General features: G+C 41.9%; 1 protein-coding gene across 1 annotated transcript; it reads right to left on the bottom strand.

Moving 5' to 3' along the window:
- Positions 1–23,007: 23,007 nt before the first annotated feature.
- On the bottom strand, positions 23,008–63,668 carry LOC121560978 (arfaptin-1). Its single transcript, XM_041873729.2, is given in 10 exon segments — positions 23,008–23,320; positions 26,009–26,183; positions 27,410–27,532; positions 27,534–27,565; positions 34,781–35,002; positions 35,846–35,958; positions 43,410–43,509; positions 55,207–55,305; positions 59,838–60,292; positions 63,525–63,668. Coding segments are annotated over 9 exon segments (1,473 nt in total). The 5' UTR covers positions 60,291–60,292; positions 63,525–63,668; the 3' UTR covers positions 23,008–23,164.
- Between the last annotated feature and the right edge of the window lie 5,697 nt (positions 63,669–69,365).

Below are 69,365 nucleotides of genomic sequence, written 5' to 3'. Positions count from 1 at the left end.
GCATCATGCCTCTAACCCTAGGAAGCTCTTTTGCCACCTTCTCCTCCCTGCTGAATCCTCCTCCTCCCCTCCCTCTCTGTGGATGACTTCGTCACCCATTTTGAAAAGAAGGTTGCGACATCCGATCCTCGTTTGTTAAGTCAAATGACACTGCTGGTCCTGCTCACACTGCCCTACCCTATGCTTTTACTTCTTTCTCCCCTCTCTCTCCAGATAAAATCTTACGACTTGCTGACGGCCGGCCGCCCTACAACCTGCCCGTCAGCTTGACCCTCTCCCCTCCTCTCTTCTCCAGACCATCTCTGGTGACCTTCTCCCTTACCTCACCTCGCTGATCAACTCATCCTTGACCGCTGGCTGTGTCCCTTCCGTCTTCAAGAGAGCGAGAGTTGCACCACTTCTCAAAAAAACCAACACTCGATCCCTCTGATGTCAACAACTTTTCACAGACCAGTATCCCTTCTTTCTTTTCTCTCCAAAACTATTGGCGTGCCGTCTTTAGCCAACTCTCTTGCTATCTCTCTCAGAATGACCTTCTTGATCCAAACCAGTCAGGTTTCAAGACTGGTCATTCAACTGAGACTGCTCTTCTCTGTGTCACGGAGGCTCTCCCGCACTGCTAAAGCTAACTCTCTCTCCTCTGCTCTTGTCCTTCTAGAGCCTGTCTGCTGCCTTTGATACTGTGAACCATCAGATCCTCCTCTCCACCCTCTCCGAGCTGGGCATCTCCGGCGCGGCTCACTCTTGGATTCGTCCTACCTGACCGGTCGCTCCTACCAAGTGGCGTAGCGAAGCTGTCTCCGCACCACGTGCTCTCACCACTGGTGTCCCCAGGGCTCAGTTCTAGGCCCTCTCCTATTCTCGCTATTACACCAAGTCACTTGGCTCTGTCATATCCTCACATGGCCTCTCATATCATTGCTACGCAGATGACACACAACTAATCTTCTCCTTTCCCCCTTCTCCGATAACCAGGTGGCGATGCATCTCTATTGCATGTCTGGCAGACATATCCAGTGTGGATGACGGATCACCACCTCAAGCTGAACCTTGGCAAGACGGATCTGCTCTTCTTCCCGGGGAATGACTGCCCGTTCCATGATCTCGCCATCACGGTTGACAACTCCGTTGTGTCCTCCCTCCCAGAGTGCGAAGAGCCTTGGCGTGACCCTGGACAACACCCTGTCGTTCTCCGCTAACATCAAGGCGGTGACCAGATCCTGTAGGTTCATGCTCTACAACATTCAGAGAGTACGACCCTGCCTTACACGGAAGCGGCACAGGTCCTAATCCAGGCACTTGTCATCTCCCGTCTGGTATTACTGCAACTCGCTGTTGGCTGGGCTCCTGCCTGTGCCATTAAACCCTACAACTCATCCAGAATGCCGCTTAGCCCATCTGGTGTTCAACCTTCCCAAGTTCTCTCCACGTCACCCCGCTCCTCCAGCACACTCCACTGGCTTCCAGTTGAAGCTCGCATCTGCTCAAGACCATGGTGCTTGCCTACGGGTAGCTGTGAGGGGAACGTCACCTCCGTACCTTCAGGCTCTGATCAGTCCCTACACCCAAACGAAGGCACTGCGTTCATCCACCTCTGGCCTGCTGGCTCCCACCTCTGCGAAGCACAGTTCCCGCTCAGCCCAGTCAAAACTGTTCGCTGCCCTGGCACCAATGGTGGAACAAGCTCCCCCTCACAGCCAGGACAGCGGAGTCACTCACCACCTTCCGGAGACATTTGAACCCCCACCTCTTTAAGGAACACCTGGGATAGGATAAAGTAATCCTTCCTAACATGCCCCCCTTACTCCCACCCCACCCCCAAAATAATAAAAATAAATAATAATAATTGTAAAGTGGTTATCCCACTGGCTATAAGGTGAATGCACCAATTTGTAAGTCGCTCTGGATAAGAGCGTCTGCTAAATGACGTAAATGTAAAATGTACAGCATACCGGCTTCCTCACTTCCCCCTTCTCTGACTCAGTCTGTTTACATTAGATGGGGGAGGTGAGTGACACACCTCATGCACGCACACACACGCACATGCACATAGCAACAGTTAGGGGGGGGGGAGTGTGAGTGAGAGGGAGAGATCTCTGCAGAGCAAACGATGGGCGAAAGCAGGTGGATATGCCAACTGTGTGAAATTAAACACACACAGGCATTTACACACAAACACAAACACAAACACACACAGTTACCCAGATACCCAGACAAAAGAGCCTCTCAGTCAAACAATCTCTCTTTCAATGAAAGGGATATGAAATGACGCCTTATGGGTGCGTGTGGCAAACAGTGACAGACGCTTCCAGTACCACGCTGTACAACAGTCACTGGCAACAGCAGCAGAGACACTGCAGTACATCATTCAGACATGGCAGGAGACAACAGATTGCAGCAACAACATCTCCTGTCTCGGGTGATCCTGATACTGCTGTTAGTCTACTCTGCTCGTAGACTGGTCTACTCTGGTCTATCCCTTTCATACATCACTGAATCCACCGCAACTCCTCTACTGCAATATGTGTTATTCAGAGCAAAATGTGTCACTGTACCTGATGAGTTTTCGAGTGCAGACCAAAACCTCATCAGTCTACTGTTATGAATATCAACAACAACTAGCCTAACTCAAACAACAGATTAATAAATATGCCATTCAGTGTCTGGAGGATGTTAGGCAATGGTGTTAGAACAACGGGGCTTTTATTAGACAAATCCTGATCGGATTCAGGAAAGAAAAGGGATTAATCAAATACTTTGAAAGATTGAGATTAAGATCAGAGATTAGGGCTCGAATGGAGCCTGTATGTTCTGATTGAACATTATAAACCAGTATAAGTAGCCCTAGTAACTGAAATTGCACATGTCCCTTCTGAATATTAATCTCTCTTCTAGACCGAACCAAAAGATGTCCAAGTTGCTGTCTCTAAGCAGGTTCTGTCCTCTAGGTTCCACAGACAGTGAGCCCTGCATCCCAAATGGCACCCTATTCCCTATATAGTGCACTACTTTTGACCAGAGCTTTTGAGCAGAGCACACTTATGGACCCTGGTCAAAAGTAGTGCACTATGGTATGGTGCCATTTAAGATACAACTAGACAGACAGCTTACATAAACTTCTGAGTTGATGCAATATTCAACACAGCGAAAGCAACATGTACTTGCTCCCTATGCAAATATATTATAGAATTCATGATTCTCAGAGGAGCTTTTCCTTTGAAAGTTTGAGACACTTCTACCAAGATACTTCATAAGATGTCACTTCAATTTCATGGGGTATCTTCTATCATAAATCTTCTATTAAAACCCTCCCGTTGTCCTGGGTCAGAATGACCCGCCATGTGTTGAACCAACTTTATTTAATTTTTTATATTTTTGGGATCATTTGTGAGAAGGAGGCAGTGAGACTTTAAAGAAAGTATCACTGCCTCCTTCTCTAAAATGATCCAAAAAATATAAAAATTAAATAAAGTTGTTTCAAACAGTGTGGTCATTTTTGACCCTAGGATTCAACGGGAGGTTAAGAATCAAACTAATTCAAACAAATGAATCATTATAGAAATCCAGTTGGATTATGCTACACACAGATAGGCCTAGATCCACTGGGAATCAAACATGCAAACCTGACATGTTAATGGACCTTGAAGGAGGGGAAGTTGACTTTAGACTTTCTACTAACGTTAAAACATGAACAAACTGCACACATCTAACCAAATCCCTTTCCTGGATTAAAACCTCCCAGCTTTGAACCTCATACCTAGAAACTCACCATTTAGACTCTTGCTGAGCAAACATTTTATCTAACGCGTCCATACTCTGGCCTACCATCTGTCAAATTAGCTCCTTATCAAGTGAAAGCCCTCTCCCCATACACACACACACACACAACCACACACAGGCACACACGCATGCATACACACATACTTTCCCTCCCGCTTTCCCTCCTTCCCCCTATCTCATCTCTTGACTGAGGTTTTCAAACACTACATTGTTTTATGGTACGAGTATGTCCCTCCCTATTGGGATGGCTGTGATAACTTGGGACCAATAAAATATATCCAAAGAAGGATACTAGCGTCTAAACTTCTACTTTTGCTGGAAAAATTGTAAGATAAGGAGAACTACTGCTTGACCTCTATTCCATAGCATCCCAAATCATCAATGCAACATGTACATTATCAGACTATAGGATCTGTTACTGGTTCAACCTGGACTCAGGGGTCCTGGACACTCCAATTAGTATGATATGTTACGTTTCGCATGGTATGTATTCATTTGTGGATGTCTATCATCCATTTCATATGATATGTTACGAATTGAAATTCGTACAATATTTAACGAATTGCAATTCATACAATATCTTACAAATTTGCAAAACGTATGATATGTTACGAATTCCAATTTGTCGTGGCTAATGCTATCTAGGAGGCCAACGCTAACGTTAGCTAGGTGGCTAACGTTAGCTAGGCTAGGGGGTTATGGTTAGCGGTTAAGGTTAGGGCTAGGAGTTAGGTTAAAGGGTTAAGGTTAGGGGAAGGGTTAGCTAACATGCTAAGTAATTGCAAAGTAGCTAAAAAGTAGTAAGTAGTTGCAAAGTTGCTAACTAGCAAAAATGCTAAAGTTGTCCGTGCTGAGATTCGAAACACGCAACTTTTGGGTTGCTAGACGTTCGCGTCATACGCCCAATCAACCACCCCTAATTTTATTTTTGCCTTTAGTAACCTTCTGTCTTATGTAACCATACCAAACATAACATATCATACTAATTTGAGGTCCCGGATTTACATTTACTATGTTACGTCTAGTCTATGAGACAAGGCTGGCTGGTTAGGCATATTCTGCATGATCAAGGATACAAACAAACAACCAAAGCTGTGTATGGGACAGGTCATTATACTGGGTGTAAGGGTGTAACAGAACTCAACAGTTCATTACAAATCTCCCGGCTGTTAATGAGCTTTCAGCAGATTATCACATTTTGTTTTTGGTCTACTAGCAATTATGGACACTGGAATAATGGACATGGATGATAAGGCCATGGTGGACTTTGCAATGGGTGATCAGACTAGAGTAGTTAATACTAATCAAATACATTATTTTTGAATAATATAGAGGTTCACCTAACAATATTCAGACAACACTTTTGGCCAGACTAAACATTACGTTGTACTCGATTAAGCTACATAACAATTTTAGATGTGCAATGGATGCACTTTATGGTTTGGAAAGCAGTCATAACAAATGGCAATCAAAAACATGAAGATAAAGTTATTTCCAAAACTCCTTGGTTTTTAGAGTCTATCTATCTGGTCCTCTGTAGCTCAATTGGTAGAGCATGGTGCTTGTAACGCCAGGGTAGTGGGTTCGATCCCCGGGACCACCCATATGTAAAAATGTATGCGCACATGACTGTAAGTCGCTTTGGATAAAAGCGTCTGCTAAATGGCATATTATATTATTATCTGTGATCACCAAAATTATCATCATTCTTCCTCCAAACTGTCCCCCTGTCTCCCTGCTCTGATTCAACAGTGGTCTACAGACTAAATATGTTTTCAAATTGTTGCTATTAATACACTGCTGTTCATTTTCTCAGCATCATCATCTCATTCACGGTGCGAGAGGCCAGCTGAAGGTGACAGTAATGACACTTAATTAATATCTCTATTCAAATATCTCTGCATGCTCCAATTATTTCTTCCTCCTCCAGTTGTTTTGTAATTGAGTAAAGGAAATTGGGGATACGGATGACACGGATGGCCGCCTCCATATTTGTCACACCGTGGGATTTTCCAAATTAGCTGTGGTGTGATGGTGTCATACAGAAGTCAGACAGACAGACAGACAGACAGATTCATCAATAAAAAGTTAACCTATACACTCTTACTGAGGTAAACATTAGTAAGATATATAAGGAGAGATACGTAAGAGAAGGCCACTGGCCATTCGAATTACATGTTTCAACCATGCAAATGTCTCTCCAACTTTGAATGCCTTCATAATTCATGACTGATAGCCCTCATTTTGTTTGTACAACATCCAGTCTTACAGTTTTTGTCAGTATAGGAGCATTATGGCAAAAACTAAGACTGGCCAATAGGTTCTACCCCTACACCCCCTCCACAATGGACATTTATCATGCTGAATAGCCACCACTAGTCAGCTACCTGCTCCACCGCCCCCCTGTAATCACATCTGCAACCCTGTACATGTGACTATTAAAATCTCAAATCTCAAATCTAATCTCAATCAATGTAACAAGATGGAGCTCAGAAGGTGGAAGCAGATGGTCAAAGGACTGGTTAGATTCATGCCACTATAGCAAAAGATTGTGAATTTTAATTCTAGTTTTTAGGGCATGATTATCTCTTACTGAAATAAACAATTCCACAAACCTGCCTAAATCAGCTTCTATACTTTCACTCTCTTACTTTTGACACACACACACACACACATGATGGCATCACTACAACAACAAATCCTCCAAAACAAAAAAGGCCTCAATATCTAATACAGCTTTTCTACATTTTGTTAACGATTTTGCTAACTTCTCATCCATCTGTTGCTTATATGATGTAATGCAAAAACACCTCTAATGCCAGACCCAGACCATTGGACTTCAGTGGAAGCCTGCCAGTGAGTGTGTAGGAGCTAATCACTACCACATATTTTCTGTCTGGTTTTCACCATTGATCCTCTGAGCCATTAGAGAAGGTAAATCTGGGGAAACAAAGTGTGTGTTTGAGATTAACTGCATTGCAGTCTGACTGCCCATGCAGTACCCAGAATCCCGGGATCTACAAATCACATTGCATCCCAAGGAACTACTCATTATGTGATCAAGATCACCTTACTCAAACTGATCTCTTCAAACACGCTAAAAGGGAGGCCTACAGTTGGTCATCCATTCCCAGGAGTGGCTGGACAGATGATTAAACCCATAAGGCACAGAAAGTGGGTTTCTGGGTTAGGTAGTCCACGTTGTAAAACGAAACCTTGTCTTAGACTACAATTCAGATGAAGGTAGTTGAATATGTGGGTATAGAGGAAGATGATTACGTATGAAACTCTTCATACTACATTTACATTTTAGTCATTTAGCAGACGCTCTTATCCAGAGCGACTTACAGTTAGTGAATACATATTTTTTATACTGGCCCCCCATGGGAATCAAACCCACAACCCTGGCGTTGCAAACGCCATGCTCTATCAACTGAGCTACATCCCTGCCGGCCATTCCCTCCCCTACCCTGGACGACGCTGGGCCAATTGTGCGCCGCCCATGAGTCTCCCAGTTGCAGCCGGCTGCGACAGAGCCTGGATACGAACCAGGATCTAGTGGCACAGTTAGCACTGCGATGCAGTGCCTTGAACCACTGCGCCGCTCAGGAGTACAAAGTAGAAGTCTTTCTCTGTTGTCGGATGTGTAACTTTAGGCAGCATCTTGTGACCAGTCTTTCCAAAATCTTCAGCATCCACTTTGAACACGTTGCTATACTGTACTTTGTGTACTATACTCCCTATCAAACATTTTGATATGAAAATGTAGCAATAAAAGGCTGGTCTGGGGCTCGACAGTAATTTCAAGTCATCTGTGTTTTTGCTCCAAGACCGAGTCAAGACAGAGTACAAATTATCCAAGTCCAAGTCTGAAACAATAAAAAAGCAGTCTCAAGACCGGATTTGTGACTGAGACCATTCTCAAGTATTACAACACTGCTATATAATACAATAACTAGTAAGGTACATGAAAACATCTCTCTGATCTCACAATCATTAACAGTGTCACTTTTAAATCCACTGCATGAAAGTGTCATTAGTGTCTTTTCATCATGTTAAGTCTTTCAAAACATATATAAAACCCAGAAAATGTATTAACTATGGAGCTCAAAGACATACTGTATCTTGCAAATGATGCTGAGGCAGACAGAACTGAGTTCTCCTTAATGCAACTTGGTCATTCATTTACTTTCCTATAGAGTGGACAACCTGACAGTATGAGGAAATTGTTAATGAAATGGTATATTTTATAGAGGGTCCCTAGAACATACTGTAATTGTACACAAGGAAGGATTAATTGCATAACTCATTGACAAATCATACACATGGACAGCCTACATTGATCTACATAAATGCTATCATGGAAATGTTGATAGAAAGACACAAGGAATTGCCAAGGAAATAGGACTCCAGATCTCATAAAAGAAAGTACTGGCAAATCTCAGTGCGAATAGTTGAATCACATATCTCTCTATGGAACATGCAGTACTGTACCAATGCCCATAGCCCCAATAGCAAGCACAAACACCTGCAATCTCATTTTTCTTCCAGGCTTTTCGTGCTATAGACTTCCAACATGGCAGCACATAACAAATCCCAGAGCTTAGGATCAATCCCTTAATCACAGCCTGTGAGTCTGAGACAAAGGGTTTCAGAATGGAAAGATTCAAGTCTGGAAGTTTTGCTCTGTCATTGTACATTCAAAAGGCCTAATATACAGCAGAAAGCTATATAGAAGCTATAACTTATAAGCTGCACCCCAAATGGCATCCTATTCCCTACTTTTGATCAGGGCCCAAAGTGGCTATAGGGAATTATATAGGGAACTATATAGGGAATAGGGTGCCATTTGGGACATACAGTGCCTTCAGGAAGTATTCACACCCCTTGACTTTTTCCACATTTTGTTGTGTTATAGCCTGAATTTCAAATGGGTTAAATGTATACTTTTTTTTTCACTGGCCATCACACAATACCCCATAATGTCAAAGTGGCATTATGAATTTAGATTTTTTTTAACAAACTAATAAAAAATAAAAAGCTGAAATGTCTTGAGTCAATAAGTATTCAACCCTTTGTTATGTCAAGCCTAAATAATTTCAGGAGTAAAGATTTGCTTAACAAGTCATATAATAAGTTGCATGGATTACTCTGTGTGCAATAATAGTGTTTAACCTGATTTTTTTAATAACTACTTCATCTATGTACCCCACACATACAATTATCTGTAAGGTCCCTCAGTTGAGCAGTGAATTTCAAATACAGATTCAACCACAAAGACCAGGGAGGTTTTCACAATGCCTCGCAAAGAACGGGACCTATTGGTAGATGTGTAAAACATATTTAAAAAGCAGACATTGAATATTCATTTGAGCATGGTAAAGTTCTTAATTACACTTTGGATGGTGTATCAATACACACAATCACTACAAAGATACAGGCGTCCTTCCTAACTCAGTTGCCGGAGACAAAGGAAACCGCTCAGGGATTTCACCATGAGGCCAATGGAGACTTTAAAACAGTTATAGAGTTTAATGGCTGTGATAGGAGAAAACTGAGGATGGATCATAAACATTATAGTTACTCTACAATACTAACCTAATTGGCAGAGTGAGAAGGAGAAAGCCTGTACAGAAAAAATATATTCCCAAACATGCATCCTGTTAGCAACAAGGCACTAAAGTAATACTGCAAAAAATTTTGCAAAGCAATTCACTTTTTGTCCTGAATACAAAGTGTTATGTTTGGGGCAAATCTACTACAACACATTACTGAGTACCACTCTCCATATTTTCAAGGATAGTGGAGGCTGCATCATGTTATGGGTATGCTTGTAATCGTTAAGGACTGGTGAGTTTTTCAGGATAAGAAATTAATGGAATGGAGCTAAGCACAGGCAAAATCCTAGAGGAAAACCTGGTTTAGTCTGCTTTTCACCAGACACTGGGAGATTAATTCAACTTTCAGCAAGACAATAACCTAAAACATAAGGCCAAATTTACATTGGAGTTGCTTACCAAGAAGACAGTGAATGTTCCTGAGTGGCCGAGTTACAGTTTTGACTTAAATCTACTTGAAAATCTATGGCAAGACCTGAAAATGGTTGTCTAGCAATGATCAACAACCAATTTGACAGCGGTTGAATAATTTTGAAAAGAATAATGGGCAAATGTTGCACAATCCAAGACGTACCAAGAAAGACTCACAGCTGTAATCGCTGCCAAAGGTGCTTCTACAAATGATTGACTCAGGGGTGTGAATCCTTCTGTAATATTTCTGTATTTCATTTTCAATCAATTTGCAAAAATGTATAAAACCATGTTTTCACTTTGTCATTATAGGGTATTGTGTGTAAATGGGTGAGATTTCTTTTTTTTTAAATCAATTTTGAATTTAGGCTGTAACACAACAAAATGTGGAATAAGTCAAGGGGTATGAATACTTTCTGAAGGCACTGTAGTCATAAGATATAGCCTAATGTAACTAATACGGGAGCTCTCAAGTCCCACATAAAAAAATACTACAGTTTACAATAGAATACTACAGTACTTACTATAGAATTCTATAGTAACTGTAGTATACTGTAGAATACTATACTACACACTGTACTATCCCTTGATCATGTGTAGTACTTACTATAGAATGCTGTATTATACTATAGTAAATACTGCAGTATTATCTGCAAAAAAAGACACTGTAGTAAATACTTCAGTAATGTCCGCATAAACACTACAGTCCGCAAAAACACTACCCTTTTTTAACTATAGTTAATACTACAGCATTTAATTAGCATATACCCCTTCCCATTCTCCTCTCCCATATCGCAATTTGTGCCACCCATAAGTGAAAACCTACAAGCCAAGCATAAACCCTACAGGTTATAGAGAAGAGCAGAAGCTCTGAACTATCCGTTCAGACCTCATTCCTGCCTACGTCCTGAAGGAGAAAGCCTCCACTTCTATGTCAAATATAATAAAACATTAACAATATAGTAAATACTACAGTAATGTCTGCAAAAACACTACAGTAAATACTACAGTATACTACAGCCTGCAAAAACACTACAGTATATCCTACAGTTTTCTTTTACTACAGTATTTATACTAGAGTTAAATGTGAATACTACAGTATTCTACAGTATACTACAACAAATCAAATACATTTTTATTTGTCACAAGCGCCAAATACAACAGATGTAGACTTTACCGTGAAATACTTACTTACGAGTCCTTTCCCAACAACAAAGAGTTAAAAAAAGAACGAAAAGGAAATAGTAACACAATAAAATGACAAGTGTGTGTGTGTGTGTGTGTGTGTGTGTGTGTGTGTGTGTGGTGTGTGTGTGTGTGTGTGTGTGTGTGTGTGTGTGTGTGTGTGTGTGTGTGTGTGAGAGTGTGCGGGTAGAATCCAGTGAGTGTACAAGAATGTCAGTGGGGGAAAAAAGGGTGGTCAATGCAAATAGTCCTGGTAGCCATTTCATTAACTGTTCAGCAGTCTTATAGCTTGGGAGTAGAAGCTGTTCAGGAGCCTTTTGGTCCCAGACTTGGCGCTCCGGTACCACTTGCCGTGCGGTAGCAGAGAGCGCAGTCTATGACTTGGGTGGCTGGAGTCTTTAACAATTTTTAGGGCCATCCTCTGACACCGCCTGGTATAGAGGTCCTGGATGGCAGGAAGCTCAGCCCCAGTGATGTACTGGACTGTATGCATTACCCTCTGTAGGGCCTTGCGGTCGGATGCCAAGCAGTTGCCAATGTCAATGTGAATGGGGGCGTGCTTGGCCCTCCGTTTCCTGTAGTCCATGATCAGCTCCTTTGTCTTGCTGACGTTGAGGGAGAGGTTGTTGTCCTGGCACCACACTACCAGGTCTCGACCTCCTCCCTGTAGGCTATCTCATCGTCATTGGTGATCAAGCCTACCACTGTCGTGTCGTCTGCAAACTTAATGATGGTGTTGAGTTGTGCCCGCCACGAGTCGTGGGTGAACAGGGAGTACAGGAGGGGACTAAGTACGCACCACTGAGAGCCCCGTGTTAAGGTTCACCGTGGCTGGTGTTGTTGCCTACCCTCACCACCTGGGACGGCCCGTCAGGAAGTCCAGGATCCAGTTTCAGTTGTCTGCTTGAAACATGTAGAAATTACAGACTGGGTCAGGGAAAGGTTGAACATGTCAGTGAAGACACTTGCCAGCTGGACAGCGCATGCTCTGAGTACACGTCTTGTTAATCCGTCTGGCCCTGCAGCCTTGTGAACGTTAACCTGTTTAAAGGTCTTCTGGTTGGGATATGTATGTACGGTCACTGTGGGGGCCGACATCGTCAATGCACTTATTAAGGAAGCCAGTGATTGATGTGTTAAATTCTACAATGCCATCGGATGAATCCCGGATCATATTCCAGTCTGTGCTAGCGAAACAGTCCTGTAGTTTAGAATCCGCTTCATTGGACCTTCATATCACGTTAATAGGATAGTCTTGATCGGAGCTGTCCAGAAAAGCCATATCTCAGACTGGCCAATAAAAATAAAAGATTAAGATGGGCAGTCTGAGATATGGCTTTTACTTTTGCAACTCTGCCTAGAAGGTCAGCATCCCAGAGTCGCCTCTTCACTGTTGACGTTGAGACTGGTGTTTTGGGGTACTATTTAAAGCTGCCAGTTGAGGACCTGTGAGGCGCCTGTTTCTCAAACTAGACACTCTAATGTATTTGTCCTCTTGCTCAGTTGTACACCGGGGCCTCCCACTCCTCTTTCTGTTCTGTGAAGGGAGATCAGCGTTGTACGAGATCTTCAGTTTCTTGGCAATTTCTCGCATGGAATAGCCTTCATTTCTCAGAACAAGAATAGACTGACGAGTTTCAGAAGAAAGTTATTTGTTTCTGGCCATTTTGAGCCTGTAATCGAACCCACAATTGCTGATGCTCCAGATACTCAACTAGTCTCACGAAGGCCACAACAGTTTTCAGCTGTGCTAACATAATTGCAAAATGGTTTTCTAATGATCAATTAGCCTTTTAAAATGATAAACTTGGATTAGCAAACACAATGTGCCATTGGAACACAGGACTGATGGTTGCTGATAATGGGCCTCTGTACGCCTATGTAGATATTCCATTAGAATTCAGCCGTTTCCAGCTACAATAGCCATTTACAACATTAACAATGTCTACACTGTATTTCTGATCAATTTGATGTTATTTTAATGGACCAAAAAATAGCTTTAAAACAAGGACATTTCTAAGTGACCCTAAACTTTTGAACGGTAGTGTATGTATATGTATTTATATGTATGTGTACATGTATGTGAACGTATGTATATATATATATATATATATATATTTCTGCGAGAGAAAAAAAACATATGGGGGATTGGAAGTGATGCAGACAATTACATTGATGGAAGATCCATTGACAGAGGGGAGAAGGGAACACACAGAACAGGGAAACACAATGAATTGAGGTAAGCATCAAAACAAAGGTTTGAATCAGTCCCCTTTGTTCCATTGTTAACAGGTGGTGAATGTCTAGCCTGGAGGTTATGGAATACTGAGTTCTACTAACTGAGCCTCTAGTATTGGTATTTAGAATTTTGGCTAGAAAAACACCTTTTATAGTACCGTACAACCAGATTTGACTTTTAAATATACTTTAATGCTCATCTAGGGACAAGCACTGGAAATTAGTGTGGGTTAACGTGTGTGACTGTTGTGTATTTATTGTGTCAATGGTGTCATTGTATCTGTCTCTATTCAAATTAACATTTTAAATGAAATAACATTTCAAAATGGCTTCTTCATTTTCATAGAAATATTCAACCCTGACACAGAAAGCGGTGATTGGCCTAGGCCCTAGTCAGATGAGGAAGGGACGCTGTTGAGGTTACCATAGTGATAACAGGAGGGGGAAGCAGGGAGGAACTGAAAACACCTGATGTTTACTTGAGAGGGGAAAAACAAGGTGCCCAGGGCATTAGCTCAGAGCAAGACAAATACCCCAGCCCCTTGTACCCTGAGAAAGACTGATTATAGGTGACCCATATGTGGTTTAAATTACAAGAGTGCTTAATGATACTACGCACCCCCTTAATAATAAAGTAGTTTTTGTATTACCAAAGCCAATCCTAAACAGTTAAAACATATTAACATTCATCTAACTCACAGAGTAAATATGTAATATGAATCCTGAAGATGTACTTTATTGTATCCTCAAACCTGGCAAGGTTTGTGTTTGAAGTATATCGTCATAGCGAGTTATACAGACTTTTTAAAGTCTCATTATTCTCTTTCCGATGCATTTTGTGGCTTCTAATCTGTCAGTGTTGTAGATGAAGACATTGCATTTTCCACTCCTGAACTTTACTTTTTCCATTTCCATGACAGTGCAGCACAGCAACAGTTAAATGTGATTTCCACCATTAAAAGAAAGGGAGATGAAAGGCTAATCTCACAAAGTGAAGAGAATAAAATATTTCAGTGACATCCTTTCAGAATCACATTCCAATTCAAATCCAATAAAGTTGGTTTTTTTTGTGCAATAAGCATGGGTAAACCCAACCTTCTACAACAATCTAAGCTGTAACACTTTTATAGACATGATTTAAGAAAACAGAAAAGTAGACCCCAAATTCCCACCCTTTTTTATTATCCTGCTCCTGCTCCCACACAAATCAATCAAGCCTCCTCCAAGGCCCTTTTTGCTATAAGATGGCCGATGGCGTCACAAAATGTAGTTTTCCCTGCTGGTCCCGGTATCCATGGTAACGGGGGGGTGATACTAACCCACCGCCTTGACCAGACCCGGGAGGGGGAGAAACTTTTTTTTCTTGGGCATTGTTCCCCTCACTTGAATGGATTGGCTCTAATTCATCTCAGCATGAGAAATGGCATACAAAGGCCAAGAAGAGCGGGTGTCTTGGGGATTTGACCAACGCAGGCAGAGTTGCAAAGCCTTACATGTAGCCTCGCAGGTTGAGGGGTCACAGAGCTACTAGTTGACTTGAGAACATCCACAATAACATTGGAATTGCTTGTGAAGCAGTTGTAATTTTCACTCTTGTTTTGAGAAGATTGGGTAAACTGCAACACTCAACATTGTACATGTATACAGCAATGGATGAATGTGTTTTCAAAGAGATGGGGCAGGTGTTTTAGTGGACGAAATAGAGTTGTTTTTGTATGGTAATACTATTTCACACAAAACAATATCATCAATCTAAGATGGGCTAATGCAGTTTTAGTAGACTTTACACAGTTTACAATAAATGAAATCCAAGCCATCAAAATCAAAATCAATTGATGGCAATTGGCAAACTTCTACATTATTAATTGGTGGCAAAGCTGAATCAATTAGAACATTGAATAATCACTGTTAATTTTATTCAATTAAGGACATGTGAATTAATTCTGTCATGTTAAAATGTTAAAGCCAAATACAAGCATATTGATTATTTTAACAGATAGCTATTTGGCAAAACTGTAACCACTTGTATTATTTTCTGACAACAAATACATAAAATATTTGTAAAGCCAGAATAGATTAACATACAATATGGTATGCTCACACATGACATGAAATGTGCATTGTTATCAAAGATACTAAGCTACAATATCTCTATCCTGTGACATTGTCCTATCCATAGAATTAGGAATAATTGTTGGATTGAATGGCCTATCCTGTACCATTCACATAGTAGGCTACAACATGTTGTAAAACAACCCTAAAAACGAAGGAAGGAATTTAGGCTGGCAAATACATGAAGGTTAATACAACCTTATGCACAGACATCCATACAAAGAGCGAATAAACTTCATATAAGAATAACTGTTTAGAAGCATTGACTTGCATGATGTCATTTCACACATCTTCACAGTTGCAACGAGTTAGCTACTTAATTGCAGACTCTAAATGAGCAAATAATCGACTGATTAATCACTTACCGAGAGAGATAGGAGGGTAAAATACATACCAGGTAATCCGCACGGGAAACGTTTTAGTTAGTAGGCGTACTTTTCAGATAAAGAAAAGGTGTATCTTGTTTTTATTTGGTTGTTAGAGCAGCGACGGAGTCCTCTGTTCGTTGCGGCTGCTTTGAGGACGAGAATCTATTGAAGGGCGGCAGAGGCAACAGCAGCAGCAGCAGCCGGGAGGCAGCAAAGCGATCGCGTGCACAATCTCAAACCTGATTGGGGCAGGTGAACGCGGTGTGTCCACCATATCCTGCGCTGAGGCGCGCGACATACACAGCCGGTGACAAATGTTATGACAATTTGGTGCAACGCGTCTTGTTGAGGTTATTGATGTCTTATTACAATGTAATAAGCCTATGTTGAATGTCAACATTTCGACACTATATTTGTTAGCTATACGCTTTCGTTTTGCAAACTACGTATATGCAGTTTGCAAATAGGCCTCTACAATAGTATTAGTCAGCATTTCTTGAAGAAGTATAAAATCACCACCTGTGGGGCAAACATATTATAGGCTAGCTACTGATGTCTTTGAAGGTGACTATTTTGGTGGAGGCCACGAAGATGAAGAGAGTGCCTGGAGATGGAGAGGAAGAGTGAGGACCTGAAGAGAATGGTGAGTAAGATGGTAGAGAATAATACAGAAAGGTGACAGTTGCTTGGTAGCATTTAAGGTCAGGAGTAGAACATTTATATAACTATTAATCGTTAAATTCTGACCCTGACCCCTTGTAATGGGGAATATTTCAGATGAATAAAGTTCTTATTCGGTTTAGAGTGAATAACACAATGCTTAGCATATTTATATGTTTTCCCTTTCTATATTACACATGATTTCCAGTTTTCTGGTTGTGCAAGGTGTGGGTTGATGGACTCGATGCTGTATGTTATGGATTAAACTCATAGTGTATCTGCTGATAGTGATTGACGTCAGACTGGAATTCCAAGGACACTGATTTTGTTGTATTTTGTGAAACACTATGTGATTCTGTAGCAGCTGACAAAGTTGTTTTGACTTCCCCACAAGCCTCCCAGGCTGTTGTTTACAGAACATTTGGTGCTGTGTAATTAGGATATAAGAGCCTTCTCTGCGAAGGCCAAGTTAGACATTTTCTCTGCTTCTGTGCTGGGGTGTCTCCCTGTTGAAACGTAAATAAACTGAGATGATTTTGATTGTTTTGACTGCTCTCCTTTTTGTTCACCTTGAAATTCCCATTAGACCCCTCACCTTTGACCCGAAGATTAACACTATCTCCCCTACTGTATGTCCAGTTATTTTTTATGACTGTGGGCTGCCACTATACCCCTGTTTGGTCCCTAAGGGTAACCCACCTTAAAGGCTGGACCCCCAATTTGAAGTTTACAGGCAAAAGGTAGGCTACACCATACATCTTACATCCAATAATAGAGAGAGAGAGAGTGTGTGTGAAGAAAATAGATTAAAACTGAAATGAAGGTAGGTAATAGGTTGTTATACTGTATGGACCGGTTTCCCAGACACAGATTAAGCCTGGTCCAGGATTTGAAAAGCAATTAGAGAGTTTAATAGTCCAGGACTTAATCTGTGTCTGGGAAACCAGCCCTATATGTTGTATTAAAGTGCCACAGCCTTTGTTGCAAAGGAGCTGCTATGCAATTGTGAACAACATTTACACTTATTTGCTACTTCAAGATGAATGCCATGCAACGCTACTGATCCCATATCTAATGGCACTGACCAGCCCATAGTTTTAAAGCCCTAAATGCATTATGAATTATTGATGCGATAATAAGCTTTCTGCTTATACTGTAACCATCTCTGATCAAATTAACTGCTACTACAGTATAAGAAGCGGCAATTTCAGACTTGATTTTCCCTTATGAAAAATGTATCAACACTTACAAAATGTCCATGAATTATAATCCACATAATAATTCACATTTCCTGTTGTTGCAGGATTATTTTCCTGCCTTAGCAAACTGGCTCAAATCTTCATATCCGCCATATTTGAAATCATATGGCTATTCAATTTTTTCGCAGTGACAGACAATTATCCAAGTCTCATAGCCTAGACAGAGGTTGATAAATAAATGAAAACCTACAGTCAAGGGGATTAATTAATAAACACATGAATTAGTCCTCAGTCCTTCCATGCAAGGCCCCATTTCTAAATGAAATACATCCACTTTCTCCTCCCTCTTCCCTCGAGCCATATGTCTCTTGCTGAGGTGGCGGCTCAACTAGTCTGAGGATGAGCATATAATAATTTTACTCAACTAGAGATTTGGAACAATTATGCAAAGCGGAGCAGATGCATAAACTTGAATTGTCCTGAGACAGAACTGGATGACATTGATATAGGCATTAGTTGATGAAAAGTGTACCTGTGGCAAATTTCTTAATTCAATTACCATTAGAAATTGGGCACCTGTTGATGATGTGATTTGCAACAAGTATACTTGGTACATAAATCATCAAAAACCTCACTGATTTATGTTTTTTGTGGTTAAACTCTATTTGACAGTGTCACTATGACAGGGACATGGTGTTAAGACTTTTCATTGGTGGGCAGTGTGCTATGTCAGTACAGCTATCATAATGCAAACTGTTACTACAGTACAGTCATCATAATGAAAACTGCTACTACATCTGTCATGACAATTGTCTTGACAGATGTAGTAGCAGTTTGCATTATGATGACTGTACTGACATAGAGAGGTTGCTATCCAGCCGTGCTTTGTCAGGGGTGTCATAGCATGGCACTAAGGGCCGGTTTCCATACACTGATTAAGCTCAGACTTGGACTAGAAACCTTACTCAATGGAGAATCCCCATTGAAAGTGCTTTTAGTCCTTGACTAGGGCTTGATCTGTATCTGGGAAACCGGCCAGAAATGTCATATAATAACAATGAAACTAAACTGTTATACAGTAGGCTTATACATTTTCTCAATTTCACCTTTACTCAGGGCTCAGTTTTTTAAATCTAGATTTCTAGCAAACATAACAAATAAAAAATGACCAAAAACACTAGATACACATCAGCTGCTGGTGGTGTTAGTTTTAGTACAAATATCAATCAATTTCCATGACATCCTCTGGGAGGCAGACATATTGTAAGTGTGCTGTGTAATTGCTAAGTGAGACCCTCTGCTAAATGGGCCTTGGACCCATGTTTTATAGCGGCACAAATGTGAACACATACACACACATGTAATGTCGATATAACAAGTTTAAGATCCTTTCCCTGAAGTGTGTGTGTGTGTGTGCTAAACCATATGCTCAGAGTCAACCGCCTGGACATAAGTGACAGTGACAGCCACACCCTCTCAAGCAGAAGCAGGTATCTCTCTCAGGGCCTATACCTTCAGGTTCCTCTCCATACTGCCCACCTCAGACTCATGATTATATTAATGCAAAATCCTAATTTGAGCCTACCGATCACATAAATCCCCCATAAAGACTTGGGGATACTTAGCCTAGCCATCATGCCAATGCGGTACTGGGCTCTATGCTAATTCACTAATGCGCCTGGCTAGGCTAGCTGATGATGCGGTGGCTGTTGTGTAATTGGCTAATCCAATCAGTTTCCACAAGCTTCTTTTACTTCCCATTCAAGTGTGGTGGGAGGAGTGGGGCACATACACAACATAGAGCCCTTCCAGAATTCACCAGTCTCTCAAGGGAGGGCTGTGAGTGTGATCTGGGGTGACAGAGAGGGAAGGGGTGGGGGCGCCACTTTGTCACCATGGCACCCCTCACTGTGGTGACAGATGTGTTGTTGGTGTCAAGGGTTGTTTTATGCTGCCTGGATTTTATGGTTACTGTTGTTGTTAGTGTGTTTAGGGCCTGGGATGAGCTAGGATATACTTAAGTTTTATGTGTCACACCTCGAGGCACACATTACTTTATGCAGGTGTTTTACATGCCAAACGTGTATACAGAACAGATCATTATATATTACAGTACAGATCATTCTATATTACAGTAACATATCATCCAGGCAAACATAAGAACATATGATACCATACAGACACAAAGAGTCTATGCTTATGAATAATAGATGCTGTGAGTGAGCACTTACACTGTTAATGTCTGATGACCACAAATTGACTGTTTAAAACTGTTAGGCTTTGAATTGTACAATCATAAATATGACAAACAATAGAATCTGAGGAATGAAATATTTGAAAACTGACCAGGAGCCAGCAAAGTTGAATTTCTGACAAATTGCAGAGCGACAGCAATTTATTAAGCACTGACAAATCAGTTCCACTGTCACGGAATCAGCCGAGGCTGCCCCTCCCCTCCTTGCTCGGGCAGGCTTCGGCTCGTCATCCCCGAGTACTAGCTGCCACCGATCTATGTTTCGGTGTTTGTCTAGTTTGTCCTGATTGTTTTCAACTGTTTCACATTATGTTATATTGTATTCCCTTTATAACCCCCTGTCTCTCATTGGTTATTGTACTCCTGAGTGGCGCAGTGGTCTAAGGCACTGCATCGCAGTGCAAACTGTGCCACTAGAGATCCTGGTTCGAATCAGTCGCAGCCGGCTGCGACAGTAGACCCATGGGGCGCGCACAATTGGCCCAGGGTAGGGGAGGGAATGGCCGGCAGGGATGTAGCTCAATTGATAGAGCATGGCTTTGCAACGCCAGGGTTGTGGGTTCGATTCCCATGGGGGGCCAGTATATAAAAAATGTGTTCACTAACTGTAAGTGGCTCTGGATAAGAGTGTCTGCTAAATGACAAAAAATGTTATTGTGTGTGATTGTTTTCCGTTAGGTCGGCAGTGCTGGTTGTATGCGTTTATTGTTCCTCCCTGTTTGGAGTTTTGTTTTGTACTTTCTTTACTGTGTTGAGTAAAGTACGTTCTGCCAGTAGTTCGGTGTCCTGCGCCTGACTTCGCTTTCCCGCATACACGTCACCTTGACATCCACAAGCACATGCTTTTACATTTGTAATGGCTTTGAGAAGACAGACGTTAAACTTCACATCCATTCTGGTTTTAACAAATCAGCTAGATCCTGTGACGCTTAAGACTTTTGGGTGTTGCAGGTAAGTAATTATAAAATAAACGCTTTCCACTTGGAAAAGCTTCAACTCAAAGGAGATGATGCACTGGAACTGCTCCAAAAAAGCAAAAATATCCCACTCAGTGAGGCTAAATCAGCTAAATGTATACACACACAAATCATACAACAAAGGCACCAAATGCAATGACATTGTGAAAATGTAAAATGCTCACACTCAATTATTGGAAAACAAAACACCAAAGGAGCCATTTATGAAGAAAACATTTTATTTTTCCCCAAAAGATGTTACACAACATTCAGAAACCTGTTTTTGGTCTCAACATCTGTTAATCAGCATGAGAAAAATGCCCCATCGCTTCATTCATATACCCTATATCTAAGGTAAAAGAGGAAATTACAAATATATATATTTATCTATGCTTACATCATGTCATTGAACAACAGATTGATGTACAACACATACAAGCTGATGTACAGCAGGAACGGTAACTGTAGGTACATATAGAAGACAGAGGAACCCCATTGGGCAAAAGTGGTTGCAATAACATCATTAAGACGTCTTTTGTGAACATTATGGTCTAGTTCTAAAGGAAAGGTGATTAGATGTCATTTTACCAGATAACCAAAATATGAGCGGTCATGAAAAGATGTCTTCACCTGGTTGTCATCTGGTTATCTGACATTTCAACAACCAGAAAACAGTTTACAACCAGAATGACGTTATTATGACATCCTGCCATATTTTGTCCGTTAGGAAAAGACAGCTGGATAGAATACCAGTTGGCCTTCCGAAGGAAATAACTATAATATTCAGAAAATAACTATTCAAAAGGTTAGCAGCTCAGGCAGAGGATGCTGGTCTTTCCTATGTACAAAGTTTTTCAAGTCCACTTAATTTAGGTTTAATCTCAAATACAGTTCTTACAAGGGTTTTTGTCATTAGTCTCATAGTACATACATTTGTGGTATAATATATTTGAGAGGAGGAAGAAAACTTTTTAAAAAGTGACTGCAATTGGAAAGTCAAGGGAATCACCCTATTTCACTATAATGTAATGTAAATAATGTCACATTGTAAACAATGTGCTGTTTGTGCCGTTATCTAGCATAGAGATTGTCGTTGTACAATTCCAAGACTGAACTTTGTGCTCTGATTCTAAAATGCAAACATTTACATTCTCGCATAGCTTATAGGATAGTTTTAAAGCAGATACGTCTCACTTCGCTAATTAGCAGCTAAATCGCTAGCTGTTGACTCGTATTTACCCCCTTCTCAAATGCAGCAAAAACGATTCTATTCACATGGTGAGGTAATAGTGAAATAGGATAATTGAGGGGTTTATGTTGGTATGGAGTGTATGTGATGTAGGTATGTTTGGTCCATTCTTTATCTATCCATCTACCACTATGTGATCCTGAAGCTGGCAGTGTGAGGGGTTTGTGTTTAGTTGAAACACCAGACTGAGCGAGAGAGTTGTACAGACATAAAACAAGGCACATCAAATTCATGTGGTAAGGCTGGTCCTTCAATTTCTCTAGAATTACATTTTCAATTAAATAATTAATCATAACCCATGATTGAAGACAAACACAAATGGTTAACACTACTTGCACACCATTATTGCAACATAATAGCACCATAAACATGACATTGATGCTTGTTATAAATGGTCAGCGGTGCTATTCATTAAAGTATAATGCAATGACTGAAAACCAACCATCTAATCTACCGTATAGAATTCCAAGAAGGCGGTAATCCATTTCCTACAGTCTTACACTGGGTATAACAGGTGTAACGTCAAGCTTATGATGCATCTTGTAAATGTAATGATGCCTATCATTAGTGTTACTTCATCAATGGGTGGCCAGACTTTTACAAAAAGTGGAGATAAGTTAACCAACTGGATGTAGCCAAGAACACAACGGCCATTTTGTCCCAAAAACGTCTCTGAGGTGTTGAGATGCAACATTCATAAGCTGGAGTAAAAAGGCCTTTTACACTTTCCAAAATGTATTTAACATCTCCGTGCTTCTCACTAGATTTGTCAAATCAACCCTAAAAAGTGAATTTCCCATGATTCGAAAAGAATTGCAGCAGTTCCAAGTAAAAAAGCAGAGAACGAGAGAAACAGAGGTCAATGGATTTCCTTGTACAGGAAGAACAAGAGCATAGTAGAAAACAGAACTGACAGTTTATCGACTCAAGAGATTGATAAATATTTCTTTGTTTTTTTATTATTTATTCGTCTTAGTTTCGCTTTTGCCTAAAAAAGTTTTACAATCCTGAAGAAGAGTGCAGGGAACAGAGGCAGAGAGGGAGAGGAGAGCGTTTCCTGTTGTTTCATGATCATTCTGGAGTCTCTCCAGACCAAACCACTGTGGATTTTTTGGGGAGGGGTGGGTCGGTTGATTAGTGCTCCTCCAGCCAAGATGGCGTGTCGCCACCGGGCATTTTCAACTTGATGTGGAACTCCTTGAGCGTCTGATCCAGCTGCTGCTGGTTTCCTGCATAGTACGCCGCGATTGCATTGTGGAAGAGGATCAACTGGTTGTGCAACACTTTCACCTGGGAGAGGGGGAGGAGAAAGAGGAGGAAGAACAGGAGGAGGACATGAGCACTCACACCAGAGTAAACAAACACATACTCGCATTTAATGCCTGTTGAAGAACTGTGTAATGGACCAGTTTGTTTTGCTTTAGCAAATATCCCAGCAGACTTTTCAAACAGCAACACTGGTCAGTTTTATATTTGGCCAACCTGGTCTCAGAGCATTTCATATTATTCTGTAGGTAATTCCGGGACACTCCATTTAATATGATATGTTATGTTTAGTATGGTATGTACTAATTTGTGGATGTCTACCACCCATTTCCTATATGTTAAGAATTTTCTAAACGTACCATATGTTAAACATTTAGAAAAGTTGCTCATTAGCCAATATGCTAAAGTCGTCCGTGATGATATTTGAACTCGTAACCTTTGGGTTGCTAGACATTCGCTTTATACGCCCACCCTCCAACCACTCTATGTTCGCTTTTTGCTTAAGTAACCATCAGTCTTTTTAACCATACCAAATGTAACATAATAGTAATTTGAGTGTCCAGGATTTACATTTACTATGTTACATGATGTAATGATGATTATTTTCCTGAAAATCTACCAAGTTTCAATAGTGGGAATAATTCATATTTATCCCAAGAATCACAGGAAATACCGCAAATATCTTAAGTGCCCACTTAAAGCATTTAAAACCAAGATATGGTCACTATGCCAGTGTTCTCCCCAAATAGAGGGGCGCTCGTCACTTTGTCGGCTTGGCTGCGCCACTATCTCGACACAGAACGCGCTCAGGACGCACCCCGAGTACAGCGTTATCGAATCATACAAACTTTGTAACGGCAGTCAAACAAAATAAAATGACCAAAGCCGCTAAGCTTGCTAGATAACTACCTTCAACGAAGACAGAATATCTCATTTGGCAAAATCGAAAGTTGATTATACAGATAGCAGATCAGCTCATGAATAACGGGGAGATGAAGAGTGGAAATTGTTTCAATATCAAGGCATCTTAACAGGGACCAACTCTGTTTAAAAATGTCCATATCTACTCACATACTGTTTGCTGATCACACATTCTCTACCGAAGCTCTCATATAGGCAGCAAGTACGAGACAGCGCAGAGAAGCGGGGGAAATGTTATAGCGGTATTTTGACATGCATAAAGCGAGAGACGTGCTTTAATAATGCAAACCCATGAATTACAGAATAAAGTTAAGAATTTTCATGTGAGACAGGGAGTCAGGATTTTGGGTTTCAGTGGGGTTGGGACTGGATAGGAAAATAGCCTAGGCTCTAGAATAGGAGAAGATAGAATTTTCCCTCATGCCTCTCTGAATTGTTAACAGACTTCATTGTCTGTGACAGAGATGCCTATGTAGTGAACTGTGCATATACCTAACAATTTGTGACTGTCTGTAGTCCGGCAGTGTCAATTATGCGTGCTTTGAATTCATGGCGACTTTGTGTGAAGTAAATACGCTAGGCTAAAGAAGGCTTCCATGCGACAACCTGTTTGGATAATGTGCTATTTAATTTTTTGCTAATCTGCTGCTGCGCATGTTGTGTATTTTGTGGAATTGCATTCGTTTGACATTGGGGAAAGATGTTGTAATTTCCCGGGTCTTGCCATTACATTTTTTTGTGAAGTGTTCCCGGGACAGTCCCGATCCCGGTTACCCTAGTTGGCAGCAAAGGTTCCAAGACAATAGGGCTGGGCGATATATCTAATTAATTTGAAATTATGTTTTTGCGTGATATTCCAAATGCCTGTATTGGAAGAATCAAGGTTTTGTTCTTTTTTGTTTTTATGAGCGTTTATGTCTACTTGTTCTCGTGTTGTATTTTTGGCCTCGTCTCTTTCGCTCCTCTGTGCACCAGAGCCCATAGAAACACATTGGCCTTATTTTTTGACCGATTTTAGCAAGAGTGAAACCTCTTGCTTCGCCTCTTCCTCTATGGTTTACACACACACACACACCAAGCCCCGCCCCTGCCTCTCACACCAACAAAGTTGAGAGATTACTTCTTCCTCTCTGACACGCAGTTTCAACTTGCTATTTGCATTTGAGGTTTGGTCCAACAGAATTGGTCATATGGACACCAAAACACATTGAGACATTGTTTTACTATAACAGAGGAGAAGTTAACTTTTCTAACGATATCCTTTTCATGTCTCAACTACTCAAATTGTGTGCAGAGCAGACACTACTAAACGAGTATCAATGCCCATTGATTCTGGAATGCCCATTGATTCAGTTTGTCGCTGCGGGGCATTGGCGTACCATTGGCAGCATTTTAGTCAGTCTGCTCTACCAGCTGTTTAGTCAGTGATTATAGCAACAAAGAAAAAGCAGGTTAAACTATTTTGATAAAATCCTTACATTATTAGTGGGTCTTATGGTTGTGGAAGTCTTATATTTATCCTAGGTATAACTTCACAAGCCCTGAATTCATTAGATTATTGCTGACTGTTTGAAATCCAGTGTATTTGACCTTTAATCGTACAACAATGCTTATTTAAAAATCGCGCATAAGTAAAAAAGGCCATATCGCCCAGCCCTACAAGCCCTACAAGTCAATTACATCCTAGTAAAGACGCAAAATCTGGTCACATGTATTCTGTACTAGCCCTTGACGCAAAAAAAAGACTAAGCCTACTCCTGACATGGCAGCTAAAACTAGCTTCTGAAGTACCTTGTTCTCTTCCAGGAATTTGAGCTTGACGGAGACATCGTTGCGCATCTTCTCGTACTTCTCGCGGTGGATCTGGAACTGCTGCTGGGAGTGTTCTATCTTGGGAAGCGTGGTGGCATCCCGCGGGCTCCAGGTTCAATTCCTCCAGGTCTGTGCGGACACGTCATATTCAACCCTACAGTGGGGCGCCAAAGAGCAGACGGAGGTCAACTACATACAATTATTTTAACTTACATACTTCAGGTACTACAGCAGTCTGCCCAACTCCTATGGTCATCGTCTTGCCAGACAATGACCAGAGGAGTTGGTTATACAGCACAAACAGATCTGGGACCAAGTTAGGGATAGTAACACGACAAACAGTCAAACAAAATCCTACAAAAACGTTGATGATACCTCCCCAAAAGCGTCAACTAAATCTTGTAATAAATAATGTGGAAATTGAGAAAGTTGGATTGTAAACTGTCATGGTCAAAACATATTGATACAAGAGTAGCTAAGATTGGGGAGAAGTCTGTCCATAATAAAGAGCTGCTCTACCTTCTAAACAGCACTATCAACAAGGCAGGTCCTACAGGCCCTAGTTTTGCCGCACCTGGACTACTGTTCAGTCGTGTGTTCAGGTGCCACAAAAGGGACATAGGAAAATTGCAATTGGCTCAGAACCGGGTAGCACGGCTGGCCCTTGGATGTACACAGAGGGCTAACATTAATAATATGCATGTCAATCTCTCCTGGCTCAAAGTGGAGGCGAGACTGACTTCATCACTACTTGTGAGAGGTATTGACATGTTGAATGCACCAAGCTGTCTGTTTGAACTACTGGCACACAGCTCGGACACCCATGCATACCCCACAAGACATGCCACCAGAGGTTTCTTCACAGTCCCCAAGTCCAGAACAGACTATGGAGGCGCACAGTACTACATAGAGCCATGACTACATGGAACTCTATTCCACATCAAGTAACTGATGCAAGCAGTAAAATTAGATTTTAAAAAGACAAAAATACACCTTATGAAAAGCGGGGACTGTGAAGCAACACAAACATAGGCACAGACATATGCATACACACACGATTACATATGCACTATACACATTTTGTACTGTGGATATGTGGTAGTGGTGGAGTAGGGGCCTGAGGGCACACAAATCTGTGAAAGTATTGTAATGTTTTAAAATTGTATAAACTGCCTTAATTTTGCTGGACCCCAGGAAGTGTAGGTGCTGCTAATGGGGATCCATAATAAATACAAACAAAAACTGACATGGCAATTTCCTAAACTGAGTCAATTTCAGAAAATGACTAGGAAAAACATATGCCCCTCAAAATGTTCAATAAGAGGATGTAAGTCAGTCAACAAGTAACAGTAAACTAATTTAAACTGATATTCTCATTACCTGGCAGTTTCATACTGTTTGATGTTAATCATAGTGTCCTCAATTGTTTTGTCCACCAGTGTGTTCACGCTGGCGATGAAAAAGTTGATCGACCCCATTAGGGTCTCCCCATTTTGGACAAGAGTTTTGAGTGTCAGCATTGTAGCCAAACTCCTCCTGAAAGACAAGATTACATCACACACTTTTTAGAGCAATTCAATAAGATATGAAATACCATAGAATAGTATTATCTGTGCAAGCACATTATCGTTGAATATGATCAAAATTCTACTTTCTTAAAATACGAGATTAATGGATATTGAGTGACCCCTCAATGTCATGGGCAAATTATTTTTAGAGTGAGGACTTAATTACATACACTACCAGTCAAAAGTTTGGACACACCTACTCATTCAAGGATCATTCTTTTTTAAACTATTTTTTACATTGTAGAATAATAGTGAAGACATCAAAACTATGAAAGAACACATATGGAATCATGTAGTAACCAAAAAAAGGGTTAAACAAAACAAAATATATTTTATATTTGAGATTTTTTCAAATAGCCACCCTTTGCCTTGATGACAGCTTTGCACACTATTGGCATTCTCTCAACCAGCTTCATGAGGTAGTCACCTGGAATGCATTTCAATTAACAGGTGTGCCTTGTTAAAAGTTAATTTGTGGAATGTCTTTCCTTCTTAATGCGTTTGAGCCAATCAGCTGTGTTGTGACAAGGTAGGGTGGTATACAGAAGATAGCCCTATTTGGTAAAAGACCAAGTCCATATTATGGCAAGAACAGCTCAAATAAGCAAAGAGAAACTACAGTCCATCATTACTTTAAGGCATGAAGGTCAGTCAATACAGAACATTTCAAGAACTTTGAAAGTTTCTTCAAGTGCAGTCACAAAACCATCAAGCACTATGATGAAACTGGTTCTCATGAGGACCGCCACAGGAATGGAAGACCCAGAGTTACCTCTGCTGCAGAGGATAAGTTCATTAGTTACCAGCCTCAAAAAATGTAGCCCAAATAAATGCTTCACAGAGTTCAAGTCACAGACACATCTTAACATCAACTGTTCAGAGGGGACTGTGAATCAGGCCTTCATGGTCAAATTGCCGCAAAGAAACCACTACTAAAGGACACCAATAAGAAGAAGAGACCTGCTTGGGCCAAGAAACACGAGCAATGGGCATTAGAGCAGTGGAAATTTGTCCTTTGGTCTGGAGTCCAAATTGAGATTTTAGGTTCCAACCGCTGTGTCTTTGTGAGACGCGGTGTGGGTGAACGGATGATCTCCGCATGTGTAGTTCCCACCGTAAAACATGGAGGTGGTGGTGTTATGGTGTCGGGGTGCTTTGCTGGTGACACTGTCTGTGATTTATTTAGAATTCAAGGCACACTTAACCAGCATGGCTACCACATCATTCTGCAGCAATACGCCATCCCATCTGGTTTGGTGGGACTATCATTTGTTTTTCAACAGGACAATGACCCAACACACCTCCAGGCTGTGTAAGGGCTATTTTACCAACAAGGACAGTGATGGAGTTCTGCATCAGATGACCTGGCCTCCACAATCCCCGACCTCAACCCAATTGAGACAGTTTGGGATGAGTCGGACCGCAGAGTGAAGGAAAAGCAGCCAACAAGTGCTAAGCATGTGGGAACTCCTTCAAGACGGTTGGAAAAGCATTCCAGGTGAAGCTGGTTGAGAGAATGCCAAGAGTGTGCAAATCTGTCATCAAGGCAAAGGGTGGCTATTTGAAGAATCTCAAATATATTTTGGTTTGTTTAACACTTTTTGGGTTACTACATGATTCCATATGTGTTATTTTCCCACATATTCTGAGTACTTCACATGATTCTACAATGAAGAAAAAGAAGAGGACCGAGCACGCCCCCATTCTCATCGACTGGGCTGTAGTGGAGAAGGTTGAGAGCTTCGAAGTTCCTTGGTGTCCACATCACCAACAAACTAACATGGTCCAAGCACACCAGGACAAGTCGTGAAGAGGGGCACGACAAAAGCTATTCCCCTAAGGAGACTGAAAAGATTTGGCATGGGTCCTCAGATCCTCAAAAGGTTCTACAACTGCACCATTGAGAGCATCCTGACTGGTTGCATCACTGCCTGGTATGGCAACCCCCTGCTTGAAGGCCTCCGACCGCAAGGCACCACAAAGGTAGTGCGTACGGCCCAGTACATCACTGGGGCCAAGCTTCCTGCTATCCAGGACCTCTATACCAGGCGTTGTCAGAGGAAGGCCCTAAATATTGTCAAAGACTCCAGCCACCCTAGTCATAGACTGTTCTCTCTGCTATCGCATGGCAAGCGGTACCGGAGCGCCAAGTCTAGGTTCAAGAGGCTTCTAAACAGCTTCTACCCCAAGCCATAAGACTCCTGAACATCTAATCAAATGGCTACCCAGACTATTTGCATTTGCCCCCTCCCCCCTCCCCTCTCCCCCTGCTACTCTGTTTATTATCTATGCATAGTCACTTGAATAACTCTACCTACATGTACAGTGGGGAAAAAATATTTAGTCAGCCACCAATTGTGCAAGTTCTCCCACTTAAAAGATGAGGCCTGTAATTTTCATCATAGGTACACGTCAACTATGACAGACAAATTGAGAGAAAAAATCCAGAAAATCACATTGTAGGATTTTTATGAATTTATTTGCAAATTATGGTGGAAAATAAGTATTTGGTCACCTACAAACAAGCAAGATTTCTGGCTCTCACAGACCTGTAACAACTTCTTTAAGAGGCTCCTCTGTCCTCCACTGCGTTACCTGTATTAATGGCACCTGTTTGAACTTGTTATCAGTATAAAAGACACCTGTCCACAAGCTCAAACAGTCACACTACAAACTCCACTATGGCCAAGACCAAATAGCTGTCAAAGGACACCAGAAACAAAATTGTAGACCTGCACCAGGCTGGGAAGACTGAATCTGCAATAGGTAACGCTTGGTTTGAAGAAATCAACAGTGGGAGCAATTATTAGGAAATGGAAGAAATACAAGACCACTGATAATCTCCCTCGATCTGGGGCTCCACGCAAGATCTCACCCCGTGGGGTCAAAATGATCACAAGAACGGTGAGCAAAAATCCCAGAACCACACGGGGGACCTAGTGAATGACCTGCAGAGAGCTGGGACCAAAGTAACAAAGCCCTACCACAGTAACACACTACGCCGCCAGGGACTCCAAATCTGCAGTGCCAGACATGTCCCCCTGCTTAAGCCAGTACATGTCCAGGCCCGTCTGAAGTTTGCTAGAGTGCATTTGGATGATCTAAAAGAGGATTGGGAGAATGTCATATGGTCAGATGAAACCAAAATATAACTTTTTGGTAAAAACTCAACTCGTCGTGTTTGGAGGACAAAGAATGCTGAGTTGCATCCAAAGAACACCATACCTACTGTGAAGCATGGGGGTGGAAACATCATGCTTTGGGGCTGTTTTTCTGCAAAGGGACCAGGACGATCTGATCCGTTAAAGCGAAAGAATGAATGGGGCCATGTATCGTGAGATTTTGAGCGAAAACCTCCTTCCATCAGCAAGGGCATTGAAGATAAAACGTGGCTGGGTCTTTCAGCATGACAATGATCCCAAACAAACCTCCCGAGCAACGAAGGAGTGGCTTCGTAAGAAGCATTTCAAGGTCCTGGAGTGGCCTAGCCAGTCTCCAGATCTCAACCCCATAGAAAATCTCTGGAGGAAGTTGAAAGTCCGTGTTGCCCAGCAACAGCCCCAAAACATCACTGCTCTAGAGGAGATCTGCATGGAGGAATGGGCCAAAATACCAGCAACAGTGTGTGAAAACCTTGTGAAGACTTACAGAAAACATTTGACCTGTGTCCATTGCCAACAAAGGGTATATAACAAAGTATTGAGAAACTTTTGTTATTGACCAAATACTTATTTTCCACCATAATTTGCAAATAAATTCATTAAAAATCCTACAATGTGATTTGTCTGTCATAGTTGACATGTACCTATGATGAAAATTACAGGTCTCTCTCATCTTTTTAAGTGGGAGAACTTGCACAATTGGTGGCTGACTAAATACTTTTTCCCCACTGTAAGTACATGCATTGGACAGACAAGTGTAGTGTAGGCTTCGACATACATTTTGCGGGTGAGGAGAGCGCTGGGTATGAAGCGCTGAGCATGTTATGACATGCATGATCTGAATTAGGCTCACAGTATTATACCTACGAAGGGTGGCTACTTTGAAGAAACTTTGAATGTCTTTGAACTTCAGAGTTGGCTTAACAAACATAGGACCAGAGCTAGCCCTTGATCATGACACTCAGTTCCATTACGTTACACATAATGCCGCCTAGAGTTTGAGTGCAGACCAGAGCTAGCTAACAAGTTTGTGTGTGTAGAGCGGCACCAGAATTAAAAATAATGAATCCAATGTAAAATGTGATATCTATAGTATCCTTAACCAGAATTGAAAAAGTTAATCCATTGTTCTCTAATTAAAAAATCCATCTCCCTAATTTTTGAATCACTCCTGTAAAGCCGGTAGCTACAGTAGACTGCATGCTTCGGAGGGAGGGTAAGGTAGCCTGCAAACACACTGGCAAAGATTTTCAGCTGGCGGGCAGGCAGACACTGGAATAAGTTTGAGTGATAGTGAGGGCGTAAAATAACATTATTAACCGGGTTCCCGTGGCTTAAAAAAACTGATCACGTTTGTTCTCGGGTTCTGGTTCTGGTTCTGGTTCTATTCCTCAAAATGTCTGATGATAATTTTCAGTTCTGTTCCCTGAACTGGTTCCAACCCCTGATCCTGATTGCCTAGTCACTTTTATCCCTACCTACATGTACTGTTGAAGTCGGAAGTTTACATACACTTAGGTTGGAGTCATTAAAACTTGTTTTTCAACCACTCCACAAATTTCTTGTTAACAAACTATAGTTTTGACAAGTCGGTTAGGACATCTACTTTGTTCATGACGCAAGTAATTTTTCCAACAATTGTTTACAGACAGATTATTTCACTTATAATTCACTGTATCACAATTCCAGTGGGTCAGAAGTTTACATACACTAAGTTGACTGTGCCTTTAAACAGCTTGGAAAATTCCAGAAAATGATGTCATGGCTTTAGAAGCTTCTGACGGGCAAATTTACATCATCTGAGTATATTGAAGGTGTACCTGTGGAAGTATTTCAGAGGCCTACCTTCAAACTCAGTGCCATTTTGCTTGACATCATGGGAAAATCAAATGAAATCAGCCAAGACCTCAGAAAAAATAAATGTAGACCTCCACAAGTCTGGTTCATCCTTGGGAGCAATTTCCAAATGCCTGAAGGTACCGCGTTCATCTCTACAAACAATAGTACGCTAGTATAAACACCATGGGACCATGCAGCCGTCATACCGCTCAGGAAGGAGACGCATTCTGTCTCCTAGAGATGAATGTAACTCTTTGGTCTTGGCCATAGTGGAGTTTGGAGTGTGACTGTTTGAGGTTGTGGACAGGTGTCTTTTATACTGATAACAAGTTCAAACAGGTGCCATTAATACAGGTACAGTGGAGGACAGAGGAGCCTCTTAAAGAAGAAGGTTACAGGTCTGTGAGAGCCAGAAATCTTGCTTGTTTGTAGGTGACCGAAATACTTATTTTCCACCATCATTTGCAAATAAATTCATTAAAATCTTACAATGTGATTTTCTGGATTTTTTCTCTCTCAATTTGTCTGTCATAGTTGATGTGTACCTATGATGAAAATTACAGGCCTCTCTCATCTTTTTAAGTGGGAGAACTTGCACAATTGGTGGCTGACTAAATACTTTTTTTTCCCCCACTGTAGCTTGCCCGCACCATAGCAAGATGCTCTATCCATTGGTGAAGTAATTTAATGTAGAGCAAAATGTAAAACAATAATGATTTCAGAGGTTTAAAAGTTACAAAAATAAACGATATAAACCATTACTTCTTTGGGGTTCGTCCGGTTCAGAACTTAATTTTGCTGGTCAGAACAGTGGAACAAAAAAAATAATGGTTCTCTACAGAACGAAACGATTGGGAAATAATTTAGGTTCCAACCCCTTATCAGGATAGATAATAAACAGAGTAGCAGCAGTGTATGTGAGGAGAGTGAAAGTGTGTTTATGTGTGAGTGTGTGTAGCGACAATATGCATGTGTGTGTGTGTGAGCGTACAGTATATAGTGTGTGTGTGTGTGTGTTACATTTTACATTTACATTTTAGTCATTTAGCAGACGCTCTTATCCAGAGCGACTTACAGTTAGTGAATACATATTATTTTTATATACTTGCCCCCTGGGAATCGAACCCACAACCCTGGCGTTGCAACGCCATGCTCTATTAACTGAGCTACATCCCTGCCGGCCATTCCCTCCCCTACCCTGGACGACGCTGGGCCAATTGTGCACCGCCCATGAGTCTCCCGGTCGCGGCCGGCTGCAACAGAGCCTGGATTCGAACCAGGATCTCTAGTGGCACAGTTAGCACTGCGATGCAGTGCCTTAGACCACTGCACCACTCAGAAGTACACTGCGCCACTTAGGAGTACTTCATCTGGATGAAGAAAGGAAGTCATTTCAGAGTATTGAGAAAGAACCAGAACCAGAAATGGCCATCCTTACAAGGTAGAAGTTGCCCAAAACCACAGTGCTAGTGTAGTATGTGTGAGTGTGCATAGAGCCAGTGCAAGAGAGTCAGTGCGCCCCAAAGAAAAAGGATATTTGTTTTCGTATTTCTTACTATTTCAATGCATTTACTACAAATAATAAATGATGCATCATGTATAAAACAGCTAAGTCACATAAAATAGGTCCGGCTTTGCATTAAGCGGTCTGTCTTTTAAATCCACTTTATTTCGAGACAAATGAAAACAATTTATCAAAGGCTTTTAGTGTGTTTGAGAATTCAACACAAGTGAACCCACTCAGCATCATCCGCACTGAGGCAACCTGTAGCAGCTCAAGTTTTTAAAAAAAGGGAGAAAAACAGAATGTGGCTGGGTGTCAATAGTCTTATCTTCCTTTCCTAAGTAATCACTGACTGATCTGACAGGTGAAAGCAGAATAGTGGAAACCTATCCAGTCCTTTCACCTAGCAATCAGTGGTTATGAAAAAATAAAATGATGAAGAAAGGAAGTCATTTCAGAGTATTGAGAAAGAACCAGAACCAGAAATGGCCATTCTTACAAGGTAGAAGTTGCCCAAAACCACAGATCTAGGATGAAGTTACTTTACCCCCAATCCTAAACTTACATTAACATTACGGGCATGAAGAAAAAAATTATCCTGTATCACTAATTAGTTTAAACTAAACGAGCTTCAGGTTGCTCGTTTAGGTCAAAGGTCAAAACCGAGTGGCTGACTCACATGAAGCTCCGGCGACTTAAGGCCGAGGTCAGTGAAGGCGTCGCCCAGTTGCCGCTGAGTCTGCATCATCTGGGTGAGCTGGTTGGCCAGTGTCTGGGTCAGCTTGACCACGTGCTCGTACTTGCGCTTGTTGTCACGCAGCACTTCGATCTGCCCCTCCAGCTCCAGGTCCACCGTCCGTGAGCCACGGCCCAGCTTCTCTGACAAGATCTGCCTGGTGCACTGCGGGGAGAGAAGCGTTAGCATTCCTAGTGTAACAGACCAAAGAAATGGAACGATTTAGCATTGTTAGAATTCGAGAGTAACTGACCGTTTCAAAAAAGTTAGTGTTAGCATATATTATCCCAGTGTAACTGACCTGGGGTTTCGAACAACTTAGTGTTAGCATAGTTAGCATCCAAGAGTAGCTGACCTTGGGTTTCAAACAAGTTAGCGCTAACATCATTAGCATTCTAGTGTATCTGATGTTCGGTTGAGAACAAGTTAACATTAGCATAGTTAGGATCCTAGTGTAACCAACCCCAGGTACCAAACACAGGTCATCGACATGTCTCAAGACCATGTTAGCCCTCTGAGCTAAAGCCTCTGGGAGCAGACAGATTTTATTTAAAGGTTATCTAAAGTTGTGATCACATTCAAGGCAATATCTTTAATGGATATTAAAAGTATGTAGTGTCGTGTAGTATCACTGAGAAACAGTTTGGCTGCATCAGATGTTCTACAGCAACCCCTTTTGTCTTATTCTTTTGTGAGTGTACAATAAAGCAGGGGAGCCATCAGTAAACATTCACAGCACAATGGGGAATTATGGACAGATGAGATCATAGGTAGCTCACCAATCCAACTATGGCTATGAAATGCTGTGTGTGTCTGTTGCGATGCCAGCTGCAGATGCCAGCCAGGTTGAACAATGAAAGGAAAAGGGGGTAGTCTACCTGCTAAGTCGGAAATGGATTGTGAGAGGAGGGAGGGACTAAGGAGATAGAGGTGTGAAAAAACAATGTTGAGAATGTGTGAGTGAGAGAAGAAAGAGAGGGGGCAGTAGGTGCTGGTGGTAAGTATTACTTTGTACGTGTTGATGCTCCACTTCCTCACTAGGTCCAGTTTCTCCATGGCCGGGTTCTTCAGGTCGTCTGCCAGGACCACCGGCCCGCTCTGTGGCTGCCCTTGCATAGTGCCTGAAGAGAAAGGCGACTGTCATGAATGTTGAGAGAGGCTGTATCTGTTAGCTGGGAGCTCTGGTAAGATATCATAAAGTGTTAGAGAATATACAATGTAGATGTGAGACTGGTGAATCAATCATAGGATTGATATATAATTTCCAGTCAGACTGGAACATGGAAACACTGAGTCAAAGTTAGATGCTGACTATGATACTTTAACGATTATCATCTACAGGTGAAATACTACACAAAGTATATACGTTCACCTTCAGGGAAAGAAATTAGGGATAAGCAACTGCAAGGAGTTTCATTTAGAGTAGAAGGGAGATTTTTCAGTTTGAGGGAGGCAAAGACAACCTGCAAGGAACTATGGGAGCCCAGTGATGCAAGGAGGATACAGGAGTTAAGCTGGGATGCTGATTAAAACTCAGGTGAAGCTGTGTAAGGCTTGGTTGGTCCTAGCAAGTGTGCGTTTGTGAAATGTTGAAACAAGAAGAGGTCCCTATAACCAGCTATGGGAGAAATGCAGACAACCGTCAGAATTAGTTGCCAGTAGCCTAACCTCAGCTGTTACGAACCGGAGACCACCGTCAAGGTAATCGCATCATTCGCAGCTCAAAGCCAAAGGTGAAATTGTATGAATAGGGAGAGAGAGGGGAAGGACGGGAAGACAGAAGAGAAACGGTAGTAGAAGTCGATGAAGAAGGACGTGGACGATGGATTTTAAAGGAATGACACAGAGCCTTGATAAAAGGAAGGAGCAAGGGAGAGAAGCCCAACCAGAAAGAAGAGGGAGCAGAAAGCAGGTCCGTATACATCTCGTCTCTGTTGCTGCGGGTACCTTTCTGTATCTCAGCCTGACTATCGCTGATTGGTCGCGCCAGGCGGCTAGCCGCGGCCGAGCTGGGAGCTACAGGTGCCACGGGAGACGTGGGCTGGCTTGCTGACACTGGAAACAGCAGGCAACAGTGGTGATTGATTAGTGAGTCAATTCATCAACACCTCCCTATCTAGAGCTGTGAAATGAAATCTCCCACGGGTCCTCCTTGGGTGTTCCTTTGGGTCTAAATGGCACTATAGATGGGGCGGCTCACCACTAAGACCAAATAGGGGGTGTAATCTGGAGATGACAGGCACAGAACAGTACCACTGGACTAAAATGGGATCCAATGGGTTCAGTGGCGCAACTAGGTTGATATTTTACCAAGTAAAGACTCCTAGAGCAATTGGACTACCTGACACCACATTGGACACAGTGTACTGTACCTGCACCTTGCTTTTTGTTTGATATTACTTCTCAGTGAAAACTCCATGGGATAACGGTTTTGTACATCGCATTTAAGCCTATGCTCGACTTTTAACGAATAGCACTGAGATTTTGCTGTAAAATGACAGTGTTCTATCATTACGGCCTTACTATCTTTGTAGACTTGCCTTTGGACGCTTTTATGGGTTAGCCAGCTGAGATGTGACAGGTCAGGTCTGGGCCTGTATTCATAAAGTGTCTCAGAGTAGGAGTGCTGAGCTAAGATACATTTAGCCCTTTAGATGATAATAAATAAAATATCATTCGGACAGATCCTAGATCAGACAATTTGTGAATACTGGCCCAGGTCAGGTCAGGAACCTTCTCAGTGTGTTGATGTGTCCTCATGTGGAGGCGAAATAAACACACACCTGTTTAGGCGAGGTGCTGGCTAGCAGAGTAGAACACTTGAAAAAGAAAAGGAGAGCCGCACACTCTAGGAGCTCAGATGCAATAATTGAATAACCTAATAGCCAAAAACGTTTCAGACAAGCTGTCTTCATCAGAGTATAACGACAAACACTGCGGGTCACTAGTTTATATAGTTTCAAAGGACACACACAGGTGTCTGTAATAATGGTTGGGTGTGGCTTGATATCTTTGGTTAATTTACAGATATAAATATAACATAAATGGATAGCATAAGATAATAGATACAATTTGGCTACATAGGCCTACAAACATTTACAATGAATAGCAAAATCACAATAATCACAAGAATGGCCTCAGATCAAAGTCAACGTTGAGACCGAAGGGAGCAAGGGTCTTTAAATTAAAGATCCAGGCAGCCTCTCATTTTAACAATAAATTGTCGAGGTCACCCCCTCTCCTAGGGAGGGTGACGTGTTCGATGCCGATATAACGTAGGGACGAAATTGAGTGGTTCGCTTCCAAAAAGTGGTGTGTCCTCATGAACACCACATACCCACAAACAGGCAGGTATACCACAAACAGCAGAGTTCAAAGTTGTTGCCTGGGACACAGTTCGACCCTGGTTCGCCTTGCTGGTGATGACTGGGCGTTTCAACACATCACACAAAGCCTCTGTGATGATAAGTATGTGGCTACTATCAACCAACAATACTGTATGCTACCATGTCTGCTAGCTATGTCGGAAAGGACTACCACTTTCAAAGTGTACCCACTTCATTATTATTATTTTTGACAATAATTCATGCCCATGTATTTTATGGTAAATATATATTTTGTATATTTTCCCCTAACCCAATCATCCTTCCCTTAATTAGAGTAAACTAATGGACAACAATACTTAGGCTTCTACTTCCTGCTTATAACTTACATACTATATACATTTTACGGACACAGTATATTTTACATTAGTCATCTTGTTTATTTTTTATTTTTTATTATTTTTAGCCCCACCCTTCAGCTCCCCTCAACCCCTCCCACCATCCAGTTTTGGTTTCTATTAGCCATATATTTTTTTACTGTGATGAACCTTTCCTGAACCTTTCTATTCTCATAGTCAATACAGATTGTAAATTAAAGAAAATGTTTTGCTAAGAGTATTATTATAATATTGATCGATTTATTATGACTATGACTTTTCAAATCCCCCAGCAGTGCTATTTGCAGAGTTAGCTCCAGGTAAATGTTGTAATTCTTCAACCATTCCTGAACCTGCGATTAAAAACAAGCTACATATGGGCAGTACCAAAACAAGTGATCTAATGATTCTGACTCTTCGCAGCAAAATCTGCAGAGCTGGGATGGTTGTATCCCCCACATATATAACATTCTATTGGCCAAACCCGGACGACGCTGGGCCAATTGTGAGCCGCCCTATGGGACTCCCAATTACGGCCGGTTGTGATACAGCCTGGAATCGGGTGGCAGGTAGCTTAGTGGTTAAGAGCGTAGTGCCAGTAACCGAAAGGTCGCTGGTTCTAATCCCCGAGCCGACTAGGTGAAAAATCTGTCGATGTGCCCTTGAGCAAGGCACTTAACCCTAATTGCTCCTGTAAGTCGCTCTGGATAAGAGCGTCTGCTAAATGACAAAAATGTAAAATGTAATGAATCGAACCAGGCGGTCTGATGTGACGTCATGTGTTGAATATTGTTGCATAGATACTGTATCACTGAAGTGAAACCTTTTGGTTCCGTTAATTAGTCACAAGAGTCAATTGATGCAAACATGTCTTGGCCCTATGGTCAAGTCTCTTTGTGTTCAGTGACTTCACTTCCCTCAATAGGCTTGAATGGGCCTGCCAAGGTAAGTATTTTCCAGTTCCCACCACAGCCTCAAATCTATACAGCTTGTGTGAAAAACTTTCCAATAGGTCTTGATGAATTCCGAGTGATAAACGATATCTACATGACATGAGAGAGGGGACGGCGGCCACTCAGGGTCCGCGGCAACCTTCGGACGCCAGCGCCTCCAATCCGTTGCCAAGGGGGAGAGAGATAATTTATTTGCATGTGTAACGACGATGCAATAATGAAAGGGGAGCCAGGAGGAAAACAAACGGAGATCAGAGGCGATTCATTAAAACTCAATTGGACTCCTCCTTTATAAATTCAAATGCCGTCCTCATCTATCCATATCTCTGGTGCTGGACATAGGGGCAGCTTGTTAGGGCAACACAAACAAAGTACCTTGCATTTTGCAACCTGAACTGGAACACCGGGGTTGAATGAGGAGGGCGAGCGTGGAGGGTCGAAACAAGGGAATAACGCAAACTAGGCTTGGGTGGTATACCATCTACCGGGGTATTTTGAAATACTGATTGTATGATTTTCAATACAGTGCAAAAAATAGAAATAATATATTATACACTACCGGTCAAAAAGGTTTTAGAACACCTACTCATTCAAGGGTTTTTCTATATTTTTACTATTTTCTACATTGTAGAATAACAGTGAAGACATCAAAACTATGAAATAACACATGGAATCATGTAGTAACCAAAGAAGTGTTCAACAAATCAAAATATATTTTATAATTGAGATTCTTCAAAGTAGCCACCCTTTGCCTTGATGACAGCTTTGCACACTCTTGGCATTCTCTCAACCAGCTTCACCTGGAATGCTTTTCCAACAGTCTTGAAGGAGTTCCCACATATGTGGAGCACTTGTTGTCTGCTTTTCCTTCACTCTGCGGTCCGACTCATCCCAAACCATCTCAATTTGGTTGAGGATTGTCGAGGCCAGGTCATCTGATGCAGCACTCCATCACTCTCCTTCTTGGTAAAATAGTCCTTACACAGCCTGGAGGTGTGTTGGGTCATTGTCCTGTTAAAAAACAAATGACAGTCCCACCAAACCAGATGGGATGGCGTATTGCTGCAGAATGATGTGGTAGCCATGCTGGTTAAGTGTGCCTTGAATTCTAAATAAATCACAGACAGTGTCACCAGCAAAGCACCCCCACACCATAACACCACCTCCTCCATGTCTTACGGTGGGAACTACACATGCGGAGATCATCCGTTCACCCACACCGCGTCTCACAAAGACACGGCGGTTGGAACCTAAAATCTCCAGTTTGGCTCCAGACCAAAGGACAAATTTCCACCGCTCTAATGCCCATTGCTCGTGTTTCTTGGCCCAAGCAGGTCTCTTCTTCTTATTGGTGTCCTTTAGTAGTGGTTTCTTTGCAGCAATTAGACCATGAAGGCCTGATTCACAGTCCCCCTCTGAACAGTTGATGTTTAGATGTGTCTGTGACTTGAACTCTGTGAAGCATTTATTTGGGCTACATTTTTTTGAGGCTGGTAACTAATGAACTTATCCTCTGCAGCAGAGGTAACTCTGGGTCTTCCATTCCTGTGGCGGTCCTCATGAGAACCAGTTTCATCATAGTGCTTGGTGGTTTTTGTGACTGCACTTGAAGAAACGTTCAATGTTCTGTATTGACTGACCTTCATGTCTTAAAGTAATGATGGACTGTAGTTTCTCTTTGCTTTTTTGAGCTGTTCTTGCCATAGTATGGACTTGGTCTTTTACCAAATAGGGCTATCTTCAGTATACCCCCCTACCTTGTCACAACACAACTGATTGGCTCAAACGCATTAAGAAGGAAAGAAATTCCAGAAATTAACTTTTAACAAGGCACACCTCCAGGTGACTAGCACATGAAGCTGATTGAGAGAATGTGAAGAATGTACAAAGCTGTCATCAAGGCAAAAGGTGGCTATTTGAAGAATCTCAAATATAAAATACAGTGGGGGAAAAAAGTATTTAGTCAGCCACCAATTGTGCAAGTTCTCCTACTTAAAAAGATGAGAGAGGCCTGTAATTTTCATCATAGGTACACGTCAACTATGAAAGACAAATTGAGAAAAGAAAATCCAGAAAATCACATTGTAGGATTTTTAATGAATTTATTTGCAAATTATGGTGGAAAATAAGTATTTGGTCAACTACAAACAAGCAAGATTTCTGGCTCTCACAGACCTGCAACTTCTTCTTTAAGAGGCTCCTCTGTCCTCCACTCGTTACCTGTATTAATGGCACCTGTTTGAACTTGTTATCAGTATAAAAGACACCTGTCCACAACCTCAAACAGTCACACTCCAAACGCCACTATGGCCAAGACCAAAGAGCTGTCAAAGGACACCAGAAACAAAATTGTAGACCTGCACCAGGCTGGGAAGACTGAATCTGCACTAGGTAAGCAGCTTGGTCTGAAGAAATCAACTGTGGGAGCAATTATTAGGAAATGGAAGACTGATAATCTCCCTCGATCTGGGGCTCCACGCAAGATCTCACCCCGTGGGGGTCAAAATGATCACAAGAACGGTGAGCAAAAATCCCAGAACCACACGGGGGGACCTAGTGAATGACCTGCAGAGAGCTGGGACCAAAGTAACAAAGCCTACCATCAGTAACACACTACGCCGCCAGGGACTCAAATCCTGCAGTGCCAGACGTGTCCCCCTGCTTAAGCCAGTACATGTCCAGGCCCGTCTGAAGTTTGCTAGAGTGCATTTGGATGATCCAGAAGAGGATTGGGAGAATGTCATATGGTCAGATGAAACCAAAATAGAACTTTTTGGTAAAAACTCAACTCGTCGTGTTTGAAGGACAAAGAATGCTGAGTTGTATCCAAAGAACACCATACCTACTGTGAAGCATGGGGGTGGAAACATCATGCTTTGGGGCTGTTGTTCTGCAAAGGAACCAGGACGACTGATCCGTGTAAAGGAAAGAATGAATGGGGCCATGTATCGTGAGATTTTGAGTGAAAACCTCCTTCCATCAGCAAGGGCATTGAAGATGAAACGTGGCTGGGTCATTCCAGCATGACAATGATCCCAAACACACAGCCTGGGCAACGAAGGAGTGGCTTCATAAGAAGCATTTCAAGGTCTTGGAGTGGCCTAGCCAGTCTCCAGATCTCAACCCCATAGAAAATCTTTGGAGGGAGTTAAAAGTCTGTGTTGCCCAGCGACAGCCCCCAAAACATCACTGCTCTAGAGGAGATCTGCATGGAGGAATGGGCCAAAATACCAGCAACAGTGTGTGAAAACCTTGTGACGACTTACAGAAAACGTTTGACCTGTGTCATTGCCAACAAAGGGTATATAACAAAGTATTGAGAAACTTTTGTTGTTGACCAAATACTTATTTTCCCCATAATTTGCAAATAAATTCATTAAAAATCCTACAATGTGATTTTCTGGATAATTTTTCTCATTTTGTCTGTCATAGTTGACGTGTACCTATGATGAAAATTACAGGCCTCTCATCTTTTAAGTGGGAGAACTTGCACAATTGGTGGCTGACTAAATACTTTTTTCCCCCACTGTATATTTTGATATGTTGAACACTTTTTTGGTTACTACATGATTCCATGTGTTATTTCATAGTTTTGATGTCTTCACTATTATTCTACAATGTAGAAAATAAAGAAAAACCCTGGAATGAGTAGGTGTGTCCAAACTTTTGACAGGTACTGTATATATTTACAAACAAATATATATATGGGGGATTGGAAATGATGCAGACAATTACATTGATTACACAATCTATCTGCAATATTAAAGCTGATCTAGCCCCCCCAAAAAACAAACATTTTAAAGAAAGTGTACCAGGTACTCAGGTTACTGTAGAAAAGGAAAAACATGCACTCACTGGAAACAGTCTTTACATTCAATTTGCTGCTGCACGCCATTTCTTGATAGTCTGGTTACTGTACCTTTGTATGGTCCTGATTCAATAATGCCCTCTGTCATCGAGGCAAAGTTACCGGAGCGGATGTGGCTTTCTGACAGGTTCAGGTCACCGTAAGAAGGGTCCTAAAGTCACAGAGGAAAAATGTATCAGTCAGAGGATAGAGGTTCACATTGAAGAAAACGCCCATGAGTTTGACCTAAGTTGATGCATTCTCACAGTTTACAGAAACTGAACCAATGCAGATTTTAAATGATCAAAAATGTGCCCATACACAGACAACATCGAGATGAAAAATACTCCTGACAACATTAGGACTTCATGAAACAAGTGTCCTGCACAGTATAGATTATCCCTTTAAGTACATTCTGCTTGTTTCCTCTCAATCACCATGAATCACACCAGGGACCTCAAAGCTATTGGCTGACGTCCAGTGTAAGAGATGAAGTTGCCACCATCGGGCAACACATTGGAATTTACTTTAAAGGGAGATGACAATGATCATGTATCCTACACATCATGACAATGTACTGTAAATAACATGATGATTCGTATGACATATTAAAGGACACCTTCATTATTTATTTCATTTTTATACTTGGCTCTAGTTTGTCACTTACCCTGAATGTAATCTATGGGGCCAGGAGAAACGGTCATCTACGGGTTGATTCGGATGTTTCAAAAGCCACTGCTAACGTAACCTAACTATAGCCACTGCTAACACAAAAAAAACTGAGTGATAGGGGTAAGCTCCCCATGTTCAGAATGTGTGGCCCAAATACCTCCAAGTAACCTCAAACCAAGGTGGAGGTACAGTAAGGAAGGGCACAAACAGTTGGGTGAGCAGAGACTCGAACCCCCATCGCCTTGGGGGCATATGGTCTCAAGTCAGAAGCGTTACTGCTACGCCAGACTCCGGTACCATGTATTACAATTTATTCCATCATAAAATAGGCCTATATGTCAGAGATTTGTAACTGTCCTTATGGAAATGTAGCATTACTGCTTGCCACTTACTACATCATATAGCCTAACAAAGTATGGCACTATCCCTAAACATAAATTAGACAGCAAGACCCCAATGGGGCGATGTTCTGTGTGCTTACAATGGTCACAAAACCTTTACCGTCAGTGACATAAATAGAGGATCGATGGGATTTGAACTGCATGTGACCAATTTTCACAATGTCTGTCTAGACATTCATGTTAATACCATGTACCATCGGTCTGCATTTTCTAATGTGGATTAGTATGATATATTCATCAATCAATACAGTATAAACATGGGGCTATATAGAGAGCGCATTGCCATCTCTCTGTAGGAATTCTTCAAATGTTTTTTTTATACATTGTGGACCACCCACCAGTAGCAAAACAGCAGCAACAATACCACATGGACAACGGACAAGAATAGGCCTATGGTTTGATCCATTACATACGTAGGATTACATGTATACTGGTTAGGCTTGGGTGGTATACCGCATACTGGGGTATTTGGAAATAGCCACGGAATGGTTTTTCAATACCGTCAATACCGTTGAAACTATTTATTTGAAGTTTTTCAATACATTTTAATATTTGTAGATACTTTAAGTAAATACCTGCAGTCAACTTGTGCAATACGTTAGGAGATAAAGCAGATTGCGTTCTTCATTTCACCCGTCACATTATTTTATTGTAGACCTACACAAGGCTGGAATGGGCTACAAGACCATCGCCAAGCAGCTTGGTGTGAAGGTGACAACAGTTGGTGCGATTATTCGCAAATGGAAGAAAAAGTGTTGTGGTCAGATGAGACCAAAATCGAGCTCTTTGGCATCAACTCAACTCGCCGTGTTTGGAGGAGGAGGAATGCTGCCTATGACCCCAAGAACACCATCCCCACCGTCAACCGTGGAGGTGGAAACATTATGCTTTGGGGTTGTTTTTCTGCTAAGGGGACAGGACAACTTCACCGCATCAAAGGGACGATGGACGGGGCCATGTACCGTTAAATCTTGGGTGAGAACCTCCTTCCCTCAGCCAGGGCATTGAAAATGGGTCGTGGATGGGTATTCCAGCATGACGATGACCCAAAACACACGGCCAAGGCAACAAAGGAGTGGCTCAAGATGAAGCACATTAAGGTCCTGGAGTGGCCTAGCCAGTCTCCAGACCTTAATCCCAAAAAAAATCTGTGGAGGGAGCTGAAGGTTCGAGTTGCCAAACGTCAGCCTCGAAACCTTAATGACTTGGAGAAGATCTGCAAAGAGGAGTGGGACAAAGTCCCTCCTGAGATGTGTGCAAACCTGGTGGCCAACTACAAGAAACGTCTGACCTCTGTGATTCCCAAAAGGGTTTTTCCACCAAGTACTAAGTAATGTTTTGCATAGGGGTCAAATACTTATTTCCCTCATTAAAATGTAAATCAATTTATAACATTTTTGACATGCGTTTTTCTGAATTTTTTTGTTGTTATTCTGTCTCTCACTGTTCAAATAAACCTACCATTAAAATGATAGGCTGATCATGTCTTTGTCAGTGGGCAAACGTACAAAATCAGCAGGGGATCAAATACTTTTTTCCCTCACTTCAGAAGCAGTACGTTTCTTCTTTCAGACAAACATGCGTCAAAATGTGTTCCTTTGCACAATGTCTCTCGTTCACCATTCTGTAGCTCCTACCTATATACTGTATGTATAACTTTATGAGCTGGATTGCCTGTCTTTCCGCTTGTTAGCATATTTAGCTAGCAGCCTCCATGGAAATTCGCTATTACTTGTGCTAATTTTGTTAGCATTCTGGTAACCGATGCCCAATGGTATTTCTTGCATTTTTCGGCGCCCCCTTGTGTACTAAGCCAGTAATACCGTAAATCCTGGGATGAGAGAAGGGCAGTATGACGATGTGAAAATCTGGAAACTGCCCAACCCTAATACTGGTAGCTAATATTCAAGTGCAGTACTTTCTAAATATAGAAGGGATTACTTATTATTGCATATGTGATAACATAGGTTGTATATCCTGGAGGCATATATCTGGGGAAGGGTATAAAACTATTTCTAGAGTGTTGAAAGTTTCCAAGAGCACAGTGGTCTCCATCATTGGGAAACTGAAAAATATATATATGGAACAACCCATACTCTGCCTAGAGCTGGCCGTCCGACCAAACTGAGCAAACGGGCAAGAAGGACATTGGTCAGGGAGGTGACCAAGAACCCAATGACCAGAACTACAGAGAACCTGCCAGAAGGACAACAGTCTCCACAGCACTTCACCAATCTGGGCTATATGGGAGAGTGGCTAGACGAAAGCCACTGCTGAGAAAAAAGCACATGACAGCATGCCTGGAGTTTGCAAAAAGGCAAGTGAAAGTCTCGGATCATAAGGCAAAAATTACGTGGTTTAATGAGACAAAAATAGAACTCTTTGGCCTGAATGCAAAGTGCTATGTCTGGAAAAAAACAGGCACAGCTCATCACCCGTCTAACACCATCCCTACTGTGAAGCATGGTGGTGGCAGCATTTTGCTATGGGGATGCTTTTCAGCGGCAGGGACTGGGAGACTGGTAAGGATAGAGGGAACAATGAAATGGAGTCAAATACAGGCAAGTCCTTGATGAGAACCTGCTTCAGAGTGCAAACAACCTTAGACTGGGGCGAAGATTTACATTACAACAGCACAATGACCCCAAGCATACAGCCAAAGCAACGCTGGAATGGCGTCAGAACAAGAATATGAAAGTCCTTGAGCGGCCTAGCCAAACTCCAGATTTAAATATCATTGAAATACTGTGGAAAGACTTGAAGATTGTTGTTCTCCACAGCTCCCAATCTAACTTAACAGAGCTTGAGAAAACTGCAAGGAGAAATGGGAGAAAATCCCCAAATCCTGATTTGCAAAGCTGATAATGACATACCCAAGACGACTCAAAGCTGTAATCGCCCCCAAGGGGTTTCTACAAAGTATTGACTCAGGGGTGTGAATACTTATGCAAGAGACATTTCTGTATTTCATTTTCAATAAATTAGCAAAAATGTCTAAAAACATGTTTTAACTTTGTCATTATGGGGTAGTTTGTGTAAATGGGTGAGAAAAATAATCCATTTAATCCATTTTGAATTCAGGCTGTAACACAACAAAATGTGGAACAAGTCAAGGGGTATGAATACTTTCTGAAGGCACTGGTATACCGGTAGCTAATACATTATAATATACAGTGGGGAGAACAAGTATTTGATACACTGCCGATTTTGCAGGTTTTCCCTACTTACAAAGCATGTAGAGGTCTGTAATTTTTATCATAGGTACACTTCAACTGTGAGAGACGGAATCACATTGTATGATTTTTAAGTAATTCATTTGCATTTTATTGCATGACATAAGTATCTGATACATCAGAAAAGCAGAACTTAATATTTGGTACAGAAACCTTTGTTTGCAATTACAGAGATCATATGTTTCCTGTAGGTCTTGACCAGGTTTGCACACACTGCAGCAGGGATTTTGGCCCACTCCTCCATACAGACCTTCTCCAGATCCTTCAGGTTTCGGGGCTGTCGCTGGGCAATACGGACTTTCAGCTCCCTCCAAAGATGTTCTATTGGGTTCAGGTCTGGAGACTGGCTAGGCCACTCCAGGACCTTGAGATGCTTCTTACGGAGCCACTCCTTAGTTGCCCTGGCTGTGTGTTTCGGGTCGTTGCTGGAAGACCCAGCCACGACCCATCTTCAATGCTCTTACTGAGGGAAGGAGGTTGTTGGCCAAGATCTCGCGATACATGGCCCCATCCATCCTCCCCTCAATATGGTGCAGTCGTCCTGTCCCCTTTGTAGAAAAGCATCCCCAAAGAATGATGTTTCCACCTCCATGCTTCACGGTTGGGATGGTGTTCTTGGGGTTGTACTCATCCTTCTTCTTCCTCCAAACACGGCGAGTGGAGTTTAGACCAAAAAGCTATATTTTTATCTCATCAGACCACATGACCTTCTCCCATTCCTCCTCTGGATCATCCAGATGGTCATTGGCAAGCTTCAGACGGGCCTGGACATGCGCTGGCTTGAGCAAGGGGACCTTGCGTGCGCTGCAGGATTTTAATCCATGACGGCGTAGTGTGTTACTAATGGTTTTCTTTGAGACTGTGGTCCCAGCTCTCTTCAGGTCATTGACCAGGTCCTGCCGTGTAGTTCTGGGCTGATCCCTCACCTTCCTCATGATCATTGATGCCCCCACGAGGTGAGATCTTGCATGGAGCCCCAGACCGAGGGTGATTGACCGTCATCTTGAACTTCTTCCATTTTCTAATAATTGCGCCCAACAGTTGTTGCCTTCCCACCAAGCTGCTTGCCTATTGTCCTGTAGCCCATCCCAGCCTTGTGCAGGTCTACAATTTTATCCCTGATGTCCTTACACAGCTCTCTGGTCTTGGCCATTGTGGAGAGGTTGGAGTCTGTTTGAGTGTGTGGACAGGTGTCTTTTATACAGGTAACGAGTTCAAACAGGTGCAGTTAATACAGGTAATGAGTGGAGAACAGGAGGGCTTCTTAAAGAAAAACTAACAGGTCTGTGAGAGCCGAATTCTTACTGGTTGGTAGGTGATCAAATACTTATGTCATGCAATAAAATGCAAATTATTACTTAAAAATCATACAATGTGATTTTCTGGATTTTTGTTTTAGATTCCTTCTCTCACAGTTGAAGTGTACCTATGATAAAAATTACAGACCTCTACATGCTTTGTAAGTAGGAAAACCTGCAAAATCGGCAGTGTATCAAATACTTGTTCTCCCCACTGTATGTAGCCTATATAAAGTATAAGCCCATGATGTGGTGCCACAAAAGAGCTGCTGCTACTGTTTTAACTGCACAGCTGGGGCATCATATTACTTTAAATGAGGGATACAAACTATATTGAAAGCAGGTGCGTCGACAGGTGTGGTTCCTGAGAAATTCCTAAACAATTAATGCTTAGGGTCATAAAAATGCTGGGCAGGCCCAGTTTCCCATTGTTTTAGCTACCATGGCTATGCCCCCATAGGATGACAATGCCGCCATCCCCAGGGCACGAGTGGCCACTGAATGGTTTGATGACATGAAAACGATGTAATCCATATGCGATGGCAGTCACCAGATCTCGACCCAATTGAACACTTATGGGGTTTCTGGAACAGCGACTGAGACAGTATTTTCCAACAACATCAACAAAACACAAAATGATTGAATTTCTCGTGGAAGAATGGTGTCGCAACCCTCCAATAAAGTTCCAGACACTTGTAGAATCTATGCCAAGGCGCATTGATGCTGTTCTGGCAGCTTGTGGTGGCCCAACGCCCTATTAACCCCTAGAGTACATGTCTGCGAACCCGTGGAAATCTAATAAGCATAATACAAAAATCCCAATAAAAATCTTTCAGTTGTTGTTTTCGCATAGGATGCGCCTCAATTCACCGATGTCGCACTTCCGCATCTGCGGTGAAAGGTGACAGAGCTAAAGTGGTGTTTGTCAGACCATGAGACATCCCGAAAATTGGTCTTCTCACAACATTATCTGTAGTGTCCGAACAGTTTGGCCTACAAAATCTTATGACACCTATGGAAAGATGAGACTCTCACGAACACGATGGTGTTCTCAGTTTTGCTCTACAGCCTCCACAAGCTGTAGCGTCCTAACAGTTTGGGCTATAAACTAAAAGGTGAGACTCTCACAAACACGACGTTGTTTTGCTCTAGGACACCCACAGGCCTCACAAGACTCGTCTGATGGTCACCCGGTAACAGTTTGAAAAAAATTATGGAAGTACACTACATGTGGACACCTGCTCGTCGAACATCTCACTCCAAATTCATCAAAAATTCTGTGCATTAATATGGAGTTGGTCCCCCTTTGCTGCTATAACAGCCTCCACGCTTCTGGGAAGGCTTTCCAAAAGATGTTGGAACATTGCTGCGGGGACTTGCTTCCATTCAGCCACAAGAGCTTTAGTGAGGTCGGGCGCTGATGTTGGGCGATTAGGCCTGGTTCACAGTCGGCGTTCCAATTCATCCCAAAAGGGTTCGATGGAGCTCTGTGCAGGCCAGTCAAGTTCTTCCACACCGATCCCGACAAACCATCTGAATGGACCTTGATTTGTGCACAGGGGCATTGTCATGCTGAAACAGGAAAGGGCCTGCCCCTAACAGTTGCCACAAAGTTGGAAGCACAGAATCGTCTAGAATGTCATTGTATGCTGTAGCATTAACATTTTCCTTCACTGGAACTAAGGGGCCTAGCCCAAACCATGAAAAACAGCCCCAGACCATTATTCCTCCTCCACCAAACTGTACAGTTGGCACTATGCATTGGGGCAGGTAGCGTTCTGCTGGCTTTCGCCAAACCCAGTTTCCACTGCTCCAAAGTCCAACAGCGGTGAGCTTTACACCACTCCAGCTGACGCTTGGCATTGCGCATGGTGATCTTTGGCTTGTGTGCGGCTGTTCGGCCATGGAAACCCAATTCATGAAGCTCCCGACGAACAGCTATTGTGCTGACGTTGCTTTCAGAGGCAGTTTGGAACTCCGTAGTGAGTGTTGCAACCAAGGACAGATAACTTTTTACACACTACGTGCTTCACCACACGGCGGACCCGTTCTGTGAGCTTGTGTGGCCTACCACTTTGCAGCTGAGCCGTTGTTGCTACTAGACGTTTCCACATCACAATAACAGCAATTACAGTTGACCGGGGCAACTCAACAGGGCAGAAATTTGACGAACTGACTTGTTGAAAAGGTGGCATCCTATGCCACGTTGAAAGTCACTGAGCTCTTCAGTAAGGCCATTCTATGCCACTGTTTAGACTATGGAGATTGCATGGCTGTGTGCTCGATTTTATACACCTGTCAGCAACGGGTGTGGCTGAAATATCCGAATCCACTAATTTGAAGGGGTGTCCACATACTTCTGTATATATAGTGTATATGTGGAAACTGTTTAGTGCCAAAAATAAGGAGTTAAATACATGTAAAAATAAAAAATATATATATATATCTCTCAGATATAGGAGAGACACTTCAGAACAAACTTCCTTCAGATTTTTGTTACATGTAGTGAATCTGTTATTCAAAGCGTTTTATGGGCTAATAAGTAGCAGTAAGGCCAAATACAAATTGTCATCAAATAATTGTTTTATATATTTTTTTTAATACTTCAAGGGGTCTTAAAATTCTAAATCAAATAGCAAAATGATCGTTGGTATGACCTTCTTAAAACAATTCCATATAGCTTAGTAGAACCCCCCCCTTACCCGGCTTAGACAGGGCTTAGACTAATGGGTTAAGACACTGTTGGCGTTTCCTTTATTTTGTCAGTTACCTGTATATAGCGGCGCCTTGGTCCATCCATAGTATGTCTTGCAGCGATGTAATCCTTAGAAAGACATATCTTCCAAACTTCATTTTATGTCTAGTAAATTGATGCGACAATAAACAAAGCCGGACACTGCTTGCCTGTTAAAAGCCATGCCAAGGATCACAGTCTAGACACCTAGACGTCTTATCGCACTGCGACAGACTAGGGCTGAAACGGAATTTCACTGACAACCAATTATCCTCCTCAGAGAGTGGCTAATTTACATTTACATTTTAGTCATTTAGCAGACGCTCTTATCCAGAGCAACTTACAGTTAGCGAGTGCATACATTTCCATCCTGATACCTAATAATAATACTAATAATAATAAGGCTAATACCTGCTGCCTGATCCTACGGATTACAACTACAATCATGTAGCTACAGTGGCAAGCTATATGAAATGAAATCCTTTATTGAATAATTCTATGGCACTAGGAATAGGGTTAGACTATCTTCGAGGAATAGGCCTAGACTCTCATTGCTGGGGAGATCATTTGGTAATGCTTTACTTGACACCCAGTGTCATAACACATTATGACATGGTCATCACCATGTCATAATATGTCCTAACAGCTGATATAACTTGTCATAACCTGTCATAATATGGTCATAACACGGTGATGACCCATATATTTACAAGTGTTTTGACATATATTGCGTTATTTTATGGCTGGTTATGACACCTACATAAGAGTGTCAAAACCCACATTAAAAACAAAGATGTTTTGGGCCAATTAGTTTCCTATCGTTTGAAAGTTTGTTTCTTAAATGTTGTTGTTGTTGTAATGAACACTTTACAGTCATGTTTTTTCATCATATTTTAAATAACTTGTAGAAAATACACTTTATGACACTGTCAAGAAGCATTATGACCACCCTGTGTCACTTTACTTGGACTAAGAAAATACACTTTGACAATGTCAAGAAGCATTATGACCATCAATCATAAACGCCAGATAGGCCTATCACATACACGTCCATACATCGGTCATCAGTCAAAAAGAGGGTGTCTTGTCCTGCTCCTGAAATCTGCTCCTGCATTCATCCCAGACATCAGAAACAGAGCATTGGGGTTGGTGCATGTCTGACATCAATGCGTGCGCAATTACAATTATATTTTATATGGTCAATTTCCCAAAAAAGTATATAACATAAACATACTGTTGACACTTACACTATGGTGTAATGTAATGTTTTGCCTTGTGTGGTAGCTTTTGTGGGTTTTCACACTTATGTAGGTGTCATAACTAGCCATAAAATAAACGCAACATACTGTATGTCACAACAGGTCTAAATATATGCGTCATGACAGTGTTATGACCATATTACAAACAGGTTATGACAAGTTATGTCAGCTGTTATGACATATTATGACATGGTTATTACTTTACGCTGGGTGTCAAGTAAAGTGTTACCGATAAGGTATTTCTTGGCCAATTTATCCATCACATTTGTGGATTTTCTTTTTTTTAACAAGAGCAATGGAAGCCAAGCCATTTGTGCCTTATGAATGACTATATAAATTATGCCAGTCAGTGCAGGGCTATTCATTCATGTGGAGGCTGGTGTGGATCTGACTTGGGCAAACTGCTGATTTCGACATGTTCTCGGAAATAAAATAAACTCCTCTTGCCCAATCGATCAGTGTATTGTCCCACTGGCTCTGATTGCGAAGTTGCTTAAGCCTACCTATTAATTATGTCCTAATTATTACAGTGGGGGAAAAAAGTATTTAGTCAGCCACCAATTGTGCAAGTTCTCCCACTTAACAAGATGAGAGAGGCCTGTAATTTTCATCATAGGTACACGTCAACTATGACAGACAAAATGAGAAAAATAAATCCAGAAAATCACATTGTAGGAATTTTAATGAATTTATTTGCAAATTATGGTGGAAAATAAGTATTTGGTCAATAACAAAAGTTTCTCAATACTTTGTTATATACCCTTTGTTGGCAATGACACAGGTCAAACGTTTTCTGTAAGTCTTCACAAGGTTTTCACACACTGTTGCTGGTATTTTGGCCCATTCCTCCATGCAGATCTCCTCTAGAGCAGTGATGTTTTGGGGCTGTCGCTGGGCAACACAGACTTTCAACTCCCTCCAAAGATTTTCTATGGGGTTGAGATCTGGAGACTGGCTAGGCCACTCCAGGACCTTGAAATGCTTCTTACAAAGCCACTCCTTCGTTGCCCGGGCGGTGTGTTTGGGATCATTGTCATGCTGAAAGACCCAGCCACGTTTCATCTTCAATGCCCTTGCTGATGGAAGGAGGTTTTCACTCAAAATCTCACGATACATGGCCCCATTCATTCTTTCCTTTACACGGATCAGTCGACCTGGTCCCTTTGCAGAAAAAACAGCCCCAAAGCATGATGTTTCCACCCCCATGCTTCACAGTAGGTATGGTGTTCTTTGGATGCAACTCAGCATTCTTTGTCCTCCAAACACGACGAGTTGAGTTTTTACCAAAAATTTATATTTGGGTTTCATCTGACCATATGACATTCTCCCAATCCTCTTCTGGATCATCCAAATGCACTCTAGCAAATTTCAGACGGGCCTGGACATGTTCTGGCTTAGGCAGGGGGACACGTCTGGCACTGCAGGATTTGAGTCCCTGGCGGCGTAGTGTGTTACTGATGGTAGGCTTTGTTACTTTGGTCCCAGCTCTCTGCAGGTCATTCACTAGGTCCCCCCGTGTGGTTCTGGGATTTTTGCTCACCGTTCTTGTGATCATTTTGACCCCACAGGGAGTGAGATCTTGCGTGGAGCCCCAGATCGAGGGAGATTATCAGTGGTCTTGTATGTCTTCCATTTCCTAATAATTGCTCCCACAGTTGATTTCTTCAAACCAAGCTGCTTACCTATTGCAGATTCAGCCTTCCCAGCCTGGTGCAGGTCTACAATTTTGTTTCTGGTGTCCTTTGACAGCTCTTTGGTCTTGGCCATAGTGGAGTTTGGAGTGTGACTGTTTGAGGTTGTGGACAGGTGTCTTTTATACTGATAACAAGTTCAAACAGGTGCCATTAATACAGGTAACGAGTGGAGGACAGAGGAGCCTCTTAAAGAAGAAGTTACAGGTCTGTGAGAGCCAGAAATCTTGCTTGTTTGTAGGTGACCAAATACTTATTTTCCACAATAATTTGCAGATAAAATCTTTAAAAATCCTACAATGTGATTTTCTGGATTTTTTTTTCTCAATTTGTCTGTCATAGTTAACGTGTACCTATGATGAAAATTACAGGCCTCTCTCATCTTTTTAAGTGGGAGAACTTGCACAATTGGTGGCTGACTAAATACTTTTTTCCCCCACTGTATGTCGCAATAATGTGGTTCCCTTTCAAGTACATATTCAAGTGCAATCTCATAGTTTTGAGAAGCAGTGCGTGCATTTATTTATGTGTAGTGTGTGAGTGAGTACAGTGCCAAAGGGGATGCTCTGTCCAGCCCTTACCCTGAACACATCCTCGTGGCTCTCCTCCAAGTCTCCATTGCTGGTGACCGATATCTCTGCCGCAGGGCTCCTGTGGACCTCCTCATCCATAGTGCTCTCCTGCAATCACAAACAGCTATGGTAAGAGATTAGTACAGTGTTTCATACATTGCATGAGACTTACCTCAAGTGTGCACTGTGCATGAGTGAAGCTGTAGGCCTATGCTTTTACCCTAAAGTTTGTCTAGAAGAGTAAGCAGAGGGGACTCTCTCAACAGAATTTGATGTCTATGGGCTGCCATCTTGTGGTCACCGCCACCAGAAGTGATGAACAATACATTGAGATAACATCCTGCAGTATTAGGATGGTTTTTAAACAGTGTATTAAGCTCACGCTGAGTTATTGCATAAAAGGTCAACCTTCAGAGAATTACACCTGTTACCTCACATGCAAGCTCACCTAACCTCTTCAGAGAGCAAGAATAATAGGACAACTTCAAATGGTTTGTTGAGCCTTGGAGCTAGCTATCACTGCCCTGATTGAGCAGTATCAAATATTTCTTGCAACCAAATTAACAATTTCTACTCTACATAAATAGAACTGGAATCAACGCATGGTCCTTCGGTTGTTCCAAAGATCCACCCGGTCTCCATGGCAATGCTTTTACGTGGGCCTCTCCCAGGCCATTCCAGGTCTGCCATAGTTATCAGGGCAAAAAAATCCAACCATCTCTTTAGCCCTTTAGGATTGAGACGCTGTGCTATGACTGAGTGACATAGATTTTCAAATTGCCTCTCATTAACTCAGACAAAGCAGAACTATCTGGGTCAAGCAGAGTTATTGTACTGCTTCATATTTATAAACTAGGACTGCTCCAAGGAATCTGGGCAAGGCAAATTCAACAAACACAAGGGTGAAGCCGCTGTCAGTCAATCTTTTAAAAAATATCCACACACCAGACCAAACAAAAATTCCAGTTGTCAAAACAGATAGGGCTAAATGTCTGGTATGATATTGTTAAGAAGTGAGCCAAAGGGGCAACCCTTCAAGCCATTTAGACACTTCAGTCACATGCCGTCACCCATAGGGAGAATATGTAGGACTGTGAGAAGTGTGACGAGCACGCAGCACATTCACACCTTTTCCCACAGAACCACACTGACTGTCTGAGTCACCGTCAGCAGAGGCTAAAAATACAGATGGACGTACTTGCTAAAGCAGCAACACCAACCCTATTCATGCAGCATGAATTGTGTTGGTCAATTAAGCATGAATCTTTTTGTGTTTAAAGGCTTTGCTTAAACCTTGGGTCAAGGACAGCTACAATTTTAATTAAACACTCTTCCAAATTCTCTATAGGAAATTAAAAGGTATTATTAGGCTATAGTCCGTAGATAGAAAACCTCATGACATTGTAATCATTGACAAGACCCATGTGGAATTACTGTAACGGTGGTTAATAATTGGCCTTTTGATGCCTGATATAAATGTTAATGACATAGGCAGCTGTATTACATCAGTAAGTCAGGCTTTGGCACATTGGCTTACAACACCACCATAACTTCCTCTTGGAAGTTGGACACAGTAGAATGCTGTTCACACATCACACTTAAACAAAAGCCTGAATGACGAAAGCGTTGCATTTTCTGGGCCAGGATACCCAACCTGGCGTAGTTACGGTGGAAGGCTAGCACTTTTATAGCACTCAGTCAGTAGCTAACTGATAGCAGGTACATTATTTCGCGTTTCTAAAACCACTGTGGCAGGAGGTTGACACGGTCTCCTACCATTGTCAAGGGTTTATTACTATTTGGAAATACCACAGTTGAACATGACCTCCGCTCCTCAATGGCCTTGGACTGATGTCTAAATAATGCAGATAGCCGCCACTGGACAGCTAGCCAACATAGGCTAGCATTAGCATAAATGCTTGGGTGTGGTGCAAGTAAGCTTAACTGCTCCATTCACAGACCATGCTAATGAGAGCAAGCAGTGCTAATGCTAACATCAAAATGAGAGGATGAGCCAAGCCCTTAACAAGATTTAAAATGGCATCACAGAGTGAGACAAAATCAACCAGAGAAAGGGACAGGTCTGCTTCATGGGAACCAGGCGGGATCAAGTTTATGAACCAAGAGTAGGCTATCTGCTTGTTCAAACCTATCTGGAGGCCACACATGAATTTGTTGCTGCCTAAATATGACTATTATCTCGCACTCCATGCAAATGGAAAAATACACTATGTGTCTCATTTGGTATGTGCAAGGGTACATGAACCGCTCCAGATGACAAAACCTAATTAAGACTGTAGTGTTTGAGTTTTGGCCTCAATATATTTGGGAGGCTCGTCCAGGGTAGAAGTAGGCCAGTATACTTTCTCCTTATTCCATTGCATTAGGACAAAGCATAGGTAGTAATGCATTTCCTATACATTTACATTTACATTTTAGTCATTTAGCAGACGCTCTTATCCAGAGCGACTTACAGTTAGTGAATACATATTTTTTTTTATACTGGCCCCCCGTGGGAATCGAACCCACAACCCTGGCGTTGCAAACGCCATGCTCTATCAACTGAGCTACATAAATAATAATAATAATATGCCATTTAGCAGACGCTTTTATCCAAAGCGACTTACAGTCATGCGTGCATACATTATTTTTTTTTTGTGTATGGGTGGTCCCGGGGATTGAACCCACTACCTTGGCGTTTCAAGCGCCGTGCTCTACCAGCTGAGCTACAGAGGACCACAATCCCATCCCTGCCGGCCATTCCCTCCCCTACCCTGGACGACGCTGGGCCAATTGTGCGCCGCCCATGAGTCTCCCGGTCGCGGCCGGCTGCGACAGAGCCTGCAATGCAGTGCCTTAGACCACTGCGCCACTCAGGAGACATAGTTCAATAGGATTCAGTGTATGAAGATATTCTCTGTCATTGGACTTGTTTTAAACATTGCCCAGAACCCAGCTCCATAAGCAACAACGAACTTCGTGAAATGATTTGGACTGCTTTGGCAGCGGAATTTGTCAACAGTGCAGAAAGCACCAGGTATCAGATAACACACAACATTAATGTTTAAAAGGCCACAAGCCGTCCACATGCAGGCAGGCAACAGAGACATCCACAGGTAGGCTTGTCTAACTGTCGAGGTAGATAAGACAGACTCCCGTCTATCTGTCCACCCAGAGTATGAGTTGTAACAAGTCATCAGAGAGCTGTTGGGTATACCAGTGTTCACACTTTAAAAGTCAGCAACTGTATTGATAGACACCTGACAGCCTCAACAACTACCGGTATATCTAGGACTAGACTAAATACATTTGTTGGCAAAAGCTAATAGCAGTACCAATTCCTGAAGAACAAATAGACTGGTTACAAGAAACAGAAATGGTTCTAAGGTACTGAAAGGGTGAACATGGGGGCAAGGTTTGGCATGTCAGAGAGACAAAGCTCAGGCCCCTGGAGTTCAGTAGCCTGGAAACTAGCTAACAAGTGGGGGGAGGGAAGGATAACAACAGCAGCCTCCTGATCAGCTGAGCTGAGGGAGGAAAGCAAGGCTCACTTCTTAAAAAGCAGGGCAGAATGTAAAGCAACTGGGGCTTACTAGCGAGATGGGTACAGTGATTGCATAGTATGTGACTACTTCATGCAGCCCATTACAGAGAGCGAGTGCAAAAAAGACAGAAAGGCTATCAAAGAAAGAGTCAGTCACTATGAAGCCACAACATTTCAGGAGGGCATCGCCACCTGAAGCACACTCCGTTATGATGCACAATTACTCATTCAACGTTGGGAACGACCCAAGTGAATCTGCATTGAACTAACAGCTTGGAGTGCTCGGACACAACAGCAGGGGATCTGACATTGCCTGGGAACATCGAGGCAGCAGTCCAAATCCCTCTGCCTACAGCGATTACCCAGCCATGTGACAGGCCTATTGAATTCAGGGTGCTGTATCCACACACACAGGAAACATTGGGTGGGATTCTTATAATTGCTGGGATCGGTCACACGTACAGGCCACACCATGGCTAGGATGGGGACAAGAGTATCACCACTGCATAAAGGGTGGCTACTGGCTGGTATGCTGAGACTCAAAGGCAAACATAACAGCATGGCATGTACCTGTAAACACAACTCAATTAAAATTAATCAATAAAAATACAAATTAAATGAAACAATTGTATTGGCATTAGGCGGAGAATGCATGCAGGGGAATTCACAGGAAGCAGAGGCCATCACCAGCATTTTCACTGGTGCTACCAAACACCACAGTACAACACAACAAATCAGGAAGTATACCCCGTAAAAAGAAAGATAGTTACGCAAAAGTTACACCAACAACACAAATGGACTAGCCTCTACTCCTACTAGAGTTGCACCAAGCAGACACATTTGAAACATAAGAGGAAAGCACCAACCACAAAAAGGGATCAACGATTAAGGGAAATCTAAAATCAATAATTATTGATTCAGCGCTTTAACTCGAGTTCATGTTGTATTTTGTTAAGAAATGGTTAATTAGCTATATCAGCATTGGATATCATAATAACGATATCCACGTTTTTGTGACATATAGCAACATGAACCAGAGAGTACTGGAATGAATGATTCCCAGAGCTGTTGTCTGCATTGAAGATAAATATGTCACCTTTGTATGAGTGAGAGAATCTTCATTTTTCTTTTGGGGATCATCTTCCTTTGGTGTATTATCATCAGTAGTCACTATATGGCAATTTTCCCTTTTAGCACCGGCATTTTCGGAATGTGCATTGCCACTAGTGTTTGGAACACCATCATTATGCTCAGCATTCACACTGTTTTGCATAATGTCATTGTCGCTCTTAACATCATCATCATTTTGAGCATCATCGCTGTTTTCAGCATTATCGTTGTCATTTTGAACATCACTGTCGTTTTCAGCTCTGTCATCATGAGGCACTTCATCATTGTTCAGAACATATTCAGTACTATCAAAGCTGTGAGCATCCTCCTCGCTCTCTCTTTGAAAGTCCTCAGTATTCTGAGCCTCCTTAGAAGAATTCATTTGCAGTCCCTGGGCTGGAGCCTTCCCGGACTCAGCCTCAAGACTAACTTCGGACATTCCTGAAAACAAACAGATAGGAGGGCATGAATAGGTCCCTGCCAACCACCACATTTAATAACAGAGGGCATCGACCCAGGTAGCTGCATTGGTGGTCAACACCTCAAGACGCAAGAAAGCAGTCCTTTCAAGTTATTGATTTGCTGCGGGAAATAATGTAGCCTAAACTCATGGCACTCTTGTTTGTCTGGTGATTCTGTTTTACTAAGACTTAACATAACAAGGTGTAAAAAAAAGTGTAATGTTATTACACAGGCTGACTATTGTTAAGAATAAATACTAGGCCTATGTAGGCCTTTTTTAAATGCAACTCCATAGGGTGGGGAGGTATAAAGAACCTGGGTTGGGCCACTATTCCAGAGAAACAAATGTCAATGCACATTCTGGCATACAATGGCAATTGACAAATTAGGTTGGACAGCTATGCTGCTGGATAGGCTAGTTCATCACCACACAATCATTGTTTGTGCAGGGATCTTGACCCATGTCTTCAGGGCCGATTCCAGGCATAAGCAACATAAGCGGTCGCTTAGAGCCCCCAGCCGCCAGGGGGCCCCGATTGATTTTGTTAGTCATGCTCACTCAGATAACATAACATTGACATTTAAGTCATTTAGCAGACGCTCTTATCCAAATAACATGGCATAACATGTAAACATGGCATAGCTCCGTTGGTAGAGCATGGCGCTTGCAACGCCAGGGTTGTGGGTTCGATTCCCACGGGGGGCCAGTATGAAAAATGTATGCACTCACTAACTGTAAGTCGCTCTGGATAAGAGCGTCTGCTAAATTACGTAAATGTAAATTACAAAATGTGTATAATTGCAGGAAATTACCTTTAAAACTGAAAAAATGTCTTTCCACCCTTTTGGAAAAAGTGGCAGAATTGCAGGAAATTAGCTGTAGAACTGCAAAAGCTTTCTCTCTGCCCCGTGGCAAAATGAGTAGAATTGCATGAAAATTGTTATAAAATTGCAAAGTTCTCTCCACCAGACTCCATTGCAAAACGTGTAGAATTGCAGAATCATTGTTTTAAAACTGCAACATTTTCTCTACACCGAATGGCAAAATGTGTAGAATTGCAGGAAATTAACTTTAAAACTAAAATGTCCCTCTCTCTCCACAGTCAAGAGGGTGGCCACTAAAATGTTTTGAGGTGGGGGGCCCCTCAACAAAATCTCGCTTAGGGCCCCCAAATGGCTAGAGCCGGCCCTGCATGTCTAGCGATGGAGGGAGGAAGCATCCACTCTGACATTCAAGAACACTTTAAGGACTGGAGGGTCAGGTCTTGCTGATTCTTTTCAGTCTTAACTTCTATGACTGTTAAACAGAATCTCGTCCTGGTGGAGGAAACAGACATTTTAACCTTCAGTGCCCTGGTAGTACACACTGAGTATACAAAACATTAGGAACACCTGCTCATTCCACTTCAAATCAGTGTAGATGAAGGGGACAGGTTTAATAATGATTTTTAAGCCTTGAGACAATGATTGTGTATGTGTGCCATTCAGAGAGTGAATGGGCAAGGCAAAATATTTAAGTGCCTTTGAACGGGGTATAGATAGTAGGTGCCAGGCGCACCGGTTAGTGTGTCAAGAACTGCAACGCTGCTGGGTTTTTCACGCACAACAGTTTCCTGTGTGTATCAAGAATGGTCCACCACCCAAAAGACATCCAGCCAACTTGACACAACTGTGGGAATCATTGGAGTCAACATGGGCCAGCATCCCTGTGGAACGCTTTCGACACCATGTAGAGTCCAATGCCCCGACAGATTAAGGCTGTTCTGAGGGCAAAAAGTGGTCAACTCAATATTAGGTAGGTGTTCCTAATGTTTTGTGCACTCAGTGTATAGGCCTACTGTTCTATGACTTTTACCATTCCTGCTTTGTAGGCAAACATAGTTGTTCTCTCTTATATCCTGGTTATACCACAAGACTGTGGCTACAACTGTGCTTCCTGTAGATGACCAGATATTAGACCGTATATGTCATGGAAAACAGAGTAAAAAAAAGGATTTAAGGAGGTGAAGAATATTACCATTTAGACCTCTGAACAGAGAACATTATACTCTTCCTCAACATTCTACTCATTATAACATTAAAGTCATGTTGTACTTTAAAATGAGGGTGCTGATGCATCCTATTCAGTGAAGGAAGCGATTGACATGATGTCATGAACCAAATATACAAAAGATATCCAAATGAGGGGATGAGGGAAACTGTTGGAAACTGTTGGTAATGTTGGATATGGTTGTTATTAGGCTATTTTATAAACCAATTCAAGTGTGACATCAGAATTGAAGCTTTAGTGTGTATGTAAATTACATTTCAAGTTGAACACTTGATTCCATAACAGAGGGTGTTGAGGGTGTTGTAGGCCTAAATGTCTGAATTTAGTGATTTGTTGGCCTCTATAGAGAATATTGAAATAAACAGGAGAAGTTCAAGTTCGTTTTGCATGGCCCGGTGCCCCAACGGAGTGTCTAAAATATACAAACGGGGCCATGCAAAACGAACTCACCCACCGGACTAAACGTCATAATGGACACGTAAACGGTAGAGTTCACAAGTTTGCAACTTATAGCTATATTATTCATCTGTGGTTATCCTATCTCATTTATTGAATCAAAATAAAACTATTGGCTAACTTAATTGATTGTGAGTTAAACCCTGAAACGTTGTCTGGCTTCGCTGCTACGCCTAGCATTCCATTCTAACAAAGCAGAACTAACTTTTGATTTATAATACTAGCTAGTAGCTACCTGGCTAACGTTATAATATGTCTTAGTTAACTAGCTAGCTAGAAACATTAACTTAGACAACATTGCAACGTAGCTGGCTAGCTAGCAGGTACAGTAACAGTTGCCTGCTAGCTGTAACGCTACAGTTAGTTATGACTGACACTGACAGTCAGTCAGAAGAACGCAACACGTTGCTTAACGTTGGATGTGCCACTTTCTGCATTTGTTCAGCTGAGTACACTCACCAAACGCGGAAACTAGCGGTGACACGAGAGCTAACATTTATAACTACCTACAGTACCTAACTAGCTTGCTTTCTACACACAAACGTCATTAACGTTCCCTAACTAACCAGCTAAGTCACATGACACGGTCATTAGACCGTCGCTAACTAAACTTAGCTTGATAGCTAAAGTTAGCTAGCTAGCTTGACTGCTTGTTGTTGTGCTTAAAAACGTAAATATGCAACTGATTGTGGTCAGAAAATGTACCTGCAGCTTTTGTCCGGACCTTTATCTCTCTGTGTTTCTTGGTGCAAAAAGTTCCACTCCCGGGATTTGGGAAGAAAATACAGCTTGCTCACTACTCACTGTATAAAATGTAATTCGGCGCCCATTGGCATTGTGTCCCTGACCTGTGTGAAGCTACCCACAATAAGGACAACAGTAGAATTTGCGGTTCGCATTCAAAATAAAGGTTCCCCATTGAAACGGATACAAATAGTGGAATATTACTAGATAATGCTAAACAAGGTTGGAATGCTGTTATATAACATACAAATAAATACAATACATAATTTATTTAACAATAAACAGTAAAAAAAAAGTTCAAATCGCACTGTGTATGTATTAGACTGCATAATTGCATTGGGGGCATACATACACTGAGTGTATAAAACATTAGGATACCTACCTAATATTGAGTTGCATCCCCAGCTTCAATTCGTTGGGGCATGCACTCTACAAGGTGTTGAAAGCGTTCCATAGGGATGCTGGCCCATGTTGACTCCAATGCTTCCCACAGTTGTGTCAAGTTGGCTGGATGTCCTTTGGGTGGTGGACCATTCTTGATACACACAATAAAATGTTGAGCATGAAAATCCCAGCAGCGTTGCAGTTCTTGACACACTCAAGCCGGTGCACCTACTACCATACCCCTTTCAAAGGCACTTAATTATTTTGTCTTGCCCATTCACCCCTCTGAATGGCACACATACACAATTTTTATCCAATACACACAATAGAATGACTGGGGAGGTGATTTCCCACAGTCAAAGTCCTGCAATAAGAGCTATGACGCTAACATTTTTGTAAATTCTTTGGAAATGTTATCTGTGGGTGTCACTGAGTAGGCTGATACCCCATTTAATGGGTGCATAGGTAAAGCTGCACAGAGCGCATACAGTGCATTCGGAAAGTATTCAGACCCCTTCACTTTTTCCACATTTTGTTACCTTACAGCCTTATTCTAAAATATATATATATTTTTATATATAATCCTCATCAATCTACACGCAATACCCCATTATGACAAAGCGAAAACAGGTTTTTAGAAATGTTTGCAAATGTCTTAAAAATAAAAAACAGAAATACCTTATTTACATAAGTATTCAGACCCTTTGCTATGAGACTCTAAATTGAGCTCAGGTGCATCCTGTTTCCATTGATCATGCTAAGCGTAACGTCTGGAGGAAACCAGGCAACGCTCATCATCTGGCCAATACCATCCCTACTGTGAAGCATGGTGGTAGCAGCATCATGCTGTGGGGATGGTTTTCAGCGGCGGGGACTGGGAGTCTAGTCAGGATCGATATGTGATATTTCCGGGGTTTTTTAAAATATACATTTGCTAACATTTCTAAAAACCTGTTTTTGGAAAAGGTGAAGGGTTCTGAATACTTTACGAATGCACTGAATATATATATATATATATATATATATATATATATATATATATATATATATATATATATATTTGTCCCCAATGCAGATATGCAGTCTAATACATCCACAGTGGGATTTGAACAGTTTTTCTTACTGCATTAATTATTGTATTCATTTTAAAATTATATAACAACATTCCAAACTTGTTAAGTATTATCTAGTCCAAATATGGCATTATTCCACTATTTGTATTTCCACTACAGTTTCAATGGGATACTTTTATTTTGAAGTCGAACTGCAAATTCCACTATTGTGGCTCATCCTTGTTTCACACAGGTGTCAGCCCTGCTTCTGGGTTTCTACACTAGCTTTTATATAGCCACAAAGTCAGATTCCGCGGTCACAAAGTCAGGTTCTACAGCTACGATGTCAAAGTTGGCTACAAAAATGTGCATTTTGGTCTTAATTTAAGGTTAGGGTTATGCATAAGGTTAGCAGTGTGGTTAAGGTTATGGTTATGGTTAGGGTTAAAATCACATTTTAAGAAGATACATTGTAGAAATGGGCGGGGTTTATGACTTTGTGGCTATAGAAACTACAGACAACTCTGTTTGAGCTCAGACCAGACCCTGAAAAGGATACTGTGGCCCTGTCTAAAGTTACCCCTGGACAGGGCCAACTAGGCAGGATATAACCACCTTCCCTATCTCTTAGCTCCCTTCCCTAGGAAAAGGAAAGGAGATAAAGAAAGGGAGATAGGGAAGCAGGCGAGGAAAGGGATGTAGAGAAGGAACGGGAAGGAAACTCGGAAAGCTAGGAAAAGAGATAAGGAAAGGGAGATAGGGAAGAAGGAGAGATAAAGGGAGGTAGATAAGGATAAGGAAAGGAACCTAGGAAAGGAGGAAAAGAAAGGGAGCTAGGAAAGGTGGAAAGGAAAGGCAGCGAGGAAAAGTAATCTAGGAAAGAAAAGGAAGAAGGAAAGGAAGCAAGGAAAGGTAGGTGAAAGGAGCTAGGAAAGGAAAGGAGTTAGGGAAAGGGAGATAGGGATGGAAAGTAAGCTAGGAAAGAAAAGGAGGAAATGAAAGGAAGAAGGCAAGGAAGCTAGGAAAAGGGAGCTAGGAAAGGAGGAAAGGATCTAGGAAAGATACATTTTTCCTAGATCCAACAGACTCCTAAACAGCTTCTATCCCCCCTTAAATGGCTAACAACTACTGCTCTCCCTCTCCCACAAACTATCCACACTGACTCTATGCCCATCCACAGGTCTCTACCCACTCAGACACACACACCTTTACTGTCATTCTTACTCACACGCACCCCCACATACTCACACACCCACTCTCACACACTCCCTCACACCTACACTTCTGCTAAAATGATTATTGATTAGATTTATTACTACCACTCCGCTGCTGTTAATTGATTATTGATTGCCATTACCATTAGTATCTATCTATTTATCCTGCTACTGGTCACTATTACTCCTGTTCACATGTATATTCGCCTATCACGCCTACACTGACACTCTTGCACACACACACACTCACACACTCACCCACACACACTTACATACCTACACTCACCACCACGCACACACCCACTCACCACTTATGCTGCTGCCATACTGTTTACTATTATTATTATTATTATTATTATTATTATTTATCCTGCTACCAGTCACTTTCTCCTAATCCCTGCCTTCGGAAAGTATTCAGACCTCTTGACTTTTTTCCACATTTTGTTACGTTACAGCCTTATTCTGAAATTGATTACATAATTTGTTCCCCTCATCAATCTACACACAATACCCCATAATGACAAAGCAAAAAACAAGTTTGTAGCAATTTTTGCTAATTTATAAAAAATTAAAAACAGAAATCCCTTATTTATTTCCACTATTTCACTGGACATGTGACAAATAAAACTTTAAACTGTATATAATTTCTGCTCTGTTTGTAATTGTATCTCTTTAAGCTGTTTGAATCGTTGTTTGTTGTAACACAGGGCACCATTGAAAAAGAGACCCTGGTCTCAATTGGGACAATAAAGTCTCTGTACAATAAAGGTTAAATAAATAAATGTGATTGTGAAGTGATGCAGTGCTAGGGGGCAAGGCGGGTCATCTGCCCCAAATGATCAAACTCATTCAATATCAGCCTTGCATTATAGGCCTAATCCTCCCACAAGTAGCCCAATAATAAGAGTCCATTCGCCAGACCACCAAATTTTGTCAGTACCATCTGGGTCGATGTCTCAAAGTGATTATTTTGAAGGTCTATGTCCCTAGAGATGGAAAATGTGTGCTAGTATTTCAGCGGTGGTAGATCTCTGTGTGTTATTATCACTCTTTCTTTCATCCCTCCATCCCATTCAGTTTTCACATAGGATTTTACCCTATGACAAATGATGGCAGTAGAGAACAAGTTATTACACATTCATTAATCAAATATCATAGGAAAGCTTATGTTCGGGTCAACTAACCTTTGACCTTTGACCTTGAGCTCAGGTGCATCATATTTCCATTGATAATCCTTGAGATGTTTCTACAACTTGATTGGAGTCCACCTGTGGTAAATTCAATTGATTGGACATGATTTGGAAAGGCACACACCTGTCTATATAAGGTCCCACAGTTGACAGTGCATGTCAGAGCGAAAACCAATCCAAGAGGTCGAAGGAAGTAGAGCTCCGAGACAGGATTGTGTCAAGGCACAGACCTGGGGAAGGGTTCCAAAAAATGTCTGCAGCATTGAAGGTCCCCAAGAACACAGAGGCCTCCAACATTCTTAAATGGAAGAAGTTTGGAACCACAAAGACTCTTCCTAGAGCTGGCCGCCCGGCCAAACTGAGCAATCGGGAGAAGGGCCTTGGTCAGGGAGGTGACCAAGAACCCGATGGTCATTCTGAAAGAGCTCCAGAGTTCCTCTCTGGAGATGGGAGAACCTTCCAGAAGGACAACCATTTCTGCAGCACTCCACCAATCAGGCCTTTATGGTAGAGTGGCCAGACAGAAGCCACTCCTCAGTAAAAGACACATGACAGCCCGATTGGAGTTTGCCAAAAGGCACCTAAAGACTCTCAGACCATGAGAAACAATTTTCTCTGGTCAGATGAAATCAAGATTTAACTCTTTGGCCTGAATGCCAAGCGTCACGTCTGGAGGAAACCTGGCACCTTCGCTACGGTGAAGCATGGTGGTGGCAGCATCATGCTGTGGTGATGTTTTTCAGCGGCAGGGACTGGGAGACTAGTCAGGATCGAGTGAAAGATGAACGGAGCAAAGTACAGAGAGATCCTTGATGAAAACCTGTTCAAGAGCGCTCAGGACCTCAGACTGGGGTGAAGGTTCACCTTCCAACAGGACAATGACCCTAAGCACACAGCCAAGACAATGCAGGAGTGGCTTCGGGACATGTCTCTGAATGTCCTTGAGTGGCCCAGCCAGAGCCTGGACTTGAACCCGATCAAACATCTCTGGAGAGACCTGAAAATAGCTGTGCAGCAACGCTCCCCATCCAACCTGACAGACCTAAGTAAGTATTTATGCATAGTCACTTTAACTCTACCCACATGTACATATTACCTCAACTACCTCAACTAGCCGGTGCCCCCGCACATTGACTATGCAACGGTACCCCCCTGTATATATAGCCTCCCTACTGTCACTTTATTTACTGTATATATAGCCTCCCTACTGTCACTTTATGTCACTTTATTTTACTTCTGCTCTTTTTTTCTCAACACTTTTTTGTTGTTGTTTTATTCCTACTTTTTTTGTTTAAAATAAATGCACTGTTGGTTAAGGGCTGTAAGTAAGCATTTCACTGTAATGTCTGCACCTGTTGTATTCGGCGCATGTGACCAATAAAATTTGATTTGATTTGATTTGAAAATAGCTGTGCAGCAACGCTCCCCATCCAACCTGACAGACCTTGAGAGGTTCGGCAGAGAAGAATGGGAGAAACTCCCCAATAAAGGTGTGCCAAGCTTGTAGCGTCATACCCAAGAAGACTCGAGGCTATAATAGCTGCCAAAGGTGCTTCAACAAAGTACTGAGTAAAGGGTCTGAATACTTATGTAAATATAATATTTCCGTGTTTTATTTTTAATAAATTAGCAAACATTTCTAAAAACCTGTTTTTGCTTTGTCATTATGGGGTATTGTGTGTAGATTGATGAGGGAAAAAAAACTATTTAATCAATTTTAGAACAAGGCTGTAACGTAACAAAATGTGGAAAAAGTCAAAGGGTCTGAATACTTTCCGAATGCACTGTATGTGCACACAAGGACATAAAGCTAGCAGCAATTGAACTGTCTCTATCTGTCTCTCTACAGGTCTGTAAGATGTAAGGATGCACCCTTTTCAAGCCAAGGCAGTGGTAAATACAGAGCGGGCTGCTGCTGAAGCTGCTCCAACTGCTGGAAAAAAGTCAAGTCAAGGTTTTGAA

The sequence above is a fragment of the Coregonus clupeaformis genome, chromosome 36 (genome assembly GCF_020615455.1).
Source record: "Coregonus clupeaformis isolate EN_2021a chromosome 36, ASM2061545v1, whole genome shotgun sequence".
Lineage (NCBI taxonomy): Eukaryota > Metazoa > Chordata > Actinopteri > Salmoniformes > Salmonidae > Coregonus > Coregonus clupeaformis.
This window is presented reverse-complemented; position numbering and strand designations above follow the sequence as displayed.